The sequence below is a fragment of the Equus asinus genome, chromosome 11 (assembly GCF_041296235.1).
Source record: "Equus asinus isolate D_3611 breed Donkey chromosome 11, EquAss-T2T_v2, whole genome shotgun sequence".
Lineage (NCBI taxonomy): Eukaryota > Metazoa > Chordata > Mammalia > Perissodactyla > Equidae > Equus > Equus asinus.
In genome coordinates this window covers 57,260,228-57,332,316 of record NC_091800.1, presented here as the reverse complement: position 1 = coordinate 57,332,316, position 72,089 = coordinate 57,260,228, and positions in this window count along the sequence as shown.

The window sequence follows — 72,089 nt, the reverse complement described above, 5'->3', positions numbered from 1 at the left end:
GTATATTTTCTGCCAAGATTTTAATCTCTGAAGTTCACATTCTACTGTCTAATTGTCCCCTAGAAATATTCACTTTTTTGTTGAACTGGCAATTCAAATCAAGTCCCAAATTTTATTTGTAATATTATTTTCCCAAATAAGGACTTTCCTAACCATTTATTCATTGTCCATATTTCTGCCAGTGTAAATTTTTAAAATTTAAATCTAAGTTTATTATTGTCCTGAAAAAATCATTCATCTCCATTGCTTAGCCAATTGATTACATATAATTGAAATGTAATCTAATGGTGTGCCCAGGAAAAAGAGTGAGTGATCAATATCTGCTACACTATTATCAGCATACATTGTTAGCCATAGGCCTGGCACTTGTTGAATGCCTGCTAAATGTTAGACACCCTGTTATGAGGTTTACATGTGCAGTAGGGTTAAACATACGTTGTTTGTTTTTGGTAGGACAATCATCAGAATAGATACCGCGGTGGTATTAGGAAGCCCAGTAATAGAGAAGTTTGACAATGGTGGTGTTTAAGAATCCATGAAGATAGCTAGAGAGCTTGTTTATCCAGAGAAGTGAAAGCAATCAGAAGTTTTGTGCTGGGATGGTTTTAGGGAAGATGTTTCTCAGCCTTTGTGGTATGGAAGCCAGAGGCAGGAGGTGAGTGGGTCTGAGTATAAGAGGGAAAAGACAACAAGTATGGTTGACTACTTTGCAGTTATCAAGTCAAGTTGTACCATATGACTCCATTAGTCATTCAGATTTCGATAGTTAAAATGGTGTTTCCTTCTAGGAGACAATTGCCCAATTTTTCCAAAATTCATTCTGACTTCACAGTTCTTCTGCAGGCAGATCTCAATAACAGAGTATTATGAATCCATGATAATACATTCAGATTATTGCCATTTTTAGTGTTTGTCTTTAAAGAATTTTCCTGTGGTTTATCAGTGCTGTGGGGTCAATGTGGGCAGCATTCTGACAAATGTCTACATACTGAACAAAAATTTGAACAATAAGAGCTTCAATCTAGGAAGTGATGATGATGGTGATGATGATGATGATGATGATTATAAAGCCACTGGATGATAATATATTGTCTACAATTATTCTCTCACTTTGTTACTCTCCTTCAAAGTTTAACCCAGAAATTACCTATTCACTATTTCAACCTCTTGCAATCAGACTTCCATCTGCCCACCACTACCTTCATATCAGTAAAACTGATCCTGTCAAGGTCGTCAGTGACCACCAAATGTTCTGTACGGCAGCAGAATCTTGTGCTACTTCTCCTGCAAACTCCTCTCAAGAATCACATGTCTTTGGTTTTCTTCTTACCTATGCTGAACTCTTTTCAACTTTCCTTTCCAGGCTCGTCTTCTCTTCTACCCAGTTTCTAAATGTTGGAAAAACTAATACTTGGTCTTTCCCCCTTAGTCTCCTCTTCCACTTACTAGCTGTAAAATTTAGCCTTGCTATGTATTTGTTTGCACATCTAAAAAATGAGAAAGAAAATAAAGATATTTGGACATATCTAACTTACAGAATTGATATAAAAATTAAATGGGTTAAGGCCTGATCTGGTGGCCGAGTGGTTAAGTTCATGCACCGCTTCACCAGCAGCTCGGGGCTTTGGTGGATCAGATCCTTGGTGCAGACCTAGCAGCACTCATCAGACCATGCTGAGGCAGCGTCCCACATAGCAGAGCCAGAAGGGCCTACAACTAGAAAGTACAACTATGTCCTGGGGGACTTTGGGGAGAAGAAGAAAAGAAATTAAAAAGATTGGCAATAGATGTGTTAGCTCAGGGCCAATCTTTAAAGACAAAAAAAAATTAAATAGATTAATGCATCTAGAGGATTTTAAATGGTTTCTGGTGAATTGTAAGCAATAATGAAATGTTTGGCTCCTTTGAGAAATCAGTAGATCAATTTCTCTAATAACTTAGAATCTATTGTAAGTATGCTGCAAGAATAGCTATTTAAAATAAAATTTAAACTATTTTATATCTGCTTAGGTAAAAATGTTATGTATACTAATATACATATTTACCAGGTTTTCGATGATGTGTTAGTATTCATAATAATTAACTGTTTTATAACATTTGTTATCAAGGTGAATTGAACCAACCAAATCGGTTCCTGAATCATTCAGTTTTTTTCATTTGTTGAAACAGTGTCTCTTACTAGGAGAAAACACTCAATTTTGCCTGAATTCATTCTGTCTTCATAGTTCCTCTACAGGTAAATCCCAGTGACAAAATATTATGAATCCATGTTACTATATTGGGATTATTTTCTTTTAATGTTTGTCATTTTCAAGTTTGAGTCTGTCTCTCATTTTTTTAATGTAGTCACTATATTAGGCTATTTAGTTTTCTTTTTCTCCAGATACCATCGTAAATGCCAGCTTTACGATGGTAGCTCACCAAGATGCCTGATGATCTGTATTGTTTTCACTTAAAAATACTTTAACTGCACATGTACTTCATAAATATAAATTCTGGAAATTGTTTAAAAGGCTGAGGTGTCAAAATCCCTAATGTCATTCCCCATCTCATGGGTAAGCATCCTTGCCCACTGATTTGCTTTACATTTGGAGGGATTTAAAATATATTTTTGAGTTTCTATATGTAAATGTGTGCTACTTTGTTCACAATAATAGAATAATTGAGCATGTTCTGTTTGGCAACTTGATTTTTTAATCATTTGATGTATTTCTATGTTTACAAAATAGATTTTATAGTTTCAAAATATTTATTTTTAATTTTCCAGCTATTTTACTTTACACACTTTTGTAATTCTTTAAGATTATTATATCTAACATTTAAACAGCCCTCTCAAATCATTTTGAGTCTATGTGGTACATCACTAGCTTAAACAATTAATAGGATTTGCTGGCCTATATAGCTAGACCTTCCTAGATGGACAAGGCATGGTTCTGTAAGAACCTCAGCTTTATTTTTTGGAAGAACTTTGAAATTCTCAGTTTTGATATTATCTGTGTGTCAGTTTTATTCTTGGGCTGATAACAGGATATTTTTAGTCATTCTATGGCTCGCTTATATATATATGGCAACAGCCAAGAAAACAAATCTATCTTCTATGGCTCCCATTTAATGTTAACGAATATTCTCTACCAGAAGGCTGTGGCAAATTTCACTTCCTGTCTTGTAGGGCAGAATTGGGTGCATGTCTATTCCTGACCATTTGTCATGTCTAGGTGATGGCATGTGCTAAATGGTTAGAGTCTAGGATCCTGGCACCTTGTCTGGCACAGGGTATGCACTCACTCGTAAAAGAATCAGGCCCACCATGGGAGCTGGAGTTGGTGTAAGCTTTTATGTGTAGTAGGTTGCAAGTGAGATAGGAGGTTAACAAAGCTCGGTTGAATTACTCTTAGGATAAAGAAAGCAGGTCCTGGGTTGTAAACTAATAGTGTGTCCCCACTATAGATAGGCTTTAAATAATAAAATGAATAAACCCAAATGATATAAACTTAGAATTAAAAACAGATTATTTCCCTTGAAATATTAAGCTTTTATTAATTTGTTGTAATCAAACTTCCTAAATGGTTTTACATCTAACTTTTGTGAAATTGTCTCTCCTTATATTATAAATGTGATTGGGGCAGAAGTAGCCTTGCAAGTGGAAATTTTATTTACTGTGGTTAAAACTCTTCTTATTGCACTGAACAAAGACAAGTAAGAAATTGAATGAACTTTGGACTTGATGAATTCTCATTTTGCCTTCCAATTTACTAGATAAATTTCACAGTTTTGTGACATCCACATATTCGAAGGGCTTCCCCTTTGTCATCATTCAAAGTTCTTATAGAGTGATGAAATTGTACAAAGCCAAGACAGGTCGCTGCAACTTAATACTTTGTGTCTCCATCTATCTTGATAACTGTTCATTAACCACCATTTGTTTTTTGGTATAATTGCCCAACTAAATCAAAAACTATTGTGGTGTGTGCTAAACCCAAAGCCATCTTTTCTTGTAATACATACATACTGAGAACTTTCTGTACGGATGACACTATACTGGGTCTCTGAGATACAAAATGGAGAGAATTTTACCCTTGTCATTGGGAGACCCATAATCTAATGTCAAAGGCATTTAATCAAAAAATTATTAGAATTTAACATTATTGGTATTTTAAAAGTTGTATGAGTAGTTTGTACAGTACAGAAAAAAGGTAGAAATCCTGTCTGGAGTGCAGTATAAGAAATGGATGTTTAAGGACAAATACACATCTGACATCAGAGAAGAAAAGGAAATGCAGCAATAAAAAAGCTTGTAAAAAACGCAGACTTGTCAGAGAGGCTGAAAATTGGAGGAAATTCTGTAACATCACTTTATTCTGAGCATAAGTAACCAAACAGGATGGAGGAGGGGGTGAAGGAAGATTTTGGACATAGGAAGAGGTTCAATGATGAATTAGAAAGTGAAGGGCAAAAAAGAAGTTTAGCATTACCTGAAGAGAAATAATAAAGCAAACAGAAAGAGAATAATGCAATCAGATGTGTGCTTAAAATAATATGTCCGGAATTTATTTGAAGAGTGAGTGTGAGCAAGATTATTGATAGGGAGACAAGTTAGGAAGTTAAGAAAATAGTATAAAATAGATGCTTCAGGTCTGAAGTAAAGAACAAACAAGGATATTGAAGAGAAGGGCTGTATTCAGGACATACTCCTAATTTTATTCAAAAATTCGGTCAATCAATAGGTATTTGTTGAGGAAAATATATAACAGGCACTGTTCTAGATTTTGGCATTGCAAATCCTTTCAAGTGAGTTGAAATTGCGTTACAGGCTCCAGCCCAAGATGGCGACATAGGAGGATTTTGGAGGCACCTTCTCCCAGTCTGTGTCTGGAGAATCAGAAAATTTGTTGGTGGTGTTAGGAAATACTACAGAGCTTACAAAATAGAGAGAGAAAGGTAAACGGCAAATAAGACTATGTTAGACTTAGTGGTGTTCTGGTGACTATAATAGGACAAAGTATGAGGTAATTTTGGTGCTGTTAATAGTGAAAAAGTTACCACAAAGAGGATAGTTCAGGGTGAATCTTTTTTTTTGGAAAATCAGGGGAAAACTTTGAACTGTAGTTGTATTATCTCCTTGACATGATCCAGCGTGGAAAGCCACCAGGTAAGGAAATGTCGTACTATCAGGGGAGTATTGAGGAAGCAGAATTGAGGTGAATATGTCTTAACCTCCTAAAACTAGACTTCTAACAAGCAAGGTCCAAGAGATGGGGAAAAATTGGTCCCCAACTCCAAATAAGAGACTCTTCAGAGCCAGCTATACTTTGGTAATAGTCTGCCAACCAAAATGCTCCTATGTTGTTAAGACATGTCCCAAGTTTGCTGTGACAGCTCAGAAACAGCCTGGTGGTGCTTCATAGATAAAAAAGTCTTCAAAATTATTCAATAAAATCCATTGCCACCCAGAAGTCTGTTTTGTTGTGAGACAAAGTGATTGTACCCATATGAGTCAAGATAGGTCAGTTATGCTGCTGTAACAGCACTAATCACCGCAAACATATAGAAAAAAATCTCAGCGGCTGAAAACGACACAGGTTTATTTCTTGCTCATGGTACATATCTAAACAGGTTTTTTGGTCAATCTGTTCCAGCTTGTTATCCTCACTCTGAGACCTCAGAGGAGGGAAAAGAGAACTGTTGTGGCACAGGGAAAATATTACTCTGGAAGTTTTCCTCATCAGCAATTAAATGCACCAACCTAGAAGTAAAATATGTTACTTTAACTCACAGCTAATTGGCCAGAATTAGTCAAAAGCACCAATCAACCACAAAAAATCAAACTCTTCCAAAAAGAGAAGAGGACACTTCTAAACTCATTTTATGAGGCCAGCATTACCCTCATACCAAAACCAGACAAGGACACTTCAGGAAAAGAAAATTGCAGGCCAGTATACCTGATGAACATAGATGCAAAAATGCTCAACAATATATTAGCCAATCAAATTTAACAATACATTAAAAATATCATATTCCATGAGGAAGCGAGCTTTATTACAGGGATGCAAGCATGGTTCAACATCCACAAATCAGTCAATGTGATACACCACAATAACAAAATGAATGATAATCAGACGACCATCTCAATAGATGCAGGAAAAGCATTTGACAAAATTCAACATCCATTCATGACAAAAACTCTTAACAAAGTGCCTATTGAGGGAATATAGTTCAACATAATAAAGGCCATATATGACAAACCTACAGCTAACATCATGTTCAGCAGTGAAAAGCTGAACACTTTTCCTCTAAGGTCAGGAAAAAGACAAGGATGCCTACTCTTTCCACTTTTATTCAACATAGTATTGGAAGTCCTAGCCACAGCAGTCAGGCAAGAAAAAGAAATAAAAAGCATCTAGATTGGGAGGGAAGAAGTAAAACTGTCTCCATTTGTAGATGGCATGATATTATATATAGAAAATCCTAAGTACTCCACCGAAAAACTGTTGGAAATAATAAATGAATTCAGTAAACTTGCAAGATTGAAAATCAATATACAAAATCACTTGCATTTGTATACACTAACACCAACTATCAGAAAGATAAATTGAGAAAACAATCCCATTTACAATTGCATCAAAAAGAATAAAACACTTATGAACCAATTTAATGAAGGAGATGAAAGATTTGTACACGAAAACTACAAAGAACTGTTAAAAGAAATTGAAGAAGACACAAATAAGTGTAAATGTATTCCATGCTCATGAATTGGAAGAATTATTATTGTTAAAGTGTTCATACTACCCAAAGTAATCTACAGATTCAATGCAATGGCTATCAAAATTCCCATGGCATTTTTTTTCACAGAAATAGAACAAACAATCCTAAAATTTGCATCGAGCCACAAAAGACCCTGAATAGCCAAAACAAACTTGACAAAGAACAACAAAACTGGAGACATCACACTCCTTGATTTCAAATTATATTACAAAACTAAAGTAATCAAAGCAGTATGGTATTGGCATAAAAACAAACATATAGATCAATGAAACAGATTAGAGAGTCCAGAAATAAACCGATGCATATCTGGTCAATTAATTTCCAACAAAGGAGCTAGGAATACACAACAGGGAAAGGATTGTCTCTTCAATAAATAGCACTGAGAAAACTGAACAGCCACATGAAAAAGAATTAAACTGGACCCTTATCTAACACTATACACAAAAATTAAGTCAAAATGGATTAAAGACTTAAATTTAAGACCTGAAACCATAAAATTCCTAGAAGAAAACACAGGAGGAGAGCTCCTTGACGTGAGTCTTAGCAATGAAGTTTTTGGATTTGACACAACATAAAAGGTAACAAGAGCAAAAATAAACAAGTAGGACTACATCAAACTCAAAAGCTTCTGCTCAGAAAATGAAACCATCAACAAAATGAAAAGGCAGCCTATGAAATGGGAGAAAATATTTGTTGATCAAATATCTGATAAAGGGTTAAGTTGTAAAATTTGTAAAGAACTCCTGCAACTCAATAGCAGAATGCCAAACAATCCAATTGAAAAATAGGCAGAGGGGGCCCAGCAGGGTGGCACAGCGGTTAAGTTCACATGTTCTGCTTTGGTGGCCCAGGGTTCTCTGGTTCAGATCATGGGCATGGACCTATGCAACACTTGTCATGCCATGCCGTGGCAGGTGTCCCACATATAAAGTAGAGGAAGATAGGCACAGATGTTAGCTCAGGGCCAGTCTTCCTCAGCAAAAAAGAGGAGGGTTGGTGGTAAATGTTAGCTCAGGGCTGATCTTCCTCAAAGAAAAAAAAAAAAATGGGCAGAGGAACTGAATAGATATTTTTATAAAGAAAATATACAAATGGCCAACAGGTACATGAAACAGTGCTCAACACCACTAATCATCAGAGAAATGTAAATCAAAACCACAATGAAATATCACCTCATACCTGTTACAATGGCTATCATCAAAAAGACCAGCAATAAGTCTTGGCAAGGATGTGGAGAAAAGGAAGCCCTTGTTCATTGTTAGGAATGTAAATTGATGCAGCTGCTACAGAAAACATAGAGGTTCCTCAGAAAGGAAAAATAGGACTACTATAGATCCAGCAATCCCCCTTCTTCTACATCCAGAGGAAATGAAAACAGAATATCAAAGAGATATCTGAAATCTTATGTTTTTGAGCATTATTAACAATAGCCAAGGCATGGAAACAACCTAAGTAGCCACCAACAGATGAATGTCTAAAGAAGATGTGGTATATCTATACAATGGAATATTATTTAGCCACAATAAAGGAAATCCCGCCATTTTCAACAACATGGATGGACCTTGAGGGCATTATTACAAGTGCAATAAGCCAGACAAAGACAAAAATTGCATGGTATCATTTATATGTGGAATCTAAGAAAAAGTCAAACTCGTAGAAACAGAAAGTAGAAAAGTGGTTGCCTAGGGTTGGGGACTGGGGAAAATAGGAAGAGGCTGATAAAATGAGAAACTTTCAACCATAAGATGAATGAGGTCTGAGTATCTAACATGTAACATGGTGACTAAAGTTGATTGTATTATATTTTATAACTGAAACTTGCTAAGAGAATAGATGTTCTCACCAAAGAAAAGAGAAAAAAGTGAGGTGATGGTTGTGTCATTTAATTAGGTCGAGGGAATCCTTTCACAATGGATATGTATATCAATTCATCACTGTGCACTTTAAACATCTTACAATTAGTCAATTATATTTGTATCTATATTTGTGTATATATATATATTTGTCAACTTGTATTTGTCAAAAAAGCTGAAAAAAATTTTTAAATTAAAAAAGTAAATTGCGTTACAAATGCTTTGAACAAAACAGGCAATAGTTCCAAAGGTCATGGAAAGTCAGCAGTCTATAAAATATGAGTTTTTCCCAAGTAAAATGAAGAAAAACTGAAGCAGTGTAAGAGGATGGAGAGTGATGGGAGTGTCGGGGTTTTCCAAGCAGCGTAATTAGAGAAATCCTCTGTAAAGGTGACATTTTTGCTGGGAACTGAAGGAAGTAAAGGAATGAACCAGATATCTATCTAGGAAGAACAGTACATTCTATGAGGAGCAAAGCGCAAAAGGTCTGAGGTAAGAGTATTTAGTTATAATGAAACTGCTGGGAAAGGCAATTATGCGTAGTCTGCCAACCCTTGCATGGTTCCCTGAGTGTGCCCCTGGTCTGGAACACTTTTTCACATGGAGATAGAGTTCTCACAGCCTGTGCTGGGCAAATCACCTTGTTTAAGAATATCTTTCCCTGATCCTTGTTTGACGTGTACTTCTTTCTTCTGCTTAAGTGTGTGTGCTATATAGCACCTGGCCAACATTACCGCTGTGTCTGTTCCCAGTGGAGTGGGAATGGGCACTTCACATGTAACCCAGGAGAGGTGCATGCTGACCCCCTTGCCATGAGGTACTGTTGCTCGCTATTGAAGCTGATCTTTCTCTGTCTCTTCTTTGTGTGAGTGAAGTGTTTTTCCATTCAGGGCCTGTGTGAGTCATGTCTTTCTTGGTAACACTGACACTTGCAAACCACGCAGTGGATTGCCATCCTGGGATTGCTGCCCTAGGAGGCCTTGTTATGCTCTTTGCTACCGTTCCCCTCCCTGGAGGTGGTAACAGATGGCACTTGCTTGTCAGAAATGATCGTGGAGGACAGAGAGGATGATGAATTTAAAGGTGTTAGTAGAAGTGGTTTCTTTAATGTTTCGTAAGCCATACAGGTGTAGTGAATCTTATTCTGAGTTATACAGAAGGCAAAAGGAAGTTTTAATCAATGTATAAAGTCATCTTCTGACTTACCTTTTAGGAAGATTACTCTGACAGCTACCTGGAAAATGGAGGGTAAGGTGACAAGATGCAAATTTAGAGACAACTTAATAAGCCATCGCAAAAGTCTGAGAGAGAGATGATCATAGCTAGAACTAAGGAAGATAAGGAATTGAATTATGCATGTAAACTGAAGATAGATCCAATAAGACTATAAGATATTGATAAATGCTTATTAAGAAAAACAATTAAAGAGACTCAGGATAGATTTGTGAATAATGAGTCAGGGAAGTCGAGATGAGGAGCAGGTTTGGGAAGGTAAACCAGAAGTTTGGTTTGAAACATAAGTAGTTTGAAATACTAACGAGGTATCTTGGTGGAGATATGTTGTCAGTGGATTATTTTAGCATGAAAGTTACGGAAAACGTCAATTGAGTCTAGTAATATATATCTTGGGATCATCAGTATATGATGTTTTTTAAACCATGTGATTGAGCTCACCTAGGAGAGTGTAGAATAGAAGATAAATTTGTCAGCCTGAAGTGTGGAATAAGGGATTGTTCAAGCGTGACTATTAAGTTTAAGTTTCAGAGATTCAGAGAAGTTTAATGTCAATAATATACTTCTGAGAGGTTTTTGAGAGTCATAGTGAAGAGACACTGAGTTGAACCGTAGGTTTATAAAACTCAAGGCAGTACACTTCCGGGTGCGGCCAATGAAGTGTTAATTGCAGCAAGGTGCTCTTTTATATCAGTTTTCAAGATGAGCCTAGCTATAAAAGACTTCAGGAGAATAAATTGATGAAAATAATAATTAGTTTGATAATGTTTTAACTAAGTTAAAATTTTCTTCCCAACAGTTTTTCTGAAACTTGATAGCTAAATTTAATTGAGAGACTTTTTTTCCATTTTTCCATTTTGTTACCCAGTATGTTATTTCTAGAGGCAATTTAATAGTGAAATTACATATACCACTTTCATGGAAAGCCTTTGATCTTATGTTCCCTATCTGAATTTCATCTCCACCTAATTAAGCACAGCATTTGATAAAGAAGGTTCAAGGAATCTGTCCTCCAGGTGTTTTCTCAAAAGTAAATAAATACCATTTACAAATATGAATTTTACTTAATCAACTTATTTGGTGGCAGTTTTAGGATTATGGAAATCAACATGGCATTGGATGAGAATCTAGATGACTAAAACGTTTTAAAATGAACACGTTATCGGCTTTAACAACATTCCTTTTCCAGAATTTAAATCATAAAACACTCGTAATTTACTATCTACTTCGACTTTTTATATTATACATCTCTATCTCTTTCAGAGACACAAATGCACTAATTCTGTATATTTAAGCATGTCTTATTACCCATGATAAAATCAGCAATATATATAAGTATAAGCATATATATTTTAAAGCAATTGACTGCCACGACTAGTTTCTCGGACTCTAAGTAAATTGTGAAACAAAGGACCTACCCGGGGTACTAAATGGTTGGCTGCTGTGCTAAATTGTGCAGAAGCATTAGCGAAGTTCTTCCATGACCATCAGGTGCCTGGGTAGAGCGGTGCTCCTGCAGTGTTTATTATGTTTCCAGTCTGATTCAGCGACTAGTCATGCCATGCCTCAGACTGTGGAATAAAGACCAATAAGAAAGAACCCAGCAAACTAATGTCACTATCATAATGAGGCAAACAATTCTTAGCATGATTCAGTTCATTTCCTTAGTATTTCAACTTTTAGAAATTGAGAGCATTCCATTGCTACAGACCTAGGTTCCATATGCTGTCACCATGTGCCTTAGCACCAACATGAAATGAATAATCTCTTTTTTCCCTTATGTTATTGTTTTCTTTTCTAACAGCTAATATTATATTAGTGTTAAAGCAATAGATATTTAAGAATTTATCACTGCATCGTACACATGTTCAAAAAGAGGATTTGCTGAAAATATGTATTTTTAATTTTAAGTTTTGAGTACTGAAATTCCACGGACTTTTATGTAGAAGTAAACAAAGAAAAGAGTTATTTTACTAAACTTTAAGACAGCTTGTTTTCAGTGCTGTCAAGTGGATTCTGACTCCTAGCATCCCTGTGTACAGCGAGCGGAACCCTGCCTGGTCTTTTGCACCATCCTCTCACCTTCCAGCGCTGTATCAGACAATGCTTCGCTGCTGTTCATACGAGTTCGTGGCCAATGTTTTCAGAAGTAGGTGGCCACGTCCTTCTTCCTAGTCTATCTTAGTCTGGAGGCTCCACTGAAACCTGTCCACCATGGGTGACCCTGCTGGTGTTTGAAACACTGCTATCATAGCTTTCAACATCACAGCAACACACAGCCACCCAGGATGACAACCAACACACGGGTGGTGTGGCTCCCTAATGGGGAAACAAACCCAGGTCGGGGCAGTGACAGCATGGAATCTTAACCACTAGACCAAACGGGCTGGCTCTTTAAGACAATACTTCTAGATTAAAAAAATTACTCTGTATATGTGTGTGATGATATTTTTATGTATATGTGTGTGTATATACATTTTTTAAAGGAGAAGAAAAAATATATACAGATAGTCCTCGACTTACAATGGTTTGACTTAGGCTTTTTTTAACTTCACCATGATGTGAAAGTGATACACATTCAGTAGAAACTGTATTTTGAATTTTGAATTTTGATCTTTTCCCCGGCTAGTGATATGCCCTAAAATCCTCTCTCCTGACGCTGCGCAGTGGCAGCAGGCCACAACCCCCAGTCAGCCATGTGATCAAGAGGATAAACAACAGATACACTTACAACCATTCTGTACCCATACAGCCATTCTGTTCTTCACTTTCAGTACAGTATTCAATAAAGTACATGAGATATTCAATGCTTCATTATAAAATGGGCTTTGTATTGGATGGTTTTGCCCAACCGTAGGTTAACGTTAGTGTTCTGAGCATGTTTAAGGTAGGCTAGGGTAAGCTCTGATGTTCAGTAGGTTAACTGTATTAAAAGGACTTTCAATTTACGTTCTTTTCCACTTCTGATGGGTTTATTGGGACATAACCCCATCATAAGTGAGGAAGATGTGTATATATTTTTAAAGGAGAAGAAATAAAAAAGTGGTTGTTTTTACCAAAGGTATACTTTGAATGTAAACAATTTGTTTTAAAGAAAATAGTCTTTATAGAAATTAATCTTTGAACTATAAAATTTTATTTAGAAAGAGCAAAAATTCAGGTGTCCACAATCTTGTAACAACAGTGATTTTCACGTTGGCTTTAGTCATGACATGCCATAAAGACCATGATGTCATTGGCGTTGTTAGGCCTTTTCTATACCCACAGAGAACTTGCATGTTCTATAATTATGTGTGGATCTATAACTATACTTAGTATCTGCACATAAGAAAGTATTACTCTTCAAATTTCAAGCCATATATTTGATTATATATTATCATCATGGCACATACCTGAAAGGATGAGGGCTGAAAATGATAAGTAGGAACACAGTTGGAAGTATGATTTTTCTTTACATTTTTACTTAACTTTGAGTTATAATTTAAATGAAGTAATAGTCACCAGTTTAAGTGCACTGGTGGTTGATTTTTCTATAACTTTATTATGGTACAATTGACAACTAAACGGCACATACTTAAAGTGCCAAATTCAATATACTTCAAAATATGAATATATGTGTCAAACCATAACCACATAATTAACGTCTCCATCGTGCCCTAATTTCCTTGTGCCCCTTTGTAATCTGAATTTTTGTGGATTATCATGATAAAAACAGTGATGATATTTCAAATACATATCTAAATCATGAATGATCTACTTTTATTTAGAAAAGGCTGTTATAGAACATCTAGTTACAGCACAATAGTTTATTCAAGACAAACTATATCCTGATATTTGTCCAAAGTAAGTTGTAAGATTCAAAAATTTTGTGAACCATGTTAAGGAACTGAAGGTAAAATATTGTCTTCAACAAAGTTTTGAAGAAGCAATTCTTCAGGAGTAACTTTGACAGGGGCTGCGGGAATACATGCACACACAATGATACAGAAAAAACTAAAGAAGTGTGCATAAAATTTTCATGACATTTCAATGTATTTAATGATATTTTAATGAGTATTTGAAAATGTAGAGAATTTTAGAATTTATTACATATAGAGAAAATGAATTTACAAGTTAAATTACCAATTATATCCACTGAAAAGTTAATTTCATTATCAATTTTCTGACATTTTTACTATTGAGAGAAAAGAATATTGTGGAAATAAATCCATTTTATTGTTATTATCAGATATAATTTTATTAAGTTTATCCCCATGCTTAATTCAGTGGTTTGAACTGGCAAAAGAAAACTATGACGCCGTGGAAGTACATATAGCTTTGAAAAGACTTACAACTAATGATACCTGTGTGTATTCATTTGCATTCCTGACTAAGCTATCTAGAGCCCAGGGGAGACATTTCTTGTTCAGAAAAGTAAGCATATCACTTTGGTTTGTCAAACTAGTGTTGTAGTATACTAAATTTTACTTTTCTGACCAAAAAGTTTAGAACCCCATTAAAATCATTTAAAATTTTACCAGAGAAAAATTCCTGCATTAAGCAATATTTTAATTCATTTCCTGAACAAAAAATGGCCTCGTTTCAAAATAAATAATTAAACAAATGAATGAGTGAATGAATGCATGCGTGAATGAATAGCAGTGTGCAACACTGAGGGAACATATTAACAATATTTCATCTTCAGAGGTACTTGCCATACACTCTCAGAAGAACTGGACTAATGCATAACATAATTTACCTCTCTAGATTTCAGTAATTTGAAATTTATATTATTATTAGTGATAAAATAACATCAACAAAATTTATGTAATGCTATTTCCTGCTTTGAGACCTAAATTGCTTTGCATGTGGTTTTATAATCTCAAGTACTTTTCTCACTTTACTGTATGTGGAATAAAGAAACTGAGCTGGTTCACTGTTATAAAACTTTAAGTGACTGTAGCATTGATGCTTCCTATAATTTCTATTATATATATGTATATCTCAGGTTTAATCATTTTTATGTCTAAAATCAATGATCCTCTTGTTTGTATTTTGGCCTTGGACTCCAGTTTATATTTTCTTACATGTTTACTTCTTTATTACCATTTTTTCCTTTCTTCCCACCATTTCTTGACATCTGAAATCATACACATGTACACCATACATCATAAAGTGTATTAATTTTGCCACTGGTAATCTAATACCTTGACTCAAGTTACTTTTGCTTATGAGTAAAATTATATTATTGCTATGGTTTTAGTTTGAAATTAATTTTAGTTTTTCACGATGAGTAATCAACTACAAATGCACTTCATTGATGTTGCATTCATTTATAGCACGCTCATTAAGCATCTATGTTATACCAAGCTTACTTCATTTCACCTTGTAATTCAATAATTGCTTGGGTGGTAACCTGTCATCAAAACTTCACATTAGTATAGGACAAAAATGAGCCTAAAATTAGGTTAGCTGTAAGGGGAGGTAGCTTAGAACTAGGAATATTCTGGCAATATAGGAATTCTTTATGATAGAGAAAAAGAACAGTTAGAAGCATCATTAGACCATACAGTTTTCCAATTACCAGAGTTACTTTAAAGCCCTGTGTATTAGATGGAAGATCTCTTGTCATAGATTGCATTTGAAGTGGGTTTAGTGCTTTAGCCAGAATCGCTATTGGTGAATCCTGATTGTCAGCAGAACCTAAGGTAAAATAAATCTTTAGTTTTCAAAGAATTTTTGCTTTTAGAGACTAATAATCAAAGAAGAAAAAAGTGACTTTTATAAAATATTGCTTAAAGCTCCTCTGTCTTTGTGTCATGTAAAATTTCACAGGAATTTCCATCACAAACACGGTTTTTGAAGGCTTTAGATCTCGGTAGCTGAAATTTGGAACAAAGCTTTTCATTCTCAAACAGTTGCTATTTCCTTAAACAAGAAAGAAAGTGGTTGATTATTTTTCAGGGGCAACAACAACAGAAAATATATCATAAATGGGATTTTAAACAGAGAGCACAAAATTCTAAAACATTATTTAGTACAAATTCTGAAAAACACAAAATGACAAGAATTACAATGTCTTGTGAAATTCAAGTATAATACAGAATTCTCAGCAGTGTCATTCATCTTCCCATTTTTGCGCATATTTTACTAATCTTTGGAGATTTGCCTATTTATTAAAACCCTAAAATGCACTGCAGTGACCAGATTATGACACAGATTTATTTGTAATAATATGTTTAAGTCACATTAAAACCTAAGGGTGTTATCTGAGATTTGATGTCTTATAGGGCCTAAATATTTTATTGCAAGACCTATTTCTCTCTCCAGGTATGCAGTCTCGTGATCTGGAATGAACAGATGACTAAGTGATGGCTGAGCAGTATTTTTGAGTCAGTTGAAATTAGATGGCGATCTGTAGACCTCTGGGAAACAATTAAGCAGAAAATATTTGTTCCTTAGCTCCATGTCTTCTCTTGGGAACCTATTTCCTGTATATAGGGAATTCCAACCTTCCCCAGGTCCCCTCAACCCTGACAAAATCCAGCATTGCCTGTGGCATCCAGCACATTAAAATGGGTTATGCCCTTGCCCACCATTATTTTTTAAAGATGATAATAAAAATTGGAACGTATTTAGGAAAAACAAATCAATTTGGCGAGAGTGCTTCAGAGTAGGTCAATTTTTATGGTCATTCTTCAGCATTTTACTTTTTTTTTTTTGCCTTTTTTTTAAATTAAGATTATGATAGATTACAACCTTGTGAGATTTCAGTTGTACATTATTGTTAGTCATGTTGTGGGTACACCACTTCCCCCATTGTGCCCTCCCCCCACCCCCCTTTTCCCTGGTAACCACCGATCTGATCTCCTTATCAATATACTAACTTCCACCTATGAGTGGAGTCATATAGAGTTCGTCTTTCTCTGTCTGGCTTATTTCGCTTAACATAATACCCTCAAGGTCCATCCATGTTGATGCGAATGGAACAATTTTGTCCTTTTTTATGGCTGAGTAGTATTCCATTGTGTATATATACCATATCTTCTTTATCCAATCATTAGTTTCTGGGCATTTAGGTTGGTTCCATGTCTTGGCTATTGTAAATAATGCTGTGATGAACATAGGGGTGCATGGGACTCTTGGGATTGCTGATTTAAGGTTCTTAGGATAGATACCCAGTAGTGGGATGGCTGGATCATAAGGTATTTCCATTTTTAACTTTTTGAGAAATCTCCATACTGTTTTCCATAGTGGCTGAACTAGTTTTCATTCCCACCAACAGTGTATGAGGGTTCCTTTTTCTCCACAACCTCTCCAACATTTGTCACTCTTGGTTTTGGATATTTTTGCCAATCTAACGGGAGTAAGGTGATATCTTAGTGTAGTTTTGATTTGCATTTCCCTGATGATTAGCGATGATGAACATCTTTTCATGTGTCTATTGGCCATACTTATATCTTCTTTGGAGAAATGTCTGTTCATGTCCTCTGCCCATTTTTTGATCAGGTTGTTTGTTTTTTTGTTGTTAAGCTGTGTGAGTTCTTTGTATATTATGGAGATTAACCCTTTGTCGGATAAGCAGCTTGTAAATATTTTTTCCCAATTAGTGGGCTGTTTTTTTCTTTCAATCCTATTTTCCCTTGCCTTGAAGAAGCTCTTTAGTCTGATGAAGTCCCATTTGTTTATTCTTTCTATTGTTTCCCTCATCTGAGGAGTTATAGTGTCCGAAAAGATTCTTTTGAAATTGATGTCAAAGAGTGTACTGCCTATATTTTCTTCTAGAAGACTTATTGTTTCAGGCCTAATCTTTAGGTCTTTGATCTATTTTGAGTTTATTTTGGTGAGTGGTGAAAAATAATGGTCAATTTTCAATCTTTTGCATGTGGCTATCCAGTTTTCCCAACACCATTTGTTAGAGACATTTTTTTCTCCAATGTAGGCCCTCCACTCCTTTGTCGAAGATTAGCTGTCCATAGATGTGTGGTTTTATCTCTGGGCTTTCAATTCTGTTCCATTGATCTGTGCACCTGTTTTTGTACCAGTACCATGCTGTTTTGATCACTGCAGCTTTGTAGTATGTTTTGAAATCGGGGATTGTGATGCCTCCGGCTTTGTTTTTCTTACTCAGGATTGCTTTAGCAGTTCTGGGTCTTGTGTTGCCCCATATGAATTTTAGGATTCTTTGTTCAATTTCTGTAAAGAATGTCCTTGGGATTCTGATTGGGATAGCATTGAATCTGTAGATTGCTTTAGGTAGTATGGACATTTTAACTATGTTTATTCTTCCAATCCATGTGCATGGAATGTCTTTCCATCTCTTTATGTCGTCGTCAATTTCTTTCAAGAAAGTCTTGTACTTTTCATTGTATAAATCTTTCACTTCCTTGGTTAAATTTATCCCGAGGTATTTTATTCTTTTCATTGCGATTGTGAATGGGATTGAGTTCTTGAGTTCTTTTTCTGTTAGTTCATTGTTAGTGTATAGAAATGCTACTGATTTATGTATGTTGATTTTATACCCTGCAACTTTGCTGTAGCTGTTGATTGTTTCTAATAGTTTTCCTATGGATTCTTTGGGATTTTCTATATATAAGATCATGTTGTCTGCAAACAGCGAGAGTTTTACTTCTTCATTGCCTATTTGGATTCCTTTTATTTCTTTATCCTGCCGAATTGCTCTGGCCAACACCTCCAGTACTATGTTGAATAGGAGTGGTGAAAGTGGGCACCCTTGTCTTGTTTCTGTCCTCAGAGGGATGGCTTTCAGTTTTTGTCCATTGAGTATGATGTTGGCTGAGGGTTTGTCATATATGGCCTTTATTATGTTGAGGTACTTTCCTTCTATACCCATTTTATTGAGGGTTTTTATCATAAATGGATGTTGGATCTTGTTGAATGCTTTCTCTGCATCTATTGAGATGATCATGTGGTTTTTGTTTCTCATTTTCTTAATGTAGTGTATCACGTTGATTGACTTGCAGATGTTGAACCATCCCTGTGTCCCTGGTATAAATCCCACTTGATCATGGTGTATAATCTTTTTTATATATTGCTGTATTCAGTTTGCCAGAATTTTGTTGAGGATTTTTGCATCTATGTTCATCAGTGATATCGGCCTGTAGTTCTCCTTCTTTGTGTTGTCCTTGTCAGGTTTGGGGATCAGAGTGATGTTGGCTTCATAGAATGTGTTAGGGAGTACTCCATCTTCCTCAATTTTCTGGAATATTTTGAGAAGGATAGGTATTAAATCTTCTTTGAATGTTTGGTAGAATTCTCCAGAGAAGCCGTCTGGTCCTGGACTCTTATTTTTGGGGAGGTTTTTGATTACTGTTTCTATTTCTTTACTTGTGATTGGCTTGTTCAGATTCTCCACTTCTTCCTGATTCAGTTTGGGGAGGTTGTAAGAGTCTAGGAATTTGTCCATTTCTTCTAGGTTGTTCAATTTGTTGGCATATAGTTTTTCATAGTATTCTTTCATGAACCCTTGTATTTCTTTGGTATCTGTTGTGATTTCTCCTCTCTCATTCCTAATTTTCTTTACTTGAGATTTCTCTCTTCTTTTCTTGGTGAGTTTGGCTAAGGGTTTGTCGATTTTGTTAATTTTTTCAAAGAACAAACTCTTTGTTTCATTGATCCTTTCTACTGTCTTTTTTGTTTCAATATCGTTTATTTCTGCTCTTATTTTTCTTATTTCCCTCCTTCTCCTGACTCTGGGCTTTGTTTGTTCTTCTTTTTCTAATTCTGGTAGTTGTCATTTGAGGTTGCTTATGTGAGCTTTTTCTTGTTTAGTGAGGTGAGCCCGTATTGCAACGAATTTCCCCCTTAGGACTGCTTTTGCTGCATCCAAAATGATTTGGTATGTCGTGTTCTCATTTTCATTTGTCTCCAGATAATATTTGATTTCTTCTTTAATTTCTTCAATAATCCATTGTTTGTTCAGTAGCGTGTTGTTTAGTCTCCACATTTTTGCACCTTTCTCTGCTTTATTCTTGTAGTTGATTTCTAGTTTCATAGCATTATGATCAGAAAAGATGCTTGATATTATTTCAACTCTCTTGTATTTATTGATGCTTGCTTTGTTTCCCAAAATATGGTCTATCCTTGAGAATATTCCATGCGCACTTGAGAAGAATGTGTAACCTGCTGTTTTTGGATGAAGTGTTCTATATATATCTGTTAAGTCCATCTGGTCTAATTTTTCATTTAATTCTATTATTTCCTTGTTGATTTTCTGTGTGGATGTTCTATCCATTGGTGTTAATGGGGTGTTGAGGTCCCCTACTATTATTGTATTTTTGTTGTTGTCTTCTTTTAGTTCTGTTAAGAGTTACTTTACAAATTTTGGTTCTCCTGTGTTGGGTGTGTATATATTTATAAGTGTTATGTCTTCTTGGTGGAGAGTCCCTTTTATCATTATATACTGTCCCTCTTTGTCTTTCTTTATCTGTTTTGCTTTGAAGTCTACTTTGTCTGATATTAGTATAGCAACACCTGCTTTCTTTTGTTCATTATTAGCTTGGAGTATTGTTCTCCATCCCTTCACTCTGAGTCTGTGTTTGTCTTTGGGGCTGAGGTGTGTTTCCTGGAGGCAGCATATTGTTGGATCTTGTTCTTTGAGCCATCCTGCCACTCTGTGTCTTTTGATTGGAGAGTTCAATCCATTTACATTTTGAGTGATTACTGAAATGTGCGGGCCTACCACTACCATTTTATGTCTTGTTTTCTGATTCTCTTCAATTTCCTTTGTTTCTCGTCCCATGGTTTAATCTGTTCTGATGGAGAGCTGCTACTCTCTGTTGTTGTCCTTCTACTTATCTCCTTTGCTCTTGGTTTTGTAGCCCCTTTCCTTTTTTTGATTTTTCAGGAATGAAGGTTCTCCTGAGCATTTCTTGAAGAGGAGGTTTTGTGGCAATGAACTCCCTTAGTTTTTGTTTATCTGGGAAAGTTTTTATTTCTCCATCGTATTTGAAGGATATTTTTGCTGGGTAGAGAATTCTCGCCTGCAGGTTTTTGTCCTTCAGATTTTTGAATATATCATTCCACTCTCTTCTAGCCTGTAAAGTTTCTGCTGAGAAATCTGCTAATAGCCTGATGGGGGTTCCTTTGTAGGTTAATTTCTTCTGCCTGGCTGCCCTTAGTATTTTCTCGTTGTCGTTTACTTTTGCTAGCTTCACTACTATATGCCTTGGGGTTGGTCTTCTTGCATTGATAAAGTTTGGAGATCTATTGGCTTCTGTCACGTGAAGTTCCATCTCTCTCCCCAGGTTTGGGAAGTTCTCAGCTATTATTTCTTTGAATAGGCTTTCTGCCCCCTTCTCCCTCTCTTCTCCCTCTGGTATACCTATAATCCTTATGTTGCATCTCCTAATTGCATCATATAATTCTCGGAGAGTTTCTTCATTTCTTTTTAGTCTTAGTTCTCTCTCCTCCTCTCCCTGCAGCATTTCTATATTCCTATCTTCCAAATTTCTAATTCTTTCCTCCATATTAGCGGCCCTACTGTTCAGTGCATCTAGGTTTTTCTTAATCTCCTCCATTGTGTTCTTCATTTCCAGTATTTCTGTTTGGTTCTTCTTTATAGTATCAAACTCTTTTGTGACATAGCTCCTGAACTCCTTGAGTTGTCTATCTGAATTCTCTTTTAACTCACTGAGTTTTTTAATGATGGCTGTTTTGAAGTCATCGTCATTTAGGTTATATATTTCATTGTCTTTGGGATTGTTTTCTGTGTATTTGTCATTTTCCTTCTGTTCTGGAGATTTAACGTATTTTTTCATATTGCTTGATGGTCTAGATTTGTGCCTGTGCATAGAGATAGAGTTTAGTTACTGCTTCCACTTGTTTCTACTGGTGTGGTGGGGGAACAGCTGTTTATACTGCACCAACCAGGAACCCTATCAGCTGTTGCTAACTGGGCCTGGGCCCCTCCTCATAGTGGTCCTGTGGGTTCCCTCTTCAGCTGTGGGGGCTGTGACAAGGGGGCTTCAGGCTGCTGGTGCCTACTGTTGCGGATCACCTAGACGTGCTCCCTCCTTAGGGTCTGCAGCAGTGTTATGGGCTTTCCCAGCAGCCAGGGGCAGGATCACTTATATTTGCAGCTCTGTCACTGTCGTCACCCACAAAATCTCACTTGTCCACTATGGGTCACAGCAGAGCTATGGGCATCTTCTGCAGTCTGTGGTTAGCTCACCTACCTATGCTATTTTGTCCCAGGGTCTTCCAGCCTTGTGGTTGCCGGGCGGGTGCTCTCTACTAGTGCAGTGCAGAGGCTTTCGCTGAGGCTGCTGTGAGACTGTAGAGTTTCCCCCTGGGCCACGGAGCTGGGCCGCTGGAACTCCACCCAGCCCCAGTCTTCTCCCCCAGGATCTCGGGGAGCCCCTTGCCCTTTCTGGGGGATAGCTGGAGACCTTGGGTTCAGTGGCAGCTGGCTGGCTGCTGCCCTGCCTGGGATTCTCCTCTTCAGGACCCTCCCGGCATTGTGGATGCTGGGTGGGGCCTCTCCACTAATGGCAGGTAGAGACTGCCTGCTGCCTGGATGGAACTCTGGAGTTTCCCCCCCACCCCGGGCTGCGGAGCTGGCTGCTGGAGCTCCACCCAGCCTCAGTCCTCTCCCAGGAGATCTCCATTAGCTCCGAGCCCCGACCAGGTGACAGCTGCAGTCCGTGAGTCTGGTAGCTGCAGCTGGCGGGCTGCTGCCCCATTGGGGATTCTCTCCGGGAGCCTCCTGGCATTTTGGATGCTGGGCGGGGCCTCTCCACTAATGGCGGGTAGAGGCTATGCCTGCTGCCAGGACGGAAGCCCGGAGTTTCCCCCTGGGCCACAGAGCTGGCCACTGGAACTCCACCCCACCCCAGTCCTCTCCCAGGAGATCTCCAGTAGCCCTGTGCCCTGACCAGGCTATAGCCGCAGTCAGTGGGGCCAGCAGCAGCAGCTGGCGGGCCGACGCCCTATTTGCGATTCTCTCCAGGAGCCTCCCAGCATTGTGGATGCTGGGTGGGGCCTCTCCGCTTATGGCAGGTAGAGAGTTTGCCTGCTGCCCGGACGGAAGTCTGGAGTTTCCTCCCCGGGACACGGAGCCAGCCGCTGGAGCTCCACCCAGCCCCAGTTCTCTCCCAGGAGATCTCCAGTAGTCCCGAAACCCGATCGGGCGACAGCCGCAGTCTGTGAGACCAGCGGCGGCAGCTGGTGGACTGCCGCCCCGTTCGGGATTCTCTCTGGGAGCCTCCCAGCATTGTGGATGCTAGGTGGAGCCTCTCTGCTAATGGCAGGTAAGGGTTTTCTCTGCCACCTCCGGTGTGTAGCTCTGGAGCTTCCCTCTGGGCTTAGGTGTAATTGCGGGGGGCTTAGGTAGGGCTCTGGTCACCTGTTTCCACTGTTGCTCCTCTGGTGTGCACTCCCTCCTGCCCTTGGTGTGTGGCAATGTTCTGGGGGTATCCGCTGGAAGGAAGCCGCTTGCAGGTACTAGGCTGTTCACGGGTCGGGGTTGGAGAGTTTTCACCTATCTCCACCTCCTCCCGGAGGGAAATCCATCCTCCTTCCTATGTATAGCTGTGTGGGTCTCTCAGGTGTCCTGAGATGCTATATGGATATCCTTTGTTAAGCGATGAATGTCCAATTAGTTGTAGATTTGAAGGGGGAGAGACAAAGAAGACTACTCATGCCGCCATCTTGGATCCAACCTCCGAATCTCTGCCTTTTTAGCCACTTCCGCGTGCACCGGGCTAGGGACTCCATGTCGTCTAGAATTTTACTTCTTAAAGGCTTTTCTTCTTGGTGGATTTACCTTTTCTTTTTCGATAAGGCCTTTTGCCAGACTTGGCATAACAGAGCTCTCCACTACATATTGGTTACATTTAAATAGTTATTTTTTGCACTAATTTAAAAATAATTTTAGTAACTAAGAAAGAAGGTTATTATTAGTTCAGTAATTTTATTTATTCATTCACTCATTTGAAAACAACTTGAGAGTCTAATTACCTAATCCTATTTCAGATATTGGACATAAAAAGAGAAGTAAAGCATAGTGCTTGCCTTAAGCAGCTTATAAAGAAGGATGCAGATATCCAAATAGCTTAAGCACTGTATTAATTAATTTAATTATTCCTTCATGAATGCAGTAAGCATCTATAGAATGCTTTCTATGTCAGGTACTGGGCTTTGTGTTAGATACACAAATAACAAATCTCATACAGCTTACAGTCTGATAATGAAGATAGGCTCATAGACAGTAATTGATGAACAAGGTGTCTAATGCCCTGATGGACTAATGCAGAATGTTGCAGACTCAAGAATTTAGGAAATGTCTCAAGGGAAGTCAATACCTACCCTGGATCTTATAGAATTAATAGACCCTTGCCAAATAGATTACAAGAGGAAAAGCAGAATTCCAGGTGAGAATTATATGTGAAATGCATTGGGCATTATGAAAATCGTACTTAGTCCAGCACAGCTGAGATGGGAGATGTGGATCCAGTTTATGAAGGGCCTTTGATCTCAAGTTTTATCTTGCAGATAATGAGAAATTATTTTACTTTAATAAGGTCATTAGAGTTTCATACTTAGGTTTTTTTTTTCTTAGTCCTGTTTGCCATCCACCTTTCTCTCTCTCTTTTGTAAGGTCTGTACTGCCAACTAATTCTCTGATTTTTCAGTCACCAAGTGTTTAACAATTAAATTCAATTCTGATACTAACTGCCCTGGAGTTAGCACAGATCCCACAGGTAAAGGGCTCAGTTCCATAAACCTCCCCCTACCCATCTTCAGAGGCCACTTATAAGTCCTGGGCTTCTCATACTTCTAACAAAACCACTATAAATCGGAGTTCCATGACCCCCTCCACATGTTTGATAATTTGCTAGAATTCTCATGGAACTTAGGAACACATTTTACTTACATTTGCTGGCTTATTATAAAGGATCCAAATGAGCAGCCAGATGAGTAGGCACATGGGGTTCCTGAGCTCAGGAGCTTCTGTCCCCATAGACTTGAGGTGCCCCATCCTCCCTGCACATCAATGCATTCACTTACCCAGGAGCTCTCAGAACGCTGTCAATTAGGGGTTTTATTGGAAGTTTTATCACGTAGGCGTCATTGATTATTAACTCCTTATCCAGCCCCTCTTCTCCCCTCAGATGCTGAGGGGTGGGGAGGCTGAAAGTTCCAAGATTTTGATCAAGACTTGGTCTCTCTGGTGACAAGCCCCTATCCTCAAGCTCTCTAGGGGCTTGTCAAGAGTCACCATATTAGAACAAAAGATACTTTTAGCACCTCTACCACTCAAGAAATTTACAAGGAATTTGGAGCAATGTGTCATGACTTAGAGATAAAGACCAAACATATTTATTATGCCACAAAAAATATTTTCTTATTTTCTGAAAAAGAAAGTACTCATAAAAACAGTTAAAAATAATTTCCAACTTGCCAGTGTTAGACATTCTCTGGGGAGCTCATATTATTACTATTTAAGAATGGCTCTTTATGCGAAGGACATCCAGCCTACACTTTATATTCTCTCCCACTTATAAAACTCACAGCAGTATAATCTTCTTTCCTTTAATGTTGTAGAGACAGTGCAAGGCCGTCATAGCTCTTGTCTAGCTGAGCTCTTGTCACTGCACAGATGGATTGTTATGATGAACAGACACTTTGGATTATTTCTGTGGTGATGACATTTTCCAAAAGAAGTTGCATATAGACACTTAGGTCCTAAATCCTAAGAAGCAGACTTAAAACTGAGACTCAAATAGGCTTCTTCTATCTTACCTATAATCGTCTCTAGTTTTCTCTTCTCGAGGCACTTTTTCCCCTAACTTATTGTTTCTCTAAATGTGTGATTTCCAAAAGTGGATACTTCCACAAGCTCATTTCTCACACTGAAGACATAATATCCTTGCCATTGAAAGGTGTGGGTATGAGGAATATATATATAGTTTATCAGATCTCTCTTTAACCCTTCTAGTTCTGTATAAGCTGAATTTTAGACATAGGAATCGGAGATAAAGTTAAGAACAGTGTATGCCTTCAAATTAGGTGAGAAGAGCTGTATATCACTGAATTAAGCAACATAGTATGGTAGGGACTGAAACATTTTCAGCATTATTGCTGCATGACTTTGACTTTCAGCAGTGTCTATCCTCCTATTACCTCCTTACCATTTTAGGCCTCAGGAAGGGTGAATACTTGCATAGTAGACATACATACTCTAAATCTCTCTACCTCATCCTATTGACTAGTTACTGCATGTGGGAGTGGGGTGGAGAGAGGGCACATAGAAAAAAGGTTTTTGACACCTTAACTCCATCCAGATGAAAATGTGTACCAATGGATGCCAGTCTCTTATAACTCACCAATCACATAAACTATTTTTTCTCACATGAGAAGGTGTTTACAAGGCCACTAATTACTGTATTCTGTAAAAAGAAACTTTTCAGAAACATGAGGTGATAAAATGTTTTATTGTCCTCAATTATTTGCACCTACCCCATTTTACTGTAAAAATTATATACATCTTCACCCATTGCCATGTGATTTGCCGTCCCTTCTCCCCCACTGTGGGAGAAGTATTCATCCTCACCCCATTCATGTTGAACTTGGAGCCAGACTTTCTGGGATTTGAATTCTGGTTCCCTATCTTACTTATAGTGTGATCATTGGTAAGTTCTCAGCCTCATTTTCTCACATAGAAAATGAGGAAAATAATAGTAACTTCTCATAAAGTTCAAGTTTATCGCTTTTGTAATCTTTTTCTTTATTCATTTTAAAAGTTAACCATTTAATTATCAGTACAAAGCATGGTATGAGTAGCCTTGGATAAGTGGACAACTTCTCACAGAGTAATTAAGATTGAATAGCTATTTTAAGTACTTAAGCCAGGCACAATACAATGTTTGCTATAATGATGATGATGATGATGATGATGATGATTATGGTATAAGTCATTTATTTCCTGCCCCCCTGGGTTTATAATTATATTTCTTGTGCAATCCTTTTCTATTAACTCATGACCACAAGGAATCGAGCCCTAATACACCTTTCAGTTTTTATCTTTATTAGAAGAGCTAATGGTAGGGGTGTAAGTTCACATGAGTTGGAAACTCGATTGTAACTTTTATACAGGTTAAGCCACCTTAAAGATTTACCTTATATGAGGATTCTTTTTTTGGAAATAATAGGGAATGTTCCATATAAAATCTAGCAGTTAAATCATCTAGAAGTGAAAAAGCAGTGATGACACAGAAGAATAGGAAATGACTCTTGCATTTATCTGTAAATGTGCCATTTTTCTCTACCTGAACTTGACTCTCCTCAAAACAAAAATGAGTACTAATTTGCATTCTATTAGATTTGAATATTTTGGTGCAAGCAAGGAGCTTACTCATATAAATACAAAATAATATTTTTTGTCTGGGACATTTTGAGTCATAGGACAGTTTTCTCTGCATAGTAACCTTGATCTTTAACACGTGATTTTTTAAAAGGTTAAAATGATCTGCTGAATGAGTTTTCCCTTCCCTTTGACAAAGCCCTATAATAAAGAACAGTTTGTGTCTGTAGAGGAAAGGATCCTATGGGAAATAAAGAACTCATTGAACTGTTTCACATCATAGTAATCGGAAGAGAAACAAAAGCCAGTGTTTTTCAAGGCATGATATATGGGCTTGAAATTGCTATTCCCTCTTGGATAAAATAATCTACTACTGCTAAAATCTAGGATCAATTTTAACATGATACCAACAACCAAAGCTATCCCAAAAAATTACTCTGAGGGATTTATTTTCTAAAGCAGAATGGACAGTAACTTTACTTGTCACTTTTATCGAAGGCAGATCTACAAAACATAGCTTCTGGAATCATGGGATTTGATAATGTGCCTTGCTTAGCAGCTTTTTGATACATCCTCTTAGGCATTTGCCAGGTTCATTTTTAGAAATTGGATATTAATGAATAATTTATTTCTTCTATCATTAACTTTGAATGAGTTTACCACGGTAAAATGAGGGGAACATTTAAGGAACCGCTGTGTAGATTGAATAAACATGAGTCTATTTGAATGAAGCAAATAAATTGAAAAAAAAAAATTGAAAATGTCCTGATGGTAGGAATTATGCTTATACTTATCTCCAATAGGCCCACACTTTAATAGGTACACAACGTATATCTGTATGTGTGATCTTACAACAGTGTATGTTTAGCTCATATTCTAAGTCTTACATAAGAATAAAATGCCTTTCACATGTCGACCAGAAATAAGATAAGGATACATTCACATGAAATAAGTAGAGGCAAAAGCTGAAAAGTTGTCAAGTGGAGGGATAAGCATGATTTTTGCTACATTTAATTTGCTTAATCCCATCACCCTCCGAACCTATTATTTTTGTTCACTGAAATATTTTCTAAGCTATTCCACAATTTCCCAATCTCTTGCCTGCTGCTTTTTATCATTTTGCTTCCATATATTTTTTCAAAATTTGGCTAAGTTTCTGGTTGATCAACTCTGAGTTCATTTATACTATAGCACTGAGTTTTCATTTGGCTCAATTCACACTCCAGTGGGATAAAAATTTTCAATGTGTTTATTCTTCTGAATTATATGATAGGTACCCAAGGTCAAAATGCATCATTAACTTTCTTTCTATTTTAAAACTTGATCTTGGCTTTGGACATAATGGATAATCAATAATTATTTTAAATTAATTTAATGCTAATTTGGATAATAGTACTTTGTCAAATTATGGTGGACGCATACAGAACAATTTTGATTATATCCATTCCTTTTGGAAAAGTATCCTATGTTTTCTGTTGGCAGCAAGACATTTTATATTGACAAGAAATTGCTACCAAATCATGAATTTTTTTTTATATTTCTATGCGTTTTTAAATAGTATATTTTTGTTGTGAGTCTCTGGATCAGTAATTTTGTTTGTTTATTTCCCATTTGTTCTTTTCAGGCTAATTTAGAACATCATTTCTAACATTAGTAATGGAGTTTGACATCCCTAGAGTAGTTTTTTAAACAGAAAGTTAATTTGGAGACAGTTTTATACTTAGAGAACACATTCTAATTTATAGAATATAAACTAGAAGCCAACCTTAATACTTTTCTGTTTACATATTCTTAACAAGGATCACAGTTATTATTGTGGACAGTTTGAATAGGTGTAAATGGAAGGCCTATTAAGAATTTCTCAGAAAAAAAGATTAACTCAAAGTATGGCTTAATTATTTTGTTGCCTTTATTCAAAATTCCATCCCTTGAGTATTTTAATGAGAGGTAGCAATACACAAACTTATAGATAGAAGCTGTTGAAAAGGTACTTTAAAATTAGATGCAATTACTACAAGGTGCTTTTCTTTAGATTAAATTTCCGTTAGTGAATTAAGTATCAATTTGGAGGCAATAACCATGCTTTGCTGTATATTCTTTGTATGTAAGATCATTCAATGAAATGACCTCAAGTTACTCATTTAAAACATTATATGGCTCAAAAGAGCAGAAGCAATAGTTAGAAAATAAATGAAAACTGCATTAGGTTACCTCCAAATCAATTCAAGTAATATGCAACTAAATAAATTGTATGATGCATTTAGAGGACTGAAGTGCATGGTAATAGCAGTTACTCAACACATTACATTGCCCATCTTCCTAGACAGGGGGTGATGATAAACTTCTCCTGATCTGCTTTGGATTTACTCATGACCATTAAAGAATACAGTATATGTAATACAATTATGTTATTCAGAATAAAGTGAGATGGTGCTTTAGAGTAAAATTATTAAGTAAAGATAATGCATTAGAAAAGAAGATCACTTGCCCTCCTTTTGTAAAGTATTCACAAATAACACAGGATATTTACACATCATATATTAAATAAAATAAAATGCCCTTCCTACAAACATGCAAAAATTCTAACTAGCTATTGTTTCGGTTACCGTAGCAATGGATAGATATCTTTGAAAAGAGTGTTTAATAAGAGAAATGATTTTCTAAAATAAAGCTTTTGTTCTGTAAGTTGAGATGAAGTACATTATTCTGGCATTTACATTGAAGACGATAAAACTAAACCAAATATATTTATTTACTGATTTTTAAACATAGAGAAGAACTATTTGATTTACTAATCATCACTTCTCATTAATATTCTGTTTGGAGTGCCTCTCTATCTATAATGTTCATAAATTTTGAAAGTTCTACTTTTTAAAGTCAGAACAAATTTCAAACAAATCACTAGAGAATAATGGACCATTACATCCTCATTAACTTGCTAATTATAAAAGAACTGAAAACCATAGCTACTGAGAAAATCTTTGATGTAAATTCTAAGGTGACAGCAAAGTCAATGATATCATCCAAGGAAAGATCTAGGAATGGCTGTTTAACCCATATTGATAAGTTATTTCAGGAAATTTATTTTAAATACATGTAATGCGATCCTAAATGTAATGTAGTGACTAGTTTTAAAAACTTAATCATAAATAAGTACAGATATATAGAATAAACATATCTTTCGAAGAATTGTAACTAATGCTACTAGGCAAGTTTGTGGAGTATGTGGTACTTGTAACATTGCTCTGATGGAGCATGATTACATTATATAATTATAAATGTTATGTATTATATGATTATATTAGTTGGAAAATGACCTCACCACTTGAGAATAAGAAAGGTACCTGTCAAACTGATAATGAAAATTTTTTGTTTTCTATTTAATTATGTAGTTAGATAGCCTCATAAGTAAAGCATGATGAGAGGTCAGTAAAAGTGCTGTTTAGTCCAAAGAGTAATACTCTGTCTTTACCTAGTCAAGGTAGGACATTTTACCCAATTAAAGAGGAAATAAGAATTAACATCATCATCATTATCACTATCACCATCATCATCATTGTCAACTTGATCGATATTATCATCATGGATTGAATTCTTACTGGGTGTGTTGCACTTTGCTAAATAATTGAACTGCATTTTTTTCTTTTAATCTTCATGATAAACCTATGGTATAGACTCTGCCATTCTTGTTAAAAGATGAGGGAAATGAGCCTCAAAAAAGTTAAGTAATTTTTACATGGCCAACTAGTAAGCTGCAGCTGAAGGATTAGACGCTCTGAATTTAAAGTTTATGTTCTTAAACAACACAACAGTTCATAGCTCACTTTTTGAAATGACTGCTGGATATTATGAAAAGTATTTGCATTCCTTCAAGTGAATCCCGAACATACCTTTCCTGCCACCTACTTCCACCATATTCCCGATCATTCTGGTTTGAAACCTGTGAAAGAGTTAACTAATTCCATTTACCCAAATTTTATTTGTTTGTTTGTTTATTAAACACTTCCCTTGATGTCCATTCCTATTGTCATAAATTTGTTTTGGGGAAACATTTGTTTCTTAAATAGGCTATTTTAAAAATCTCAAAATTTATTCCCAGTCTTAATTCAAATTTCCAAATAGCCTTATCTGCTAGCCTGTTAGGTTGAAACACTGCTTTTCTCGTGTCACTGTTCTGTTACAAAATTTCTAAGGCTCCTTTATCTCTAATAGGTAAAGCCTACATTACTTGCCATTCCATTCAAGCATTTTTGCAATTTGTCCTCAGTTTATATGTTGAACTGCAGCCGTTCTGGTTCATTCAATGTGTTTGTCATGTGTGATGTGATTTTCCAAATTTGCACTTTATGTATTTTTTCTTTTGCTTTTCCTGGGCTCTTCTTATTTCTGCATATCAGAATCCAAGTTATATAACCTTCCTTTCCCCCATCAAAGATTCCCACTGAAATATTTACAAAATTAGAATAAACGAAAGAAAGTTAAATCCTATGTAGTTATACAAAACTAGGTAAGATTGGTGCTTTCATTTCAGAAATTATGGAGAATTTATACTAGGCATACTGCCCACAGGACAAGACTGCAGGAAGCCTTTCTAGTTGTAATCATAACTTCCTTTAAGAAGAAAGATATGTGTCTACAGTGGATCTAAATAAATGTCGTTGTCTTCACCCAATTTGGAGGCTATAAAGGTGGGTGATAGATGTGAGATGTGAGATATGTTGGGAGCATAAACCTTCTACCACTGTGGTCAGTAGCCATTTAGAACAATGAGTGAGAGGTTGCAAGATACTCATGGTGGCTATGGAAAACAGAAAAACCTGGAGATGTCTGTAACTTGATGGGAAATAAGACCAGCAAGGAGTAAACGAGGCTATGCTATAGCTGGATATTGGCTAAGTCAACTGGCAGCAAGTGAGGTCACACACACACACTCCTCACATGTAGTTCAAAGACACTAGAGCGTCCACTGGTCCATTTCTTTATCCAAGGCCCTCAGGCTATCATATTGCAGACCTATTAAATGAATTTACCATATCCATTTATCCTCTTAAAATCAAAGGCAAATATTCTAATAGCGTTCGGCAAAAGGAACCAAGAAAAAAGAGCTCCTCCAGACATAGACCCTAAGACAAGATGGTAGTGCAAGTGTTTTATTTGAGACGTCAGAAAACACCAATATAAGAATGAGACAGCGTGAGGGATGGGAAAGCAGCCAGTAGTGGGTGTGTACTCAAGTCAGCTATAGCTGTGGGTGACTGGAGCCTAATCCCTCTTGAAGAACTGTTTAAAACACATAGCTCAGTGTTACTTGCCCAAGGCGGCCAGGAAGTTGTGGTGATCACACGTCAACTGTCAGTCCTGGTTTAGGACTGTGGGGTGCTGAGTGTTAATTACCTGGTCAGCCTTTTTGTGTGCATGAATGTGGTGCACAGCAATAAAGTTTGGAGAAAGCCCTCCAGCAGAGAAAAGCAGTTCCTGACGGTTTGAATTCTCCTGAAAGCACTGAGGTATTAAGACCGGAAACCTACCGGTGGAGTATCCACAGTCTCTCTTACGTACAGGAGACTTGCAAAAAGATTCTGCAGCATAAAAAGGAGATAGAGTATTCACAACGCAAAAGAAAACAGTACACTTGGAAGCTTAGCTAAAGGAAAACAAAGTAAAATTTGCACCTAATTTAATTTCATTTTCAATAAATTTAAAAAACCCACAAGATTTCTATAAAAAAAAATAAAGGAAGGACACTAAAGTCTTTCAGAAATATAAAGGGAATTTGATGAAGTTAAGGTATATCAATAAGCCCCAAAAACGAAAAACAGAAAGAGAACTTGTGGATAATCTCCTTTTCTTTCCTGCACAATAAATTACTCCCTCTACTCTCTCTTCATCAGCATTTAAATTTGCTTGAGCCTCTTTCTTTTACAAAAACAAGTAAATAAAAACACTTCATTTACTCCACAGCTCTCTCCAGGCGCCATAACATCTCTATTCTCCCTTTACCACCAGGCTTCAGTCATTCTAGCCATTCCATCAAACTAATTTACATAAAAAATTAGCTCAAGGTGAAGTCCACTTCAATTGCACTAAAAAAAATGCAGATCACCAAAGAGAAAACACTTAAATAAACCCACAGGACGCTTTTCAAGCCTTAAGCTTTTTGACCTCTGTGTGGCAGATGACACAGTCAAGGTTCCATTCTTCTAGAAACAGTATTCTCTTCCTTGGTGTAACATGATGTTTTGTTGTGTGTTTAATTGCTCTTCTCCTATTCTTGTGTCTACTCATTTCCAGTCCCTTTGGTTAAAACTACTCACTCTTCTGCCAGAGGGGTAGGAGTATCTGACTGATTATTTGGGATGAAGCCGGAGATCTTGGAGCCTAACTGCTTTTCGATGGAATTGCTGCTTTTCGGTCTCACTTGTGCCTCCAACTTCAGCAGAAATTTGAATATCAAACTATTTAAAGCTTTCCAGCCTACCCACATGCAAAAGATCTTTCTTGTTTTGATTCCCTTGCTGCAAGTTCTTAGCTTTCCATTTACTCTGTTCTGCTGAGGCCATGGCTATTCATTAGTCTGTTGTGGGGATTCCAGTTGGTAATTTTCTCTCTGATTCTCTTGGTAGATGTGGATTTAGAACTTTAATTTTATTCCTTTATTATCATTGTTTATAAGTTATCTGGAACATGTAGAGATATGTCAGTCAACATTTACTGTATAACAAGCAACTACACGTCAACTGCATATAAAAAGTATACCTTAGGCACACATCTGCAGGTCAGTTGGGGGCTCATCTTCAGGCTGAGGGTTGGCTCTGCTCTGTAAGTCTCACAGTCTCCTTCACACTTGATAATGGCAGACGTGCTTGACAGCAAGTCAAACTCTGTTTATGCCCAGTGTATTAACATCCCATCAGCAAAGTAAATTGTAAATTGTGAGAATGTGGGGCTATTCATATGGGGGCTGGGCATTGGTACAGGCGAATGAAAATCTAGAACCAGTAATTCTATCTCCCATAAGAATTAAATACTTGTGTTTAATATATCATATTTAGCTAAACATCCAAAAGGGATTGTGTACACATGTATTTATTTGTTTTTAGCACTAATTCAATCCTTTTAATGCTCTAATTTCAACACTTTAAAGACTTTGCATTGTCTTAAGGATGAGACTTGCTTCTTGAAACCCATACAAAGCCTTTCATTTATAGCCCTGCTTACTCTTCCAGTTTACTCTCCTTCTCTCCCTTCCCCTGCAACATACACACTATACCCTCAGCATTCGAGGCTTTCTTAGCTATCAGAATTCTCAGAATATGATAGGATTTGCATCAATTTGTGAAATTCGAAGCAAATTCTCTTTTGCAGGTGATAAGAAACTATTTTTAAGTCCATTTTTCTCAATTAGCCAAAAAAAGCGAAGAAGATTTAAAGCTTCCATGGCTCAGAAGGATTTCCAATGAGCAAGATTATTATTGAGTCTTTCACCACTTCCTGACCAAGCAACCTGTTTCCCTTTTTGTTGATATATGTTCATCTGAACATCTTTTATTTTTCCAAAAATAGGTTAGTAATAGCAAGTTATTTTCCTTTATAGGAAAATAAACCAAAACAATTTATACTCTTAATCCTAAAATTCAAGGTTTGCCACAATATTGTCAATTTGAGGCCAGTGCTCACAGGCATGTCGTTACTCTGTTCACATGTATTAAGCATTTTCCAGCCTTTGGGCTTTCTCTGACTATTCTCCTGACTGTAAAACTCTTAATTTCTTTGTTACCCTTCGCTTTCTTAAACATCAACCTCAAATCTGTCTCTTTATGAAACCATCTCAGTATTAAAGCCAACCATGTCTTTTCCTTCTCAAAATTCTTTTTGTATTGATTGAATATAACAATGATTTGATACTTATCATATCCTGTTTTTCATTCTTAGTGACCTTTACTCTTTTATGTGCTGTATTAGTCAGGGCTTTCCAGAGAAATAAAACCAGTAGGAGATATTATATAAAATATCAGGTGAGTCAATTCTTCACATGATTTATATAATGAAGAATTGGCTCGCTTGATTATGGAGATAGAGAAGTCTCTCAATCTGCCATTTGCAAACTGGAGATCCAGGAGTGATGGTGGTGTAATTAAGTCTGAGTCTGAAAGCCTGAGAACCAGGGCTTTCCAAGTCCTGCAACAAGAAATCCAAGTCCTAGGGCTGGAAAAGATGAGATGAGATGTCCTAAATCAAGCAAGCAGGCAGGAAGCAAAAATGGGTGAATTCCTTACCTTTTATCCCATTCAGGCCCTCACTGGATTGGATGAAGTCCACCCACATTGGGAAGGACAATCTTCTCTACTGAGCTCACCAATTCAAAGGCTAATCTCATCTAGAAACACCCTTTCAGACACACCCAGAAGTGTTTCATCAGGGCACCCTGTGGCCAGTCAAATTGACACATAAAATCACAAGTCTACTTCTTGTGAACTTGACACCCATATGCATCTCTCTAAACCCTATTTAATATCCAAATAAAGACAATGACAAGATCCTCATTCTGCCTAGCCTGACACAACATACATGATACAACTATTCTGCCTAACATGATTCCAACTATCCTAACTATGTCCAACTGAAAATGCACTAGTGCTTTCCCCAAGAGAAGGCAAAATCCTTGAGGGATGTTTGCTCTTTTTTCTTAATACTCTGTAGCTTAAAAGCTATGATGTAAAATTAACAATATTTAAATACTATCGTATAAAATCAATAATCTTATGTTATATGATAAGAGAATAAGAGAGGAAATAAAACAATGATGTACACACACATCATCCTAGAGAAATAAAGAAGCATTCATAACACAATTCATGTTCGTTGTTACTGGTTATGTGATCGTAGCTGGTATCTATACCTACCTTCTCCCACTACCCAGTCTGTATCCCCTTTGCCTTCAGCGAGCCCCTCGGCTGGTCGTGGTTCTTTACCAGGTGGGGTGACCCAAGTCTTCATTCCTGAAGGATCTGGGCCATTACTAGTCTTGCTTGGATTAAGTTGTAGTTTTCCATTGAACTTAATATGGAACACATAACGTGGTCATACACCTAAAACAACACCTAAGGGATCTCCTGTATTCCAAACATACTCTTCCTTACTTCCATTGTGGAGTAGCAGTCCAATTTTCCCTTGGTAGTCAGGATCAGTCACCCCAGCCAGCGCTGTAACTCCCCTCTTTGCTGGTTGATTCAGAAGGATGAGGAACTCAAAGTGGCTATTAGTCTGATAATGTTTACTCACGAGTGTTCCTTGTGCCTAGCACTCTTGCTTACAATGTATTGATGCTTGAAAGGTGAGTTGTTATTGACAAGACTTTTTACTTGATGATTGGAGGTGTGCTGAAGTTTTAGAGATTTGCCCTAGAGTGAAATTTATTATAAACGTACACTTTTTCAAAACTACAGTTAAAAACAAAACAAAACCAACCCACTGTATGTGCAAATTAAGATGTGAGCCATTACAAGAGGCAGAATCATTTGATATGAGAACAACCAAATCTACTCTGTCATATTCAGATGCTTTAGGACTTGAATTCTCTCCAGGGAATTTGACCAAGCATGACTAGTCAGGGTAATATTATAAGTGAAAGTCATGCAATTGAGCCTCCTTTCTATTTGTACTGTTACTTAAAAAAAGCAATATGGTAATAATGTTCATTTCAGTAAACATGATGAGCAAACTGAAAATAATAACCTCTGGCCCTTTTACCCTCTCCAATCATGCAGAGAGTTTGCAGTTTAACTGAAGAAATTGACAGTGGAAACAAAGCAGTTGTACTGTATGTCTTTTATAGTCTCACCAATCGAAAAAGAAGACCTCATGAAGACAAATAAAAATCTTCAATTTCAGTTTGATACATAGTTGCTGACTGCTGACAAATGCTAGATCTATCAAAGTCATAATTGGTTCTGGATCATTACCAATATCATAAAAAAAGCTTCATAATCACCACATTGAAAGAGCAGTTCACTTGCTGTGATGTGCATCTGTATTTGTCTGACAAAAACAATACCCAAATGCAGTGTGTGCACAGCATTTACAACACCGAGGAAAGCTAGTGAGAATCGTATTCAAAACTGCTACAATTTATATACACAGACACACACACACACAGACACATGCGTGCAGACACACACACATATTCCATTCACTAGATTAAAATGCTGTTCCACAAAATTTTCTTTTTATTCATTTCCAATGACATTTTCTAAACTTATTGTTTCAAATATTTATGTTTTGTTCTTGTATATTGAGTAAAAGTGAAAAAAGATACCTTCAACTATGCCTGTTGTACTTAATTTCCATAGATGGTCATAAATAGAGTGCATAAATACTTTATATGTTGATATCTTTATTTAAATATTCCCTCTGTATATGGCTATGTTACTCTAAAATATACAGTAAATATTTTCTAGTTCAGCATTTCCCTGGAGATATGTGGAAAAACAAAGTTCCCAGGGGTAAAACGTTACAGTCACCACCTTTCTTTGTAACTGATCAAAGTCTCGAACAGCTCAGCCTGGTGTTTAAGAACATGGGGTTTACCCCCAGACAGGATTCAGTTGGAGCACTAGTCTGTCACTGACTAGCTGCGTGGCTTAGAGAAGTCACTTCTCTCTAAACACATTTCCTCAACTATAAAAGGGGATGGAAACTAGGCAAAATCACGCGCTGTCCTGAGCATTAAATGGGATAGTCAATATTGTCTTTAGCACAGACCTGAAGCACGTTAAGTATACAAAAATATGCATTAACATTACAAATCATTTTAGGAATTGGAGCTGCCTCTCTATGCTTTGAGACTTTCTGTAAAATAATCCTGTTGTGAGAGGATGAACAATTTATGCTAGCTCTGACCTTCCAGTGAGAGCCCATGTGGTTTTGTGAAACCCCCCAGGGGAGCAGGGCAGTTCTCACTTTTAAAATCTTGAGAGAACCTCACTACTTTCTAACTCCTTTCCCATTGTAATGAGAGAAAGAAATTGGATTCCATATGAGGAAGGTTTTCATATAATCCAAATAAAAAAGTTTGAGTTTGGCCCAAAACAAGCATATTAGTAATAGTTCAACGTAGAAACGGTGTCAGATGTCTGGCTATAGAACCTCTCCTGGCTGCTTCCTTTAATTATCACCCAGTTTTCTCAACAAAGTAAGTGGCATTAATTTTGAGAAACTTTTCTCCCTCCGCTGAACTCCCTCATATCTTCCTTTTCTGTTATATAACACAATTTTGGTTATTTAGAAGTTATAAAAATCAAGCTCCAATTAGATTAAGTAAATACAGTAATTATTGATTAGATTAATAAAAAGATTGGAATATAACCAGAAATGAAAAGAATCAAGAGTTCAGTGTCACCAGTACTCTCCGATTTTCAACTTTCCTTCCTTTCTTCTTTCTCCCCTTCCTTCCTTCCTTCCTCCTTCCTCTCTATCTCCCTCTCTTTCCCACTTTGTCTCCTGCTCTCCCTCTCTCCCTCCCAGCTACCTCCTTCTCTCCCTTCCTTTGTTCCACTCATGTTCCCTTGTTAGAGCCACAGTTTAAAGAACAAGGTCCAATATAAATAATAGTTTTGTGTACCTCATAACAACACTGTGAGGTAAGGAATATTACTATCCCCATTTTACAGATAAAGAAATTGAGGCATGGCTACCCAATTTCTGGAAACACTGAAAAAAGAAAAAAAGGAAAGAAAGAAATTGAGGCACATAGAGGTTATGTAGCTTGCCAAAGGTCACACACTTGGTGCCTGGATTTAAATGGAGACAGTGTAATTCCAGGGCTATTTTTTTGTGTGTATGAAATAAATGACATCTCAAGGCATATTTCTTGCACAGGGTAAAATATGAGTCTCAGAGGAGGTTTTATAACTATTCCAAGATTCAATGATATTTCTAAGATCACATGGCCTAAACAACATTTGTCTTTACCCTTCTGCACACGCATCTAGGTATTTAGCAGGAAGTGTAAGGGGAGGCCCCTAGTGAGTTCTACAGTAGTGAGATAATCTGAGATGCAGCTGCAGGTTGCAATTTAGTTTCCTTAGATAAATCCCATCTCTACCACCACATGTCATCTGGGAACCGTCCTGTCGTTCTTTAGCCATGTATTTTATTTCTGTGTGATTCCATGTTTATCCAAATGTGGAACTCAGCACTTTCACCAGGTTCAACAGGAAATCCATTACACCACACATTTGGAATTATCCATGGACAGCTGAAAGTCACAGGGAAATCTGCAAAGGGTCATACCATTCATTGCATACCCTCCGCCATCTAACAAATCGCTGTTACCCTCTCACCAACTCCTTCCTGCCTTCCCCTTTCCATCTGTTCTCTCCTCCATCTACAATATATCTCCTCTGTGCACAGCATTTTCCCACCTTCCCCTAAACTTTGATATCAGATAGTTCTGTGGGGCTCTTGAGGTGAGATCTTCTATCGCACATTTATTTGGAATTTTTACCTATAAAGACATATCTCTTTAAGAAGAATTTTTTTACCCATCTACACAGAGAATAAACTTTTATCTCATTATAATTGATAATCTGTATGAATAAATGAATAGCTTGCATGTTTATTTGTATATGCCTTTGTGTATTCGTGTGTGTGTGTGAGAAAAAGAGAACAGCATGATGCAAATATGCAGGATAGTGGTATGACTAATAAAGATAGATGATGGTGACCAATTATTTTAGCCAACATTCTCCAGAAAACATAGTCTGAGGCAAGAATAAAGATGCTGATACTTTATTAAGAAAATGAAAACCCAGAGAGGCAAGAAAAGATGCGAAGCAGTGCCAAGTAATGCGCTGTTGTGCTGTGCACTGCGTGTGATGGTCTACAAAGACACACTCATGAAGCTTCTTAGGACTTATTGACCCAGAAACTATGCCTTGGAGGAAAAAGGGTGGGAAAACTGACTCACACAGCTATGTCTTAAGTCCCACTATAAAGAGTTAACTTCACTTAGTTTTCTCCTTTGAAAGAGAGAGAGAGAAAAGAGAGACAACATCTTGCTTTCCAAAAAGAATGGCTTCCAATTACAGTCTCCTTAAATATAGAACCAAAAGAGGAAGGCAGAACGCTCATGGGGTGGGACTGTGCAGCTCATTCCTGGCATTCTTGGGCCTTGCTCATTGATGCAAGTTGCACTCTCTGTTACTGTGATGTCCAGAGATGCCCTCACACATTTCTTAGGGTTGGACAAGTGCCACCCTTGTTTGTGATCCATTGTTAATAATCTAAATCATTCTATATTTTAATTAGTGAACAGTTTCGATTGAATTCTGTTATTATTTGTAATTTCACCTCTAATATCTAATTGGTTATAGACCTTTTTCCAGATACAGTATTGCAAATTTATCATATTATCTAGTTAACTTAGGAACCAAAAGCTCCTTTTTCATCCTTTGTCTAGTCCCTAAAATGTTAATTTACCTTGGGATTCTATCTTTGGCTTTGATCTTATTCTCTCTACCATATTAAAATGATGTAATCTACTCTCCTAATTTTAACTTCCATCCATATACTGAAGACTCCTAGAAATAAATTTACAGCTGAGAATTCTCCACTGAGCTTAAGAAATGAATGCCTAATGTGCTCTGGACACCTGCACTTGGATATATCAAAAGCACCTGAAACTCATTATATGTAAAGGCAAATTCATATTCCTTGCCCCTAAACTGGTTTATATTCCCATACTTTCTGTCTCATTTGGTGGAAAATACGTTTTCTCTCTTACCCACATTAGACTCTAGAAAATTGTACTTGGCATTTTTTTTTTTCTTTCCTTCACCTCCCACATCTAATCCTTCACAAAAATATTGGGAATCTTATTTTTGTACTGGAAAAGGCAAAGACCACTTTTTTAACAGCCATTAGTCACTATGCAAAGCCTTAAGTACTGTAAAATCAAGAGCTGTTAATTTGTAGCTGGATATTTATGATATAAACAGTATCCAGTTGCTGTTCTCTAATTTCACAGTATATCTGGAGTACTTGCTGTGTCCAGGTTTGTTTTACCTGCTACCAGGAGCACATACATTATAGGGAAACATTTTACAATTACAGTCAGCAAACAATGTAAAACCAACATGAGAAGCATTATTAGTTTCTTTGTTGTTCTGACATCTGTATGTGGATCTATGAGCCAGGTTTGGAATGGACAGCTTTACTTAATTTTAAAATTTTTTGCTGTCTGTGATTTACTTATGCTGGTTTCAATACACTTTTCTGGAGCAATGAAGATACAAATATTTTAATTTATTAAAACAGACTATCCTTCTTGAACAGCTAGCCTATCATCAAAATTTATTATGGTTACTTAAGCCAGGCTTTCAATTTGTACCTGAAAGGCCCTCATGCTGGCCACAATAAAAACTTAATTGTGAACAGACAAGGAGATGAATGGACGTTTTTCTCCAGTTTTCTCTCTCCTAATATATATATCCTATTTGGATCCCTGTATCCAAGCTCTCATGCTATTAGGAAAACGTAAGATTTTATTGTTACTCCTTGTATGCTCTTTCTTCAAGTGAACTAGTAACCTTTATAGTATATAGTATTAAATCAGGCAGAAGCTTCAGTACTGTGTTCCACAGCAACTTTACTTTTCAAATATAGCAAATGACATTATATGGCCAGTTGTTGCTGAGTCAGTGCAGTTTTCTGGTGGAACTGGGTAAATAATAGCAGAGATTCTTATAGTCCCAGAGATTAAAGAGAAATTTAGATAAGAATAGCCTTTCTGCATGCCATTTTGCTGGCACTAGTTATTATCAGGGTAACTCAGAAGAGGCTGTCATCGGATAAAGGGTGAACATTGCTAAGCTAATAAATCATAGAAGATAAAATTTAAGGGAGGTGTTTTTGTTTTGATTTTCTTTTCCCCTTCAAAATACTTTACTAGTACTGGAGTCATATAGGATCCAAGGCTAGAGGAAGCCCTTATGTTGTATGCAGGAAGCCATTATGGTGTATGCAAGAACATTCCTCAATCCTAGGATTAACCATTCACTCATTAGTAGTCTTTTAGAATGCTTTTAGACAAGAAACAACAGCATTAAAAATTGCAAGCACATTAGGTTATGATTGAGGTACTTTGGGCTTTAATTTCTTAAAAAATACTGACTTTGCTTTTGATTTCACTGTTTCTTTGGTTTGGCATTTACATCTAGGAAAATGTAACATCTGAAGATAATTAGATCATGAAAATAAAATATTGACAAATAAAAATGGCAAGTAATAGGATATATTGGAGTATATGAGGAAGCTGTTTGCTGTAAACCTAATTTGGCCTGAGCTTGTCTTTCCAAAAGGGCCTGACCAGGGCCATTGAGCATGCATTGTATATCTGCTTTAGATATTCCCTATGGCAAGAACAAAGACCCTTGAGATAAAGGTGCAACTTCCCTCCCCCTCCCAACATTGGCATTCCTTAAGGATTAAGCATCTTTCCTTAGGCTAGGAACTGACTGTTGTGCTCACCTGTGACCACCCAGCTCAAGACAATAGACTTGCCTCCTGCTACACCCTCCAAGGTAGCAGACCACTACCTGCTGTGTCCATCAAGCACTGTGCTGACAGGGCAATCTTGTGACTATTGTGGGAGGGACATTTCAATCATATGTGAAATATCCTGCTTGGGGGTATATAACCACTCTGTATACCTCTCTTCTTCGGTGCCCTTTCTTCCTTCGGGAAGAAAGGCCCCAGGCCATGGTCCTCAGATTTTAGCTCAGAATAGACTCTCCCAAATTTCCACTTATAGATTGGTTATGGATTATGTTCGTTGACAATATTGGCTAGGTAAATTTTAGTTCATTAAAAGAAAAACAGAAACGGGAGAGTAAATTTTTAGGAGTTAAATTTGACTTGCACAATATTTTATTTACAATTCTCTGATTTATAGTTATAGTTCATCCCCAGAGACTGGCTTACCTAGAATGAAAAGTCACATATTCCCTTCCTCAGGTCTCAGCTTCCCAGGAAGGAGAGACTGTGGTTCTTGCCCTGCTGAGGCACCTCTGTGCTCTCTCTCTCAGCACGTGGTAAGGTTGGGCAGAAGCATTCGTCATTCTCAAGGAGCTGGAAAGCTTTATTATGCCCACTTGACAAACAATGAAAGCCTATTCATAATTTCTTGAATATGATTATTAGCTCATAGCCTTTATAGTTTTGATATTTTATAAATATTTGTAATCTTATTTGTTTTCAAACTGGAATACTTTAATTGGACAAAATCTAAGCAGTTTATAAAGATGCAGTTACTGTTTATTTTTTAACACAAAGTTATTTTAACACATCAATGTTAAATTTCACATTCAGTAAAGGATGAAATTATTTTTAAAAATACATTTCTTGAATGCATTTTTCCTAAGTAAAAAGCAGATGGCATATTTAATATGAAGCTATTTCTAAAAATATTTTATTTTACATATTCTAGCATATATTAAATTTAAATCATATTATCAATATCAGCATTAATTTCTGAGAAAAGGAAACGTGATAAGAGGTCATTCTTAGAGAATTATTTGCATATTACAGCCTCTTTAAAGAAAAGAGAATTCAGCTCTGACTATAAAGATGGCTAAAAAAATTTTAGTATAAGTCAGATTAATATTGATTTAGCAAAGGCCTACCAAAGATTTTAACACTATAGATATAAAGATTATTTCAGTTAAATATAACAATATATTATTATTTAAATTTTTGTTAGTGATATATTTATTTCTTAAGTGGAATTTATTCTTTAAAAAAACTGAAATGTCTCATGATGTTTGTTTTATTTCTAAGATAGATACAGTCCAAGACAAATCTTTTTGTAGCTTATCTTCTAGTCCATTTTGCTTATGCTTGAAATAATTTCTTTCTTTTATGGCAGGTAATTAGAGACAAAATATAATTATCTCACCCATGGGCCTTCACATTTGTTGCTTTTGTCTAGAATGCTCTTCTCCAATATATCTGCAAGGTTCACTCCCTCACCTCTTTTAAGCTCAAAAAGTTCGTTCCCACTTAAGCCTTCCCTCATAACCTTATTTCAAATTGCAACCCCTTCCCTCTCTTCGTCCTGCTTTACTTTCCTTAAGCACTGAGCGCCAGCTTAGATGCTATATTTTATTTCTGCATATTATATAATATTTACTTACTGTCTCCTTCCTGCTAGACTGTAAACTTTATAAAGGCCATGATTTTGTCTGTTTTGTTCACAACTGTGTCCCATGACATAAATTAATTGTTCAAAGAATATTTATAAAATAGGTGAATAAGTAAGTAAAAATACAAGGCTCAGGGAGAGACATGATTTCATTGCTAATTGTCTTTATAGGTCTGTCTACACAGTATGACTAAGAAGAGAATATGAGTCATGAGCTTTTTTAAAGAATTTTTAATCATTGGGTCAATGTTAATCGTACTAAATTGAGATAAATCAATTAGATTATAATGTTTTAGACAGTATGCCAATTGTCTTATGGAATTAATTGCCGATGAATGATGATAATTTCAGATTTTATTGATCAGATTTCTTTTTGCTCCTGTTCTATTTTCATTTGCTTTTTAAGTGATATTAGGCAAGAAATATGGGGAGTCCCGTTTGTGGAGAGCTAGTTAACTGACCCTGGAATGCTATGGGCAGTTGGAGTAAAATGAGTATCTGGTCTTTCCCCCTTGGTGCAGTTTCTATTTTTTGTGAACTTGAATATATGAGAAGGCTAAGTCTTCTTTGGGGAAACAGCTAAGCATTAAAACCTAAAAGAGTTTACTCGTATCTGATTCAACCTTGGTTGTAGAAATAGTAAAAATAAAAGGAATTTCCAAGGGACATGATGAGCACAAATTCTGTTGGATTTATATTAATAAAAATAACATTGAAAACAAATAACATGTAGAGGTCTTATAATTTCCAGAAGTTTAAATTTAAAACATTTTTCTCAAATTAAAAAATTTCCTTTAAAGTTTTCAAACTCCCAGAGTTTGTAAGTGGATCTGAATGAAAGGAGGGAGTCTAGAAGCTGGATTTTCCATGGTATATAGAAATTTCATTTATTTTAAATTTATAAGATTTCTAAAGCTATTTCAGCTTTTTTTCTTAATGTATTCACGTGAATGTTGGCATTTTTAAAGGTAAAAAATGGCCCCTTTTGTGTTATCTATTACCCAAAATTTTACATCCATTCTAGTCATGACATGAATTTACAGAATTCTTTCCCAGTGACCTAGGTATTTTCTTTGCTGGCTCTTCCAAAGCGCATTGGATGCCTTTAAATTACCTGACAGAAACTAGACCAGAACTTGACTAATGTCGCTTCTAGCATGCTGGCACCCTGACCCTTGAGTCTATCTGGCATCTTTCTTGACAACTTGAGTTCACTCCTGGCGTCTCTCATGGGAGACCTGACAGCTCATAGATTCATGACAATCTTCCCATGAGTTCATCACCTGACAATTGTCTGACTGATGTATTTGATCTCAAGCTTCAATTCCTTCCTGGCCTCTGGTTTGCTGACCTTCTGCAGGAATACTCAAGAGGCAACTGCTCATCAGTCAGCATCCACAACTCAAGCCCAAGTCGGTGTTGGCCTTGGTTGCCAACTCTCTAACCTGAAAAACCAGAAAAGAAAGCACAGAAAACCGGAACTGACAGTCACTTGACGGATGATTGCCCAGCTGTCTGTCAAGTGACACTCTGTGATAAAACCAGTGCATATCTGAGATCCCAAGTGGGGAAGTTGTGAAATGGATATCTTGTTTATTTCTAAATGCACACTGGAGATATCCAAGATCAGAATGTTAACTTCTGGTGTATTTTCCCTATTGGATTCTTCTTTGCATTTTTATCAAGCTTCCTTTTTATAGTGTTGGCAATGCATTAGTAATTTGACTATTAGATACATTATTTTTTAAAAATGAGATCTGTACTGTAATCATCATCTTCTGGCCATCCTTGACTCTCTGATACATATTTGCCATGAGTCATCTTTGTGATTCATTGACTAGGTGAATCTAGGTTTACATTACCTGAGATTTGTTGCTTTTTTTAATATAGTCTGCACAAAGCTGCAAAGGAATCATTTTCATAGACATGACTGATCAACTCATACAAAGAGTCAAATTTTCAAATAATAAGTTACAACAAACTTATTGCTCAACCCACCTGTCAAGTATTTGATTTAGTCTGATTCAGTGATTGAAATCACTCATCAGAATTGATTATAAATATTTAGAGAGAATAGCTATAAACTCATCCTTGAGAATTTGTTATTTCAAAATGATTCAATTTCCTAAGCTCTATGTAAACATTTGAATCTAATTTATAGAACTTTGAGGTATTCATGTGGATGCATAAAGAAAATTGGATAAATCACTGGGTGATGCTCATAAGGGAAGATATACATCCCATAAAGCTTCAATAATAGAATTCAATGGAAAAATTTTAGATAGTTTTACTGAAAATATGGCATATGCATCTTTTACATTGTAACTATATCTTGAAGAAAATGTTGTGGAATGTCCACACTAGTAATTAATAAGGTCAGGAATGTATTCAGGAAGGAAACATTCAAGTTTACATTAATAAGTTCAGAAAGAATTTTTATCCCATATATATGTCTGCCCTTTAGATCTTACTATCAATTCAGAAAGTCTCTAGATTCTTTTACTTCGCATTTAGTATATAGTGAGTGAACAATAAAGTAACTCTTTGCTTTCATTTAAAAGTCTGAATGATTGATTTTAGTGTTTAGAAAATTACAGGAATATTTTACTGTTATATTTTGTGTGTTCATGCTATGCTAGTTGAACACCTCTGCTGTGTTAGTAGCACAAAATGGGTAAGAAGAATTCTCTGTCCATAAGATGGACATTATTTTACTGGGATAAGAGGATAAACAATGAGGAAGGCAGGATTCATGTCTGGGAAACTTGGTAGTAGCAGTAGTAAGATCCTGGGTGGATTTGTGAAGATTGGTCTCACTTCGAGGAAATACTTGCTTTCTAAAACCTGGCAATTATTCTCTGCAAAGGAGCAAACCCTGGTCCAAAATGGGATGCTTTGACTACCAGATAACTAGGAAGTTATGCAGATAGCACATCCTTGCCTGTTATTACACAAAGTCAGATATACTGTTTAACAAGCAATTTCTTATTACCAAATTAATTGTGAAAATACCCAATTTCATGTTTGATTCAGAAAGAATCATCGTTTTCACTATCTTTAGGTTAAAAATCTTAAAAATATTAAATAATTTCAAGGCATTTCTTTTGGAAGTAAATATCTAAATATTGTATTTGTTTTTAGGAAAGGTGAAACATTTATTTTTATCTTTTCTAAGAAATTTAGGTAAACAATTTTATTTCTATGAAACTCTACAAAAAGAAAAGAAGCTTTTTATTCAGATGACAAAATGATATACAGTCCTATTAGATATGACAAACTTACATTGTGAAATAAGTAAATTAAATAGGAAACAGCTATAACTTATACCCATTCCAATTTAGAATCCTCATGGCCCCCATGAAGCAAACTGAGTGATCCATAATTGCATCTTAAATTAGACTTTTGAAGTGATTAACCTCTCTAACCCTGCCTGTTTCATGAATATATTATTTTTGCATTATCGAAACAGTCTTTTCTTTTGAGAAATGTTAAAGACTTGTTACTATTTTTCTATTTTATGGAAATGCTTAAAAAGAATTTATAAGTGCACTTAAGAAAGGGCTAATAGAAATGCTCTTCAAGTTTTATCCGAACAAGCACAGCTCACCAGAAAAGCAGATGCTTTAACAACAGGGGAAGGGAAGCTGGAGTTTAAATCCAAAGGATTATAATGTGGGACATTTACTGAAGACATCCTCTTTGATCCCCTACTGCAGAAAGAAAATGTGAGAATTAAAAGGCCAAAGAATAAAAGCTGAACTGTGAATTTAATGACTCCCCATGTTTACATCCAAAGAGCTATGAAAAGCACAACTTAGAAATTCACTTTTCCTCCAGACCACGTTTGCTTCTTGGAAAACTGATGAAATTTTTAATGCTAAGTTTTAGGCTATTGAAATGTGAGTAAATTATAAGGGATGGAAGGGCAGTGAATTCCTCGTTATTATGATTATAAAGAAACAGGGTTTTATTCTAAGAAGATGACATCAAATTCCGTAATGTTTGTTTTTTATGAAAATTCTTTTTTGCTTTCTTCCTTACATCGAATCTCACCATATTAAGAAGCTGTCTCACCATAGATAAAAAATGAAACCAGTGTTGACACAGATTGGGGAAAAAATTCTTTCCCCTAATACTTTCTCTCCAGCTGTCAATACTTTTATTTTGTTCACAGGTCTGTAGATGTCTTGGCAATTAAGCTGTTATAAATACCAGGTATACACTGAGTGAGATCAAAAAGAAGAACTAATGCAATAGTTTAAAATTACATGCTTATGAAAGGAAATACTTGAAGTGGGTTCACATTCATTTAAAATTAAGCATAATAGAGGAAGATAGGTAAAATCAGTAATACTTACAGGAGTAAGAGATTAAAAAAAGAGACAAGGAGCAGCCAAACATGAGTTGCAAGATGAGTTGCTTAAATTGGGTCCACCTTCCAAATAACTAATTTCTTCCTTTGTATTATATTGAATGCCAATGAAAGAGAGAATCAGGGACTATCTTTGTCATTGCTCTTCGAATCACATCAGAAATTTACATCCAGCAGGTGCAGCTATCTTTCAAAAACCACTGTAAATCAGAAAATGTTACTACTTTTGTCTTAAAATAGATATATGTATGCAATGTTAAAATACATGAATGTTCATCCACATTCGCATACAAATAGATAACACTTTTTAGAATGTTTATAATCATGACTATTAATTTACTTGAAATAGATATTTTATAGAAGCCCTGCAAGATATAGTAATTATAAAATAAATAACAGGTAAAAATGCTTAACAAATCCAGAAATGTTAGCATATACATTGACATAAAACTAACAGAAAATACATAAGAAAAGACTAATGTTCTTAATTATCATCGATCACTTTGGAATGAATATCCCTTAATACTGTAATTTTCTAATGTTAATATAGTTTAGGGCTATCTATTAGAAATAAAGGAGAGAGCTAGAGAATTTGAATAGACCAATCACCAGCAAGGAAATCAAAACAGTAATCAAAAATCTCCCACAAACTAAAAGTCCAGAACTAGACAGCTTCCCTGGTGAATTCTACCAAATATTCAAAGAAGACTTAATACCTATCCTGCTCAAACTCTTCCAAAAAATTGAAGAGGAGGGCAGGCTTCCTAACTTATTCTATGAGGCCAACATTATCCTGATACCAAAACCAGACAACGACAATACACTAAAAAGAAAATTATAGGCCAATATCACTAATGAACATTGATGCAAAAACCCTCAAAAAAAAATACTAGCAAATCGAGTACAACAACACATTAAAAAGGTCATACACCATGATCAAGTGGGATTTATGTCAGGGATGCAAGGATGGTACAATATCCACAAATCAACAAACATGATACACCACATTAACAAAGTGAAGAATAAAAATCGCATGATAAAAATGCAGAGAAAGCATTTGAAAAGATACAGCATCCATTTATCATAAAACCTCTGAATAAAATGGGTATAGAGGGAAAGTATCTCTATATATTAAAGGCCATATATGCCAAACCTACGATTAATATAATACTCAACACAGAAAAACTGAAAGCTATCCCTTTAAGAACAAGAACCAGACAAGGATGCCAGCGTTCGCCACTCTTATTTAACATAACATTGGAAGTCCTAGCCAGAGCAATCAGGCAAGAAAAAGAAATAAAAGGGATCCAAATTGGAAAGGAAGAAGTAAAACTGTCACTGTTTGCAAATGACATGATTTTATATGTAGAAAACCCTTAGAAATAATACATGAATACAGTAAAATTGCAGGATACAAAATCAACATACAAAAATCAGTTGCATTTCTATACACTTACAGCGATGTAGCAGAAAGAGAAATTAAGAATACAATCCCATTTACAATTGCAACAAAAAGAATAAAATACCTAGGAGTAAATTTAACCAGAGAGGTGAAATACCTGTGCACTGAAAACTATAAAACATTGTTGAAAGAAATTGGAGAAGACACAAAGAAATGGAAAGATATTCCATGCTCTTGGATTGGAAGAATTAACATAGTTAAAATGTCCACACTTCCTAAAGCAATCTACAGATTCAATGCAGTTCCTATCAAAGTTAAAATGACATTTTTCAGAGAAATAGAACAAAGAATCCTAAAATTTATATGGAACAACAGAAGACACTGAATAACAAAGGAATCCTGAGAAAAAAGGAAAAAGCTGGAGGTATCATACTCTCTGATTTCAAAATATACTGCAAAGCTATAGTAATCAAAACAGCTTGGTACTGGCACAAAAACAGGCACACACAGATCAATGAAAGAGAATTGAGAGCCCAGAAATAAACTCACATATCTATGGGCAGCTAATTTTTGACAAGAGAGTCAAGAACATACAATGAAGAAAGAAAAGTCTCTTCAATAAATGGTGTTGGGAAGAATGGACAGCCACATGCAAAAGAATGAAAGAAGACCATTGTCTTACACCATACCCCAAAATTAACTCAAAATGCATTAAAGACTTGAATGTAAGACCTGAAACCATGGACTTCTAGAAGAAAACAGAGGCTGTATGATACTTGACATCAGTCTTAACAGCATATTTTCAAATACCATGTCTGACTAGGCAAGAGAAACAAAAGGAAAAATAAATGAATGGGACTACATCAAACTAAAACCTTCTTCACAGCAAAGGAAACCATCAACAAAATGAAAAGACAATAGAACAATTGGGAGAAGATATTTGAAAATCATATATTTGATAAGGGGTTAATATCAACAATATGTAAAGAACTCATACATCTCAACAACAAAAAAATGAACAACTCAATTAAAAAATGGGCAAAAGATCTGAACAGAAATTTTTCCAAAGAAGATAAACAGATGGCCAACAGGCAGATGAAAAGATGTTCAACATCACTAGTTATTAGGGAAATGCAAGTCAAAGCTACAGTGAGATATCACCTCAAGCCTATCACAAAAGCCATAATTAACAAGATAAAAAATAACAAGTGTTGGAGAAGATGTGGAGAGAAGAGAACTTTCATCCATTGCTGGGGAATGCAAACTGATACAGCCACAATGGAAAACAGTATGGCAATTTTTCAAAAAATTAAGAATAGAGCTACCATACAATGCAGCTATTCCTCTGCTGGATACTTATCCAAAGAACGTGAAAACGTAAATACATAAAGATATATGCACTCACGTGTTCTTTGCAGCATTATTTACAGCAAGCAAGACTTGGAAACAGCCTAAGTGCCCACCAAGGGATGAACGGATAAAGAAAATGTGGTATATATACACAATGGAATACTACTTAGCTATAAAAAAAGATGAAATCTTGCCACTTGCAACAACGTGGATTGACCTTGAGGGTATCATGCTAACTGAAATAAGTCTACAGAGAAAGTCAAATACTGTAGGAGCTCACTCACAAATAGAAGATAAAAACAACATCAACAATGAAACACATGGATGCAGAGATTGGATTGGCGGTTACCAAAAGGAAAGGGGAGAGGGGAGGAGGGTGAAAGGGGTGACTGGGCACATGTGTGTGGTGATGGAGGGTAATTACTCTTTGGGTGGTGAACATGATGTAGTTTACCCAGAAATCGAAATATAATGATCTGCAGGGGCTGGCCCTGTGGTGTATGGGTTAAGTTCACACATTGCTCTTTGGCAGTCCAGGGTTCACCAGTTAGGATCCTGGGCGTGGACCTATGCACCACCTGTCAAGCCCTGCTGTGGCGAGCATCCCACATTTAAAGTAGAGGAAGATGGGCATGGATGTTAGCTCAGGGCCAGTCATCCTCAGCAAAAAGGGGAGGATTGGCAGCAGATGTTAGCTCTGGGCTAATCTTCCTCAAAAAAAAAATATATATATATATATATACAATAATATATAAAATTATATATATAAAAATATATATAATGTTGTCTGCCTGAAATTTATATAATGTTATAAACCAATGTTACCTCAATAAAAAACAACACAAAAAAAAAGAAAGAAAGGAGATATTTGTGTATGTGTATGCTTCTAAGTACTTTCGCTGTCAGCATCTTTGCCATACACATCTTTGCCGCAAGCATTTTTGCCTTATAACTAATTGGATATTAGACAATTTTGCTGTAAAAGGCAAAATAACAAAAAAATAAAAGAAGAACACTGAAAAGACATAATGTGATATGTAGTGCATATCTGGACCACATTTAAATGTTCCATCACATGCCCAGTCCTTATATTTCACCAAATCGTTGAAGCCAGATTCTGTGCCAAGTACCAAAATTCTGTCCACTTTATGATCTCCACTCTTGAACAGCAATAAACTTTCATGAAACCTATAAGCATCAAGAATTGCAGAATCGTTTCTTTTGGCGGGGGGTGGGGGTGTGGGGGGGTGATAGGAGGAGGATCTTCATTCCTTTTTTGCTTCCAACTTCTAATATTCTGTGACAAATTTGGTAAAGATGGCATTAAAGAACTAGCTGTTGTATCTAAATTAGCTAAATAATGGATAGTTAATGCTCTGGAAGACGGCTGTGAATGACTAGCTGCCTCTTTTGTATTTACTATAGCTTGGTGAACTTTTGGTTTCAATGGGTAGGAGGGATTACCGTGCTCACCCAAGGATATGCAAGCTGCTATCTTATCATTTTCTAGAATAGTATGCAATCTGGCTTTAAACTCTCTTATTTCACACTTTCAGTAAGTTTTATGACTGTATTTTCTAGTTGAAACCAAACTGTCAACCAGTTATTTTATCTTTTACAGCAAAATTGTCTGATGGCCGATTAGTTATGCAGCGAAAATGCTTGTTACACAAATGTCTATGACAAAGATGCTTGCAGTGAAAAAGCTAGACATGGTGTGTGTATGTATACATATGTATGTACACAAATACAGAAGTGGGTGTGGCTGTATTTCCCACTTTTAAAAACATAATAAATTTATTTTAAGAAATTTTTAATTTTTAAATAAATGTATATTTTAATTTAACTTTTAAATAAAAATTTTTAAAATAAATATCAGAATTTTAAAAGATTACAGTAACCCAACATTCAACATCCCTGCTAGGATATAACACAGTGCAAATACATTGAAATTTGTAACAAGTGAATATTTCTCAAGTATAAATGCTAAAACCCATATTTAAAAGTACCTTTCCAAAATAAATAATACATTTAAACTCATTATTCTTACACAACTAATTCTGATGAAATATATCTTTAGTCTAAATTGTTTTAATATCTCAGATGTACAAATTTCATTAACATCCTTAGCACTTGTAAGAAAAAATTTTTAAACGTTTTCTTCAACATATGCAATTAAGGAAATACATTTTAACAACCCAGTCATTGAAGAAATCAAAACAAAACAAAACAAAAAGACTAATGGAACAAAATTGAGATGTGCAACCTCCCTTAAAATAAAATGGATTTTGGACTGAAATGATTATCAGCATATTTGGACCTTAAATATTTTAGGTGAGGTATGGGGGAAAGGCAGAGGGGAGTCAGTAAGTTAATAGAGAATAGACTTCAACATGAAAAACTACAAAGCTTAAAATATACACTGATGAAATGTCATCACTTTCATTACATCACATCAGTCTACAAAACTGACTGTAGAGGGGGCCAGCCCCCACGGCAGAGTGGTTAAGTTCAGCACGGTCTGCTTGGGTGGCCCAGGCCTCGTTCCTGGGTACACCTACACTGCTCTGTTAGCAGCCATGCTGTGCTGGTGGCCCACATACTAAAACATAGAGGAATATTGGCACGGGTGTTAGCTCAGGGTGACTCTATCTCAGTAAAAGAAAAACTGCAGAGGTGACCCCCAGTAAGGAAAGAGGGGAAAGTTTTCTTGCTTAACCATCAAAAGTGGTGACCAACTGACAAAATCATTCAGGGAGCAACATACATTAGTTTTTAACAAGATAAGTGATAATAACTGGGGCACACACACAATGAGCTTATACTGACAGGTTTTTTTTTTTCAAGATTTCAAGCTTTTATCTTTCATAATCTTTATGCCTTTTATCATATGATTCTTTCAAGCAGAGACAGAGGCTCCTTCTGTGGGCTCCAAAAGCATGCAATATGTTCTGCTTTTAATGAAATGTATCACTGCATGATTGCCTTTTCCACAAGACTTAAATGTAAAAACTAACTTATTAATAATCCTTGACCCAGCATCTTCTTAGTTACCGGAAGTGAAAAAAATCATGTGGTAGGATGTTTAGTTTTAATCTTTGTTATTACTGCATAGTGGTAAGCTCTATCACAATCAATGAATTCAATCAATAATTCTGGAATTTCTTAAAGTTCCCACTGAGTTATATTAGTTAATCTATTTTTAAATAAATATTTTATTAGTGCTTTAGAAACAAAAACTGTATCTCAGCATGATCTTTCATGAATATTTATTATCGCAAATGTATTATCATATTTATATTTGAGAGCTGGACCCGTCAAGTTATGAGAGATGTGTGTTAAAATGTGCTATCAAAGTTGTTTTAACAATTTCTTCTTAAAACTTCTAACAATCTGCAATTTATCAGCTGCAGTGCTATTTAACCCATGATTTTCATCATCGTTGTGACTTATACTCAGTGCAAAAATACAAGATTTTCTTTAACTAAGTTAATAGTTTTGCTCTACCTTTTACTTTATCTGGTATCCATTATATAAGCATTTTTTTAGTTTTCATTAACTGATACATTCCCTTCAACCATCACCCTGCTGCTACTCTTAAAATTTGAGTATGTTTGTTCTACATCTATCTTCTGTAGGCAGTCTACATGCGGATATTAATTTTTGATCTGATGTGATGATATTAATTTGATATGCAGAGTGTGGGAAACTCAAGCTGAAACTCCCAGATTTATTGAAAATAACATTCTTGCCCCAAGCCGTAGAAGTGGCATTATAACAGTCACTTTATTGTAAAATTGTTGATCGCATATATATTAGGTTGTTTTCTCCATTATGTTACACACATGCATTTATTTATTCTGGCACTAATACCACACTGCTTTCATTACTGCAGCTTTACAAGAAGTCTTGGTATCTAGCATCGTAAGTCTTCAGATTTGCCCTCAGAATTTTTTTGGCTATCCTTAGCCATTTCATTTTTATATAAACTTTAGCCAATTTTGAAAAAACTGCTATGATTTCTATGGGCTTTCTTCAAATAAATACATCACTTAATGAAGACTTGACAATTAGAATTTTCTGTCTATGAACATAACATATTCATCTTTTATTTACATCTTTAAAATTCTGTCCAGCGTGTTTTTTAGTTTTCCATGTAACATTATATCATATCAGTGTAAAGATGTTTACAAATTTTGTCAGATTAATTAATGTTTATTTCATGCTTTGGATGCTATGATCAATGGCTTAATTCATTTTCTAAAAGTTTGATGATAAATATAGAAATACGGTTGATTTTTGTATATTGATTTCAATTCTAAAAGCTGGTAAATTTATTTAAATTTCTTATAGATCATCTGTAATTTCCTTTGGAAATTTTCATTAAATATGAAAACTTTATTCAGTTTTACTGTTTACATTTTATTTCATTTGCTGGCCTAAATGAACTATCATGGACTTTCAGTCCTTTGTTGAATAGAAATGGTGAGGGTGGACATGTTTGTCTCATTGATTTCCGAGGGAAAGTTTGTAGTTTTTAATGAGTGATGGTATTTTTGCTGAGTTGTCTTATAATTTATCAAATTAAAATTTTCCATTTTATTCCTAGTACTCTAGGAGATTTAATCATAAATAAAAGATGATTTGTCAGATGTTGCTTTCACATCTATTGATAAGATTGTATAAATTTCTTTGTTATTCTGCAAGTATAGTGACATTTATTGATTTTTTAATATTAAAGCAAAAATAAATTTATGGAATATCCAAATTTAATCTTGAGATATTATTCTTTCTATGTCTTTATTTTGCTAATATTTCTTTAGTCATTTGTGCATCTATATTCAAAGGAAAGCCTAAGATGTGATTTTTCTTTTTTCATAATGTTTCTATCAAGTTTTAGTTATGCTTATGCTTACCTCATAAAGGAAGTGGGGATCTTCTCCTTTTTATTTATCTGTTCCCTGGTGGATTTGTGTAGACTGGCATTAATTTTCTCTTAAATATTTATAACTTGTTAAACCATCTTTGTTCGCAGTTTTCTTTATGGAGACATTTTAAATTATTGACTCAAATTCTGAAATAAATATAGGACTATTCATATTTTCTATTTTTACTTCTGTCAGTTTTAGTAGGTTTGCCTTAATCTGCAGTTCAGAATCTTGCTGAACACACCCTGGTGGTCTTAGAGCTCCAGAACACCAATCTCTGGCTCTCAGCAAAAGTTTTATATGCCCAGACTACTATTTTCCTCTTATTAGTGAGTTTAGAAGACAATTTCCCTGTTTTATGCGTGAGTTAAAAAAAACAAAAGGCAATTTACCCAAAAGAAAAGTCAGAGAGAGTAACATGGAAAGCCACCACAGTGAATTTCACTCTTCTCTGTTCTCTTGATCACTAAGGTCAGCTTGCCTTGATTATATTGTGTTTAAGCAGTTATTTTTATGTTGTTTGTCCAACTTTTGTAGTTACTTTCAGTAAGGAATTAGCAAGGTAAAAGCTGTTCAAGGGGGGCTAAAATTTGAAGTCCCCAAACTGGTTTTAGTGGATTGTTATTCTGATGAAGGCTTCTATTCCCATTATCTTATTTTCTATTCTTACAACTCATTAATATTTATGGCTATCAACATGAAAGATTTTCTTTGCAAAAGCAATTAAATGCATTGCTTATTTTTAAAGCCCTTATCCGAGATCTCCTTTTTCAGAGCCCAAGGAAGTAGAAACAATAAATTTAACACTTTTAATTTGCTCTTACTTTAGAAGCTTACCAACATCAACAAATGGCTTCAGAACTAGTTCTATCAATATATACACACCCCCATTAAAATTCTTTCTTCCTCACTCATATTTTTCAAAGTCCAAGAACTCTATGTACTATGAATTTTTATGAACAAGAAAAACAGCACTATTTAATGACTTTAATGTACAAAAAAAGGGAAGAGAAGTTATTAGCAACAATTGACATCTCTGTGATTCCGTATCACTACTCAAAAGATTGTGCTTTCATGATCTGTGAATTATTCTTCAAAATATACTTGTCTGGTGATATCTGGGATATTAATAAATCTTTTGAATCTTGACTTGTCAGTGCTGGGCCCATATTTTTTGTCATCATTTGACTGATTTCTTTTAATGACAGAATTTTAGGATCAATTTGGACTGAATGCATCATTAAAACATGCAAGGTGAGAGCCAGTCCTGATGGCCTAGTGGTTAATGTTCTGTGTGCTGAACTTCGGCAGCCTGAGATTGGTTCCCAGGCAGGAACCACACCATTCTTCTGTCAGTAGCCATGCTGTGATGGTGGCTCACATAGAAGAACCAGAAGAACTTACAACTATATACAACTACATACTGGTGCTCTGGGGGCAGGGGGACAGGAAGAAAAAAGGAGGAAGATTGGCAATAGATGTTAGCTCAGGGTAAAACCTCCCCTGCAAAAAAAAAAAAAAAAATGCAGGGTAAAACTGCAACAACCTTCTCTCTCCACTTGACATTCATATCCTTATAATGTCTGATGTCCTAACTCCCGGCTGCTAGGAGGCAATATCCTCATGACTGGGCAGTCACCTCTAAGTCTCTTATATCCAACGCATGAACTTTTCTTTAATGCATTAAAAGTTAATGTTATGGATGGAAACATTCTCTGGACAGAGCTTTATGGCCAAATGTTAAGTTATGTCTGAATTATGAAATATTTGAAAACAGATGGTATGTGTATTTATCCTTGAAATCTGTCTAAAACATCATCATACCTCCTCTCTGAGGATTTTCGTCACACTTTCTCTAACAGAAACTGCATTAATCTCTCATTTTCAATACATGATAGCCAAACATATTTTATGATAGACAGTTGTTAATATGTAGTTGCCTCCATTGTGTATTTACTTACCTGGAAAAATAACCATTCTTTATTCATCCTTATGTCCAATAACATTGGACAAGGAAGAGTCCCAGAGTCAAAACAGCAGGAATCAATGAATGCAAGTTCTAGTTAGAAAGTAAGTAATTTATTCATGAAATGTCTTTTATACTGTCTTAACAGGTGTACTTTGCTAAAAATAACTGACCCATACATTTGAATGGAAAATTCTATGTACATATAACTTCAGCCTAACAGTATCATGTGGCAATTCTCTGTGGTATCTGAAGGTTTTAATATAAAATTTAGATTGTCAACAGCAATCTCACTCAGTATAGAATGGAAGTTTAGATACTTCCACAAATGTTACTGGACAATTGAACTCAAATAAATAGGATCAGCAGAGCTGAAAAATGCAAATCAAATCAGAAAGCATTAATCAGAAGAAACAAAAAGCATAAACAACATTTCCAAAAAACCTGACATTACCTTGTTAGATATATAGAAGGAGATAATTACAAGGAGATGATCATTGGCTGGTTAAAAATATACAAGAGAAAACATGTTTAAAAACCAGATGTGTTTGTTTTGGAACATGCAAAATTGCGCAGAATCGAATAAGCAAATAGACTCCCATTTGCTGAATCAAAATTTTTATTGGAATAGAAAGCATTATTTTTTCAGATCTTCAGTTTTATTTACTGCTTATTAATGGTCTATGAAAAATGTATCCTTTGGAGTACTGTAAAAGGAACAGTATATTCGATATAAATGCATATAAAAATAATTAATATATTTTTCAGAGTTATTTCCAAATATTTCTGAGATTCACACATGTTGTGAGCATTTAATAAAACTCATATTAAAAATCTTTGGGATTTAAGCATTCTTATAAACGGCATGATTCATTTTAAAAAGCACCCTACCAGCTCTCCTTGTATAGACTTCTTTATTTGCTAATTATTTTGTCCAAGTAATGACATGATTTGGATTCCATGAAACTTCATTACAACATTTAAATTCACGTATTTGTTTCCATTAACAACATCATTTATATATTTCAGTTAAGTATTCCATGCAAAATTTAATTAATGAAAAGGCAGTCATTTGATCAGTCAGCAAAGCATTTACTAATTACCTACCACGTGCCAGGCATTGTTCCCGGAACTGAGAATACCAAGTGGAACAGTAAGGGTTCATGACCTCAAATAACTTACATTTGATTGAGAAGGATAGGCATTGTTTAATGTAGTAACTATCTTAATTCTTTATTTTCTTCCTATGTCTAGAACACTGAGTACACCTAAAATTTGCAATGATAAAAATTAGCATTTGACATAATAAGATGCACATCGCCTCATTTGGTTATTATATGGCTATAACTTCTTTTGATTTTAAAGTATGGTTCATTTATTAAGGTAACCAATGTAAAAATAAAAACTTAGAAAAAATAATATACTCATAAAAATAGAGAGATCCATAATGTCTATAATAAAGCTCTGTTATTTGGATGGATATATTATTACTCCAGTCTTAGTTTGATTGTTAATTGCAGTTTTGTATGTTTCTGAATTTTGGAGAATCATCCTGGAAGTTTTACCAAAAGATTTGTATATGAGCAGTAAGGTCATTGGAATGCTGAGTAAATAATTCATTTTTCTCATCAGAGGATAATAAACTTGATAAAGCAATTTGTAAATATAGTTTTAAACCAAATAGCTCAATCATGTTCTGGACAAAAGGCATCTCTTTGCAAATATTACGAAATGAAAGTAAGATATGTTATAATGATTTTTAGCAAAGTGCATAAATACAAACTGCATTGCACACTAATTTTTGCAAATTGGTTCCATTCTGTTGTTTCTGTTTAGGGAATTATTTTGAATACAAGTTTTAATCTTCATGCTAAGATACATTTTAGTTTCATTGATCATTTTTATTTGCATAGAAATTTCATATTGTCTTTTATGGAAATTCTGTTTTATTAAAATAATATCTGCTTAAAACTCCCATGCACAACTGCAATTATCTAATAACATGTATTCCTTTCTGTCTTCATGCTTAAACTCTTAAAATGCCTGAATACATAAACTGATGCTGAGGGAGATTTCTGTACCTCAAAACAATTGCATATGAGTTGCCCATAGAGTGGGACATTTAAAGATTCTGGCAGATATTTCTAAAATAGAAATTCAAGTGCTTTAAATCATCAAATACTTCTCAAAATTAAGTTTTCTAAAAATCATAGATATTTCTCCCACCAAAATACATGGAATATGTTTGTTCATCTAAAGATTTATGAAAACCAATTTTATTTCCCAACTATTTCTTTGGTGAATATTTTTCATCCAACACGACTTATCACTTAGCCAATCTTTCCATGTACTCAGCAGCATACAATGAGTAACTCAATTGTGCCAGAAATTCTTTTGGCACCACAGCAGACACACACTTGATAAATGGTATTGATCACTGTTAACTAAACAAAGTGCTCTGCCTTCACTCTCTTGCAACACATTAATGTGCTATTAAAAATTTACAGCCTTGAGGGGGCCAGCCCCGTGGTGTAGTGATTAAGTTTGCGCTCTCTGCTTTGGTGGCCAGGGTTCGCAGGTTTGGATCCCGAGTGCAGACCTAGCACCACTTGTCAAGCCATGCTGTGGTGGCATCCCACATAAAATAGAGGAAGATTGGCAGAGATGTTAGCTCAGCAATAATCTTCCTCAAGCACAAAGAAGATTGGCAACAGATTTTAGCTCAAGGCCAGTCTGCCTCACACACACACACGCAAATTTACAGCCTTGAAACAAGTACTATAACAATGATATGTCAAGTACAATGAAAGCAAATAGAAAAGTGAAAATATCTTTGCCCAGAAATGAGAAAAATGAAATACATGAAGATGAATAGTAATACACCAGTTAAAAGGTGGAAGAGGATGGCATTCCAGATAAAGATAAGAACATGTTCAACAGCACTGACATGTAAAAGAAACAGGCACATTCGTGAAGTGAGAGAGATTTTGTGGGTCTGGGTTCCATATCAGTGCCAGTTGTAATGCTAAGGGAATACTAACAATTTAGCACAAACTAGAAAATTCTACAGTAAATAGAATGCATATGGCATTTCAGTAACAGTAGTGGATGAATAGAAGTAAAAAAGATTTTGCCACTAAAGAAAATCTGAGGTGTTTTCTCAGTAATATCATCAAATATTTTCCAAAATTAATAATACATTTCTATTTAAAGCCACCTAATACATGATTGCTCTTTCCCTTTTCACATATAATATCTTGATAAATCTATCCACAGCTTTTAGCATTTGTAAGATTCTTTTAGTTACCTTTGAAAACATATTGCATCTTCTATTGTTTTCACTCCTAAAAGCTACACCGTAAAGAGGAATGGAAGAGAGAAAGACAAAAAGTTCCGAACTGGGACATACGAGCATTGAGAATTTAGGACATAACAGAAATAAGCTTTGAATATTTGCAACTATTCTAGCAATTAGGGAAATTCAATGAATGAAATATTAATTTTAAAAGATTTAAAACCATTTTATATATGGGAAACCACAAAATACTAATGTTATCTTTTATTTTTTAATATCACCATATATGGACTATTTCCAGGTTATGGCACCGATGGGCCATGAATAAATTCAACAAATTCAATTTACTTCGATTTTCTGTCCTTCTAGATATTCACCAAACTCAGCAATAATTTGAGTGATAACACTAGAATTTACATAAAGAATTGTTAGCTCCCAGGATTCACCAAATGATGAATAAATATACTGCTTCTGCTTTATCTGTTTGAATAACAGAAAGTTTAATCTTTTCCAAAAATTTCCATCTTCAAATAGTGCTGAAAAATCAGCAAAAGTTGATGAAAGGGCTTGATTTATTCACTTATCTATCTATTTATTTATTTTAAGATCCCCTGTGGTGTGAAGGATTGTTTTGGTCCATAATCACAGCTACTTCCCAGAGCTGTGTTCTCTCTGTTCTGTTACCAGCTCCCAAGACCCATCATTCCTGCTTTGTCCACCACTGTCCAGGGAGAGCCAAGCGTTCTGTCCGAGAGCGTTTAGTTTCTTCAGAGAAGTTGTACTCTTTGTAGGATTCTTTTAGCCCATGGTAACACATTCCTATTCTTTTTATCACAACTCTCTTCTTACCAGACAGTATTTTTCTATCTATACCAATACCACATTTCCATGATGGCCATAGCTTTATATTAAATCTTGAAACCAGGTAGTGTTAATCCTCCAACTTTCTTTTGCTTTTTAAGGTTGTTTAGGACATTTTAATTCCTTTGAATTTTCTTGTGAATTTTACAATGCTTGTCAATTTCCATGCCAAAAAAGAAGAACAACTGCTGAGCTTTTTATTAGGATCGCATTGATTCTACAGCAATATTTGGGGACAATCGATATCTTAACAGTAAGGAGTTTTCACATTACTCATTAACGTGGTTGACCTCCTCATTTAGCTGTCATTTGTCTTTTCGTGTCTTTTCAGTTGTGTTTTGTACTTTTTCAGTATGCTGGTCTTTCACATCGTTTGTTGTATTTATCCTGAAGTATTCAATTTATTTACACTTTGCCAATTGTACATTGCTAGTGCATAGAAATACAAATGATATTTACGTATTGACCTTTTACCCTGTATCCTTGCTAAATTAACTTACTTCTAGTAGCATTTTTGTAGACTCTATTGGATTTTATACATAGATTATCATATTATCGGTAAATAAAGAAAATTTTACTCACACACGGTAATTTTATCTCTGGAAGTATGATTTGTCACTGCCATACTTTTTGAACATATGGAATAAAATTACGATAACTGTTTTAACATCCTTATCTGCTAATTCTAACATTTATGTTAGTCCTGAGTCAGTTTACAATGAGAGATTTCTTTTTTTCTTATAGCTGGTATTTTCTTGTTTCTTTGCATGCCCGATAATTTTTTACAGGATGCCAGACATTGTGAATGTTACCTTCTTGGGCTCTTGATATTGTTGTATTCCTATAAACGTTCTTCAGCTTTGTTTTGACGTGAAGTAAAGCGATATGAAACAATTTGATCTTGGGCGTTTCTTCCTAGATTCATTAGGTGAGACTGGAGCAGCACTCGGCCTAGCGGTAATTATTCCCTGCTTAAGCCAAACCCTTCTGGTAATCTACCCACTGCCCCATGAATCTTGAGTTTATCTGATTTGGCTCTACTCTTGGCCCTATGTGAGCACCAGACACAGGAATCTTTAATCCTTCCAGGCAGTTATTTCCCTGGTCTCGGATCAGCATGTACTGATCATTGTTTAGCACTCAGCTAAATAATTAAGGGGAAATCTCTCGTATCTCCAAGGTTTTTGCAAACTCTGTCAGTTCTCTCCTCTTCGGTATTCTGTCCTTCACATTTTGGCTGCTGTGGATTCCCACACTGTCAGTTCTGTGTGGTGTCCACTGCCTGGCTTTGCCATCTCTGAGCCGTGGCCCATAAACTCTCTCAAGCAGGAGCTTCAGCAACCTTCAGCACCTCATTTGTTTCTCTTCTCTGAAGGATTACTATGCTTCGTTGCCAGATAGCCAGTATTTTGAAAACTGTTGTTTCATTTTTGTCCCTTTTTTGTTTGTTTTAGATAGGAAAGTAAATCTGGTTCCTTTTACTTCATCAAGCTAAACATGAAACTAACCTTTGTTTCTATTTTAACTATTTTTAAATTGCATGTCTTATAGTTGAAATTTATATTTAAAGTATTTCTTTTTTGTTATGTAATAAAACCCTTTTCTTTATTTCAGTCTTTCTTATTAGCAATTGCATCTAGAATAAAAGAAAAACATAAATCATATCAGAGGCAAATTTTCCATGCTAGAATTCTGTTTTGCTTATTTAAAAGAAAAAGTTCTATATACGTATCCTAAAGGAGCCTAAGTAAGCAGTCATTCTCTAAATTTAACAGCCTAGCACGTATTCTAAAACAGATGCACAAATTTCTTGACAATATTGGCCTCAGATGCCCCAGGAAATAAGCAAAAGTGTCCTTTAGAAAAAGAAATATTTAAATATATTTAATCATTTAAAAATGTACTGCAATGGTTCCCAGGACTGTCTCCCATAAATCATGAAAGAGACCATTGTGACTTAAACAAATGCAAAAATAATTTAACTTCTCCTATAATTTAGCAGTGGTTTATTGAGCTGTGCAACAAATCCCCAATGAAGAATCTTATTTCATGCTTTTCTATGTCCTCCAATAACAAAGAGATTTTTGTAGCTATATGCCTTCTTATTGTCAGTTTGTGTCTTTTGTGTCTGCGTTTATGTAAAGTTATCTAAAAAAGAAAACTAAACCGTGGTGTTAGAAGGTAGAAGAGCGGGAGGTGTTGGGAATGTAACGATTGGGAGGGGACACAGGGTGGCTTCTGGGATGCTTTCATTCTCTAGATCTCATTCCTGATGGCGGTTACATTGATATATTATACTTGTGCTAATTTATTGGGGTCACTTAGGACTTGCAAAATTTGGTAAAATTGACATACTAGAAACGTGTTAATTTATTGAGATCACTCAATAAACTCTTTCTGTTTCCTATATATGGTGTTTTCAGCAAGTCTGTAGATACATACTATATATAAGAATATACCTATATGTTATATGTAAGTCTATAGCTGTATGCTCCAGTATGATTTTACCTATAATAAAAGAAATAATTTGGCTTCTACTCTCATCTTTTCCAATCAATTGGCAAATATTTTTAATTTGCAGTATTTTTAGAATGAACGAGCTTAACATGTTATGTGTATTAAAAGTGCGCTTTTTTTGCTTTTCCAAATAAGCTCATGAAATGATGTTTATATTTTGTATTGATTTCTAAATCTAATTTGTATATTAAAGGCATTAACACCTGTCAAATATGAATCTAGTATTTTTGCAATTTGTTAGCATCTTATTTTTATAATATTTGAATATTCAAAAGTTTTCATTTTAATATTGGAATTTTTAATTACTTTTTATTTATGAATTTTCCTTTTACTTTAAGCTTACAAATGATTTACCTTTCAGCAATGTTGTAATATTTTAATCTATTTAATTTATTTTAATGGTGTGATTATGTTTATAAAATTCGTTCATTTTGAAATAATTAACTCATTGCCTCAGAATAGCACACTGAAGAATGCAAGAAATAGACCTATAAGAGTGATGTGGAATGAGAGATTTATTTCAGGGATTGGACCTCAGGTAACTGTAGGAACTGGCTATCCAGTTTGTATATGGCTGTTTCTTCTGCATCTGATGCCAGGCCTAAAATCAGCAGAACAGGCAGTCCTGAAGGAAAGATGGACATAAAATCAGGGAGAGCAAAGGCAAACCAGAACTCACATGGATGAATAGAGCCCTCTTGAGTGTCTCACTACTCCTAAGTCCCCAACTCTGATGAGGTTGGAGATCTGCCAGAGAAGCTGGCATCCTGTGTCATGAAGCTAAACCTACACCTAGCCCTGGAGTCAGGGCAGCTAGTGCAAGGCTCTGGAAGGGGCTACATAAACTGTAGACCCATTTGCTGTTCCGGGAGCTGACGTGCTTGTCCATGATTCAGAGACGGTGGAAGAGAAGATCTGGCCGATGCCCAATGATCTGCCAGCCTGGATGCTGCCCACCTCAACAGCATAGGTCAGTATATCAGTGACAACACGCATGAACAGCAAAGCACCTGATGCCTCGTGCCAACCTTCCAAATGTAAAAGGAAAATAGGTGCTTTTAAAATTTACCTTCCAAATTGCATTGCTTGCAAAATATCTCTTGTGGCCCACTCGAACCTAGAATATTGCAGGGAAAGGAATTATTGGTACTATAGTTCTGTTCTCTAAAATAAATGTTTAAATGATATTCTTTTTGCAATACATAACTATGTGATCAGTATAACATTTTAAGGAAAGCAGCACTGTTCATATTAAATTTCTTAAAATTTTCTAAAACTTCAATAATTTCACATCACATCTTAATCCATCATCTGTATATTGCTCAAATCTATATTATTCTAATTATCATTCTCCCTAGTATTTCTGTGTCGATTAAGAGTTATAGTGAGCTTTTGTTTTAATAAAAGTTGATGTTGGAGCACAAGTTCAAAAATCTCCCTTATTTCAGTACAGGGCACATAAGGACTCTGAAAAATAGCTCCCTCAGACTTCGAAGGGGACATATTTAAACCTTTCCTGCCATACTGAGTCAATCTCCAAATTGCTTTATATAACCATTTCTTTTTTTTTCTTTCATCTGTCACCATTCTAATTAAAATTCTTACATGAGTTGGCATAACTTGTATACCATTTCCCCTCATCAACCAACCCCAACCATGTGTCTGATTGATATTTCTTACTTTTGTCTATCATCCAATCTTTCCTATATATTAACAGCAAACCAATTTTCCTAAATAATTTCCCTGAATAAAATATTGGCTAATTCTCTATTCCTTTTCTGGAAATGTTTTAACTTCCTGAACTGGCATTCAGAATTTGCTACAAATTGACTCTATTTCATAATCCCTTCCATTTCCATGCCAATTTCCTCTTCAAAGAGTCCTCTTTGGTCTCCAGAATTTCTAACTTCAGTGAAGGAAAGATGGATGGGACAGGTATGGACCTACCATAGAAATACAATTTGGCCAAGCAAGTCATAGGGAAACATATAGTACAATTCAAATATGTATATGATATATTAAAAAATATAAATATATAACTTACGCCTTAGAAAAGATTGGGAAATATAAAAACATCTTCTGCAATAAATATTCTAGTGTATATACCTTTTACTTTTCTCCTTTTAGTAGATTAAGGCATCCTAAAATGGAGATGGGACCCATGGTTGTAAAACAGTGTTGATAGACTGACAGCCATTGCCCTCAGGAATAAAATGCTCATTTAGTCCAGGAAATTCTGGATATTTTTGATAATGTAGCTAAGTTACCAGAAATGAAAGATAAAAGGATTCAGGTAAAAAGATGTTCCTTGTAGTACTTACTATAACTCCCTTTGTGTTTTAAATCTTTGGAAACCATGATGCCAGAAAAGATACAGAAAGCAGCGGAATCTCAATTGCCCTGACCAACATTTCCAGACTAATTCTTGAACACTTATCCAATCTACGCATAGACTCCTATGAACATTGATAAGTAACTGCCTTGAGAGGCATCTTCAACTTTTATTCAGAAGAGGAAATGTAGCGACATAATTGAGAAGCCAAATCAGATATGCTGCAAGTCTCTTCTTGCAGCATATAAAAAAAGAAAGAGGGAAGGTGTTGAAAAAGTATAGAAAATCATTGCCAAAAGTAAAATTTAAAAAGCTGCTCCTTGGGTAACTAGGAAAGAGAAATATAATAGCAGATGGTACTAAATAGGCAGTAACTTTTAATTTTCTTTTTCCTTCCATCATTACCCAAAGTGTCAACTCATATCAGAAAATCCAAATTAGATATATAAGGGATAAGAAGGCAAAATTTCAGAGAAGAATGAGGAAAATGTGAGCAATGGATCACTGAAACTACTTGGATATGCTTAATTTCTCGGCCCGAGTGGTTTCAAGACTAGAATATATACAATTACCTTAAGTTTTTACTGAGTCCTCAGCAATCATTTCTTATAAATCAAGGACATGTAGAGGACAGCACTAAACCTGGAAGTGCCGAAGTAGAGTTTTGTGTTAGATGAGACAAAATTGTGTCTTTTTTCATAACTTTACTTCATATTTAACAGATGTTCCTGAACATCTATTCTATTTCATGCTCTGAACTAGAAAATAGAGATAAGAAGAAGAATATATGGAGCTGACCTAAGAAGACAATAGATTTGTAGTAGATGTAGGTTTGTGAGATTGAGGATATAATGGAAAGAAAGTCCTCATGTGGAGACAAGTACAAAGTGTTGTGCAGAAGAGAAAGTAATCAATTTCACTGTAGGAGACATACAAATAAGACTTATATGAGAAATAATATCATAACAGATAAGTAGATATCTGAAGGGCAAAGGGAATAGTGTTAAATAAACATTGACTATCCATTACTTATTTAAAGAAAATGGGGTAAAGAAAATTTACTTTTTATGCCTGTTATCTACATACACATGGCCACGAGGGCTTCCGAAAAGGGTGTTGGAGCCAAAAGGTTGGCCTTTGGCATCGCACCGGAAAACTAGGGACAGACACACACAAGGACATGGACTCACAGTAGCTATACCTGGCTGCCCACTCCATGACTGGAAACATGGGTAAGAGGCAAGCCCTGTGCCTCTATGCCAGCTGAGCCACTCAGCCTGGAGTGTCCAGGAGCATAGAATGGCAGAGGGTAAGCCATGGCTTCTCTGAAGCTCCAATGACAGAATTTAGTGGCAGCAGAAATTTATAGCCTGTAAAGCCTAAAATATTTACTCTCTGGATCATTCAGAAAAAATATTGCTGACCATTAATTTTGATCTTTTACTGTAGTTGAACAATTTGTACCTAATGTAACCAGTTCTTAAATGTATTGAAATATAATCACATATCATTGGTTGTATACTACGGGAATAGAACTTAAGAAGGGGGATAAAAGAAATAGGAAATTTTATGTTTATTTAGAAGGAGACATAAAATATTTTCAGATTTGCAGATATTACTGCAGTTATTATGATTTGTTCTCCTCAAATCCTCTATTCCAGTGATTTGCTTTTCAGTTTTGATGGAGGGCAAGCTATCACTTTTTCTTTTATTAATTCTGCTGTTGGTGTCATGTCTAAAAAGTTACCTAAAGTAACAAAGGTTTTCTATTATCTTTTTTCCTAGAAATTTTATCACTTTTTGGTTTTAAATTTAAGTCTAGGACCTATACTGCATTATTTTTTTATAGTGGCCTATATGAATCTCTCTTTCTCTCTCTCAGTTTTGCTTATGGATGTCCAATTGTCCATATGTAATCTTTTCAAAGTCATCCTTTCTCCATTTGGCATCTGTTATAGGTTGAATTGTGTCTCCCCAAAATTCATGTGTTGAGGTCCTAATCTTCAGTGTGACTATATTTGGAGACAGGCCCTTTAAGGAGGTAATAAGATTAAATGAGGGTGTAAGGGTGAGGCCCTAATCCTATAGGATTTGTGTCCTTATAAGAAGAGAAAGAGACATCAGAGACCTCTCTCTCTCCGCACTTGCACCATGGAAAGGCCATACGAGGACATAAGAAGGCAGCCATCTGCAAGCCAGAAAGCGATGTCTCACCAGAAACCTGCACTGCTGGCACCTTGATGTTGGAATTCCAGCCTCCAGAACTGTGAGAAAACAAATTTCTATTCTTTAATCCACTCCGTCTGTGGTATTGTGTTATAGCAATCCAAACAGCCTACAACAGCATGCTTGTCAAAAATCAACTGACCACATATATGTGGATGTACTTCTACTCTGTAACACTGATCTATTTGTCAATCCTTATGACAAAACCTTAGTCTGTTGATTGTTGTGGCTTTATGGTAAGTCTTGAAACCAGGTAGTATGAGTCATTTAACACTGCTCTATTTTTAAAAATTATTTTTGTTATTCTTGATCCTTTACCTTTCCACGTAAGTTTTAGATTCGCCTTTTACATTTCACAGAATCTCTTCTGAAATTTTAATTATGATCGTGTTTAACCTGTAGATCAATTTGGGAAGGATTTAAAACAATGATACTGAGTCTTCTAGTCTACACACAGTGTATCTCTGTATTTATTTGTCTGCTTTTTTTCTTTAATCAGTATTTTGCACTTATCAGGATATATCCTGCATCTATTTGATTAGATTTATACCCAATCATTTCATGTTTTTGATGTTTACAAAAAGTACAAATGCTACATTTTAAAATTTTGAATTTCCTATTTTTCATTTAGAATATGTAGATTTTATTCATTTTTACTGACCTTCTATTCTGATTGCTTTGATTTTCACAGTTAAACATTCCAATTATGAGTCACTGAGGTTTCGTTAAATTTCATTTTTTATAAAAACATAATAGGTACATTAAAAAATGTCTTAGTAATACTGCCCTATGCTGAGACATAAAACGCTTTCTATTTGTTCCTATTTGACTTAATTACACTAAGAAATATGTTTGCTATATACTGCTTCTATCCTGAAACTTGGAAATATAAAGAAGAATAGGATATCACAACTTCCCCCAGATGCCACTGTAAATCAAAACTGGATATTTAACAGGAGGGTGATGAAAAGTTTGAAGCAGGAAAGCTGCCAAAAGGAGATGAACACTTGAGAAGAGTCCTAAAAGAAGAGTAACTCAGTTAACTCACCAACAGAAAAGAACAGAATTGCAAAGAGCAGATAGATACGTGTCCAATATCCCAAAATTATGGGAATGCATGGTATTTTCCAGAAATTCAAAATTATTCATTATATCTGAAGTATATTGTGTTTTTGCTGGAGAGGGAAAAGATTAGGATGGAGAGGTAGACAGGAGCGGTGAATGGAGGGCCTTCCTTTCCAGCTATGGAATTTAAGATGTATAAAACTATAACCAAAACAGTTTATTCTGAGGGAGTATGTTGAATTGGAGAGAAAATTTGAAGGAGGCAGATTGATAAGGAGTGGTAGTCAAATGGATGTGAGTTAAGGGAATAGACTGTCAATAATTATTGAGATTGGGCAATAGAGTAATTTCTTTCAAGTTGTATCTGTGGACATATAAAGTTTCTATACTATTTCAATATTAGTGTAACTAAAATTTGTAATTTACTTTTTTCTACTTGGAGGTTTATATTCTAATCATTCTTGAAACTGTAATAGCTTCCATACTATTCCATTAAATGGCTATATCATATTTATTTAACATGTTCTCTACTTCCAAACATTTAATTTATCTCTAACTTTTCATCTTTATAAGATTTGTTGAACGTCTTTATACTTTTTCCACATTTTATATTTTTCTTAACCTAGGAGTGAGAAGTGTTGGGATGGGGAAAAGAAGTTCTAAATAGTTTTAGGATTATTAAATTTCCATATTCCTTTCCTACTATGATGTATAAAAATCATGGCCACCCCATAGTCTCAAAGTTTTTATCTGTAATGTACCCTTTTCTAATAAAATGACAGGTCGAAAAATGACTTTCGTTTACTTATTGAGTAAGGTCATAGAATGCCGCTAATATATACAATAGTGAATAATAAGAAGAATTGTGCATAACTTTATTCCTAAAATTACTTTTTCACATGATTTTTTTAAAGATTAGAATTCCTGAGCTCTAAACATATATGACGCACTTTTAAAGTAAAGACTGAGGAGAATTTAGACAAATTCACGCCAAATGCTCCTCCCCCAACTCCAGGTAAATCCATGGGATCAAAAAACCAAGAGCCTAATTATTGCAAGTGTAAGCCAGAAAGAAATATCACTTGGTATTGACTGTTTTGGGGAACAATCTATAATGTATCCAATGGTTTTGTCCTAAACTTTTATATGATTAAATGCTTTCATCTTTTCTTAACGCAGATTAAATTTATAACAGGGAAAGTGGCCTTGGATATGACATTATACATATTTACCTGTGTCAGAGGGGCTTTGTGTGGTTTATCATTAGAGTTAAAAAACTTTTGATAAAGTATCTTGAGCTCCTTAGAGGAGCAGAGTGATAAAAATACAAAATAATAAATATAGATGATTTTACAAGGCTGCTTTACAAAGATGAAATATTTGTATCCCACTGTCTCCAAAGAAATGAAATTTATCATGATG